Below are 70,983 nucleotides of genomic sequence, written 5' to 3'. Positions count from 1 at the left end.
TCACATCCATCTGTAATGAGGTCTGGTGCCCTCTTCTGGCCTGCAGGCATATACACAGATAGAATATTGTATACATAATAAATAAATAAATAAATAAATATTTTTTTAAAAAAATGGGGGATGGAGAGATGGCTCAGAGACGAAGCAGCTCAAAGACTGGATTGTTCTAGTTCAAGCACCCATGTGGTAACTTACAATTGTCTGTAATAACCTCTTCTGACCTCCCTGGGCACCAGGCAGGCACACAGTATGCATGCAGAAAAATACCAATACTCATAAGTAATTTTTAAAACTGGTTAAGAATGGAAACATGAGGGACTGGAGAGATGGTTCAGAGGTTAAGAGCCCTGGTTGCTCTTCCAGAGGTCCTGAGTTCAATTTCCAGAAACTATATGGTGGCTCACAATCATCTATAATGAGATCTGGTGCCCCCTTCTGGCCTGAAGGCATACATGGAGACAGAACACTGTATACTTAATAAATAAATAAACCTTTTTAAAAACGAAACATAACTGGACAGTAGTTGCACATTCCTTTAATTCCAGCACTCAGGAGGCAGAGGCAGGTGGATCTCTATGAGTTCGAGGCCAACCTGATCTACAAGAGCTAGTGCCAGGACAGGCTCAAAGCTACAGCAAAACCTTGTCTCAAAAAAAAAAAAAGAAAACAAAACAAAACAAACAAAAAAACCAACAACGTTAAGTAAGCCTGACAGTGAGGGCACATGCCTTTAATCCCAGCACTTATGGGAACCCATGTGTAACTCATTTTCTGTCTGGAGTCATTTGAATTCGAGCTTGCTTGCCTGCACTGCTTTTCCCAGTAACCTTGAGGGAAGTTCTGATTAAGCCCATGGAAAAGTGCATTTTTGCCCAGTTGGAAGAGCACATTTTTCTATTAAGATTTGGGCTGGGGTATGCCAGCTAGAGGCACTCCGCGTTAGAGAGTAGAAGCTGCTTAACTGAATAAAATAATGCACCTGTTTGTGCTTCCTCCCAAGGACGGTGCAGGGAGGTGGTTAGCTGACTGGACTGCTCTTTGTTCTGCCTTTTGCCTGTAGTATATATGCTACCTGAGAAATAAACCCGGGGCTGTCTGGTATTAGCCTTCAGTCCTCCGGGTCTATCCTATGTTTCTGTCTTCATTTCGCTTAATCTAACATTTCCTCAGCCTCAGCGCCCAGGCTCCTACAGAGTGGCTTCAAGTATGGGGCTGTGCATGGGGGGGGGGGGTAAGAGGGAGTAAGAACGCAAGGATACTGCAGGGTAAAAGGGAGATCTGCAGAGAGCTTTTATACCGGGAGCTTCATCATGTAAATACAAAGAAAGATAAGTAAATGCACAGGTGTACGTGAGAAGAAAAAGAAGTTGGTTGTGCAGTGTGAAAAAATAAGTCTAAGAAGTAACTCGAGTATAAGTGTAAATAAGACGTAAGTTGAGTATAAGTGTAAAAAGTAACTATGGGGATCAAAGACCTCAACATAAAGCCAGAAACACTGAACCTTATAGAAGAGAAAGTGGGAAGTATACTTGGACACATTGGCACAGGGAACCATTGAAAGAAATCACAAGAGGAGACATTGGTGGAGATTTGCATGCTGTATGAAGGACAAGAGGACAGAGAAGAGACTGAAATAAAGTAGGAAAATGAATTTGTCTATGAGCAATGCGAGTTTAAAGGGACACTATAAAAATGCTGGAGATTTTACCATGTTAATTCTGGTTGATTTTCTTCATTAATAAGGTGATTCATCACTGAAGAATAGTTGTGTTACTATTTGGATAATGTTCTCTAAAGATGAAAGGACTGAGGCCCTAAATACAAGTTAATAATTAATCATCCTATTGCAACCCTCTGAGTTACAGCGATCTATATGATTGCCTCCTTCGAAATGACAAGGCTGACGCTTTTAGCTCTTCAGACTTGCATAACGAAGTACAAAATATATTTAATAAAAACTGCCAACTTAGCCGGGCGGTGGTGGCGCACGCCTTTAATCCCAACACTTGAGAGGCAGAGGCAGGCGGATCTCTGTGAGTTCGAGACCAGCCTGGTCTACAAGAGCTAGCTCCAGGATAGGCTCCAAAACCACAGAGAAACCCTGTCTTGAAAAACCAAAAAAAAAAAAAAAAAGGAGGAGTTAGGGTAGTCACCATATATGTGTTTTATTTTGAATTTATTTATTATGTATACAATGTTCTGTCTGCGTGTGTGCCTGCCCACCAGAAGAAGGCACCAGGTCTCATAGATGATTATGAGCCACCATGTGGTTGCTGGGAATTGAACTCAGGACCTCTGGAAGAGCAGCTAGTGCTCTTAACCTCTGAGCTATCTCTCCAACCCCTGAAATTTTAAATGTTTAAAATGTGAATGTCTGTGAGCAATCTTCCATGAATAGATTTTGGTATGAAAGCACTACCACATAATTCACTCAGGTCTAATGGGAAGATCCATCTACTGGTTTATAAAGAGGTTCCAACCTTGTTTTGGTTGAAATTGAAGCACAGTTGGTACAGTGTGTGGAGCAGAGATATACTAATCTTGATGTTGCTGATGATGATCCAGAAAAGCCAGAGTGAGACCTATTGGGCCTATGTTCCTGATCCACCAATTTTACATCCTGCTGTTTGGAAAGGAAAGGATATTTCGGCCACAGTCAACAATACACATCTTTTAGATCTACCTGCCATACAAGAGTTCCTGATTGCTCAAAAATTTTTCTATGTTGGGTTTGGCAAAGGAATTCTTGTATGTTTTGCAAAGAGTATTGCCTTGGAGGGATGTCTTGGAGTGGGTCCAAAATTAATTATGGGGTATGATAAACAATGTACTTATTTTACAAAGTTATTGCTTCCTCAGGGTAATTGGGTAAATAATACTTCACCCCCTCAACTGGTCCAAGTTCTGAGAATAAGTGACTATTGAGTGGTCAGAACTAAAGAAGACATCTACCCACATGTCAAAGCTCAGTGGACATCACAGAAAAGGAGACTGTGGAATATTCCTTTACACTGAGTGAATATATGTCACTATTAGCTAATAAACAAGCTGACTTGTTTCAATAGCTGAACGAAATAAAGTTAGGCAGGAAAGTCAAACTAAGAACAATGGGAAGGAGGGCAGAGTCAGGGGAGATGCCAGAAGATGCAGAGAAAGCAGGATATGTAGGAAATGAGGTAACAAACTATGAGCTATGAGGCAAAGCACAGATAAGAAATATGGGCTAAGTTATAAGAGCTTGTTAGTAACAAGCCTGAGCTATTGGCCAAGCGTTTGTAATTAATATAAGCCTCAGTGTGTTTATTTGGGAAACAGCCGCTGGGACAGGAAATTTCTACCGACAGGAGGCAGAAAGAATAGAAGAACTATAGGATATGTCTTCCGGATATGGCATGATGTTACCTTCATGATTTCCTGGTGTCTGTGGTTATCTGCAGTCTGTGGACCTTCCAACACGGATGGCGGAGGAGCTCTTGAGGCTCACTAGCTGAGGGGCTATTGGTCCTTAGTGGTTGCTGGGGAAAGCAGAGTCAGTTTTCTTCAAGGATTTGGCCACTGGTTAGCTTCCCAGTAAGGAACCCCACACTCATGCTTCTGCAAGCCGCTTGTCAGCTTTACCGCAGAGCTACCAAGGGAAGCAGAATGAAGAGCAGTGCTTGCTACAGGCACTTCCGGAGTGGCACAGGAGTCCCGATATGAGCAAGGTTCTCCTTTAACATCAGGCAAACCGCTGTTAAGAAAAGAGGGCAAGGGCTGTATAGACGGCAGGGCAGCTAAGAGCCCTTGCTCTTCTTACAGAGGACCTGGGTTCTGCTACCAGCACCCACATGGAGGCTCACAAATTCCCTTAACTTCATTATGAGGGGATTCAAGGTCCTTTTCTGGTTTCCTAGGGCACCAGGCACAGTGCATAGACATACATGCAGCAGGCAAACAGTCATGCACATAAAAGAAAAAAAAGCAGTTTTTTTTTCCTTTTTCTTAACCTCTGAGATGGCTCAGGGGTTAAGAGCATTGACTGCTTTTCCAGAGGTTCTGACTTCAATTCCCAGCAACCACATGGTGGCTCACAACCATCTATAATGAGATCTGGTGCCCTCTTCTGGTGTGCAGGCATGCATGCAGACAGAACACTGTATACATAATAAATAAATAAATAAATCTTTTTTTTTTGAAGGTGTCAAGAAAGCCTTTTTAATGAATCTGTTTTACAAATACACTGGAGAGTCATGCAACGCTGCCAGCATTCGCTGCACTCCTGGGCCACAAGTCTGCACACTCCTTTGCAACTGGACCTGTGATAGCAGAACCTTTCATCTCGCCTTTATTGTTTACTATGACCCCTGCATTGTCTTCAAAATAGAGAAACACCTCATCTTTTCTTCGATACGACTTTCGTTGTCGAATTACAACGGCTGGATGGGCCTTTCTTCTTAGCTCCGGTTTGCCTTTCTTCACCGTGGCCCTCACCGTGTCACCCACACCAGCAGCAGGAAGTCTGTTCAGTGGTCCCCTGATTCCCTTCACAGAGAGGATATACAAATGTTTGGCTTCTGTATTGTCAGCACAGTTGATGACAGCTCTTATTGGAAGACCCAGGGATGTCCAGAATTTTGCTCCGGAGGACCTACCACGTCGTCCTCGCTTTGACATCTTGAATGCCTGGATAAACAAATCTAAAAAAAAAAAAAGCAGGGAAGCAGGAAATCCTTGTAGTAATGGAGTCTACAATGCCTGGGAGCACAGTGGCAGCGATGGAGGTGGTGAGAAGTGACTGGACTTTTGATGTGTTGATGGTAGAACCAACTGATCTGATACACATGGAAAGGAGGAGGGGAGAAGGGGAGGAGGGGAGGAGGATAAGAGGAAATGTGGGGGATAATGAACTCATTAATCTACAAATACTTTTTTTTAAATATTTATTTATTTATTATGTATACAATATTCTGACTGCATGTGTGCCTGCAGGCCAGAAGAGGGCACCAGACCTCATTACAGATGGTTGTGAGCCACCATGTGGTTGCTGGGAATTGAACTCAGGACCTTTGGAAGAACAGGCAATGCTCTTAACCTCTGAGCCATCTCTCCAGCCCTACAAATTCATTTCTTTTTTTTTTTTAAATATTTATTTATTTATTATGTATACAATAGTCTGACTGCATGTGTGCCTGCAGGCCAGAAGAGGGCACCAGACCTCATTACAGATGGTTGTGGGCCACCATGTGGTTGCTGGGAATTAAACTCAGGACCTTTGGAAGAGCAGGCAATGCTCTTAACTATTCATTTCTTAAATGATGACACTTCTCCCAACAATCTTTGTCCTCAGGGTTAGGGACATTATTAGGGGTTGGTATAGAGTTGGTGGTTATAAGTAGTATAGGTTGGAGGTGGAAATGAAGTAGGCTCAGGAATCTCTCTTGGAGAAAAAAAAAGGCAGAAGGGGAATGGGTGGGATTGGATAATAGGTAGATTAGTGTGAGCTTACTCACACTAATAATAATAGTGAGTAATAGTGAGATTACTTGTGAGCTATTATTTATAAACAATTTACATTAGTATAGATTCTTGTATATTGATACAAATTCAAATTATATTTGTTATATTGAATATGCTCCTATTTCTGTTTACAATATTTCTGCATCTGCACAAAGCTACTTTGTCATAATATACGCATGCATGTTTCTACCTCAACTTAAGATATTTTGTATATTGATGCAATTTTAGGATATATTTACCACACTGTACTATACATTTCTACCTCTGATCAAGATACTTATATATTGTTTACATTTTAAGGTCATTGTCCTCATTTGCTGCACATTTGTTTAAATATTGCTTAATTTTTTTATTTTTTTATTTTTATTTTTATTTATTTTTTTTTTTTTGGTTTTTTTTAGACAGGGTTTCACTGTAGTTTTAGAGCCTGTCCTAGAACTAGCTCTTGTAGACCCGGCTGGCCTCGAACTCACAGAGATCCGCCTGCCTCTGCCTCCCAAGTGCTGGGATTAAAGGCGTGCGCCACCACCGCCCAGCTGCTTAATTTTTTTAATATGAAGCCTTAGTCTTTCAGCTATATAGGTATTAAGAATTACAGGTCAATAGTCATTCATACTTGTCATACTTATAGACTAATCAGATTCTTTAGATGCATAGAAATTGTATTCTGCATAGATAGGTAATCTTTAACCACTCAAAGAACTGTAGAATATAGCATTTAAACAACTTAGGGTTCTGTTGTCGTGAGACATGATTGCTCCTGGCAGCACTGATCTATTCCCAAGAGAATGTTGGCCACGGAAGACACTCCACTTGGAGATTTTATTCTTTTTTTAATTTTTTTTTTATCAAGACAAGGTTCCTCTGTAGCTTTGGAGCCTATCCTGGAACTAGCTCTTGTAAACCAGGCTGGCCTCAAACTCACAGAGATCCACCTGCCTCTGCCTCCCGAGTGCTGGGATTAGAGGCATGCTCCACCACTGCCCAGCGAGCTTTTATTCTTCTTGGCAAAACTGGCCTTTGGGCAAAAACTGCCCCTGCCTTGTCCACTGATAAAATGCACGATATCTAGACTGGACAAGCAGGATACAAGAAAAAAGACTGTCAAACCTTGCTAAGACAGGGTAAAGCTTTTTTTTTTCTTTCAAAAGTCCTGCCTCTGAAAAAGGTCTGTCAGTTTCTCTAGGCTTTAGACAAAGTTGGTTGCCCCAATATTACAAATGAGACTTTGGGTGATTACCCAGGTAGCCAGCTGTCTCTGTCATTTCTTGCACATTTTGGAAGTTGCTTGATTGTGCTTCCTGCTTACTCAAGTAATAGTATTTCCCTCCTCAGGTCTAAGATAGGGTTAAAGATTATATTAGTCATAGTTACTTTCCTCTCATGACTTAGCCAAGCTGTTTTTAATATAAGACATAGAGTCCTTAGAATAGGATAACTATTAAAACATGTAGCATATGTTTCTTGTTTGATGTTGTTCATGCTGGTTGTAATTCTAATTTTAATATATGTTTTTGCCTCTTCTTTTCTCTGGAAAATACTTGATATTTGTTCTTATTGTATATAGTTTTGTATTAGACTTAGAACTCTCTCTTTTTTAAAAAATATTTATTTATTTATTTATTTATTTATTTATTTATTTTTGGTTTTTTGAGACAGGGTTTCTCTGCAGCTTTAGAGCCTGTCCTGGAGCTAGCTCTTGTAGACCAGGCTGGTCTCGAACTCACAGAGATCTGCCGGCCTCTACCTGGGAATTGAACTCAGGACCTTTAGGAAGAACAGGCAATGCTCTTAACCACTGAGCCATCTCTCCAGCCCCTAGAACTCTCTTAATTAGACAAAAGGGGAGAGGTGCTGTGGGGACTACTTCAGTCAATAGCCTTTAAGATACCGGCCCACTTTGGGCATGGTCTCATGCACTGTAAATGCAGATGAAAAGATTGTATGGGCCTCTTGGCTGCTGGATTCAGTTCCAGGTCCCATTGCATGCAGAGGAATGCAGATCATTACCCTTTCTGTGAGTTTATCATCAAATAAATAAACCTTTGTTATACTCCATTCTGGGCTATTGTGGAACTCTTTTGTACACCAACATACAACTGTACGCCTACATGAAGTTACATTGTGCACCACATTTTCTTTACCCATTAATCTGTTGATAGAGTTCTAAGCTGGCTCTGTTCCCTGGCTCTTGTGAACAATGCAGTAATAAATACAGATGCTCAACTATCTCCGTGGTGTCCTGACTCAGAGCCCTTCAGGTATACACACAAAGTCGGCAGAGCTGGATCATATAGCAGCTCCGTTACAAGGCTTTGAGTAATTTTTACATCGATTTTCATAGTGGCTGTACCAGCTTACGTTCCCACAGTCAGTAATTAAAGATTCCTCCCCCGAGGTTGGAAAGACCGTTCAGTGTTCTTGCAGAGGCTTGAGCTTGGATCCTAACACCCTCGTCAGGCGCCTGGCAAACACCTGTGATTCCAGCTCTAAGCGAACTGGACAGTCTGGCCTCCGGGGCACCAGGCCACAGTGCTCATATCAACACAGAGACACACATATTTCTTTCCCCACACCCCAGCAACATTTGTTGTAAATTGTTGTCTTTTTTTATTTTATTTCATTTCTTTTTTTTTTCTTGGTTTTTTTGAGACAGGGTTTCTCAAACAGGGTTACACAGAGAAACCCCATCTCAAACAAACACAAAACAAAACAAAATAAAAAGAATATCTACATCAGCTTAATGGACTGTCTTTCTTTCCTTGGGCTCTCAATTTGTGGATGTGTTTGCCATAGAGGTATATTTTTTGGAGACAAGAGACAGTTGGATCCAGTTTTTCCAACTCGCCAGAACTGGGACTGGAGACCTGCTCGAGAGTTAAGAGAGTGTACTGTTCTCTCAGAGGATCTGAGTTCAGTTCTTAGCACCAACTGGGCACTCACCACAGGAGGATCTGGTCTCTGAGTGTGCCTACACTCATGTACATACCCACAACAGACATCCACACTCCTGTGAGTACCCTTGCCTATACTGTGAGTACCCCAGCAATACTTCTGTGAGTACCCCTAGTTATACTCCTGTGAGTACCCCGAGCAATACTCCTGTGAGTACCCCAGCTATAATCCCGTGAGTACCCCCAGCAATACTCCTGTGAGTACCCCTAGTTATACTCCCGTGAGTACCCCCAGCAATACTCCTGTGAGTACCCCTGCCTATACTCCTGTGAGTACCCCCATGAGTTCACTGGTTCACCAAGTCGGATTCCCGAGTTATCCCTGCTTTGCCCTTTCATCAGGTCCTTTTCTGGGGTGAGTAGACAATTGTTCTCCCTTCCCCAGGAGGAGTATCACTCTCATAAATAACCATTCTTTAGGTACTCCTGTGTGTCAAAACAAACTGTGATGAATTAGACTCGGAGATGCAGAAATGGAAGACCGAAGCCAAGGAAACATGAGAACAGCAGCATGCCTCACTGTAAGTGAGTACAAGATGCGCTTTCACTGGCTGCCTCGGGTGCCCGGTGCCATGCCTCCTTGGTCACGATTAATGGTTTACCCTTAAAGTTTAAACTAATGAGCCGGGCACATGCCTTTAATCCCAGCACTCGGGAGGCAGGGGCAGGCGGATCTCTGAGTTCGAGGCCAGCCTGGTCTACAAGAGCTAGTTCCAGGACAGGCTCTAGAAACTACAGGGAAACCCTGTCTCGAAAAACCAAAAAAAAAAAAAAAAAAAAAAAAGTTTAAACTAATGACTCAGAGGCTAAGAGCACTCAGAACTCTTGCAGAGGGCCCGAATTCAGTTCCCAGGATCTATGCAACAGCTCAGAACTCTGCAAGGTCAGTTCCAGGGGATCTGAATCTGTCTCTGGGCTCATCTGGCATCCATGCCCAAGTGACATAAAGACATAATCGCGTAAATAAATTTGAAAACTCTTTTAAAAATTGTGATGGTTCACGGGTTAAAGCCACTGGATGCTCTTGTAGAAAACTCGGGTTTGATTCCCAGCACCCAAATTGCAGCTCACAACCCCCTGCAGCTCCAGCTCCAGGCCATTTGAGAACTCTTCTGGCCCCTGCTGGCACCAGGAATACAAGTGGTCCATGACATACACACAGACAAAACACCCGTACATATAAAATAAAATAGAAATTTTAACATTCGAAAATTGTGAGCCAAAATAAATCCTTCCTTCCTTAAAAAAAAAAAAAGAAAAGACAGAAGGAAGAGGAAGATAGGTTGAAGTAGAGTTTACACTCAGGCTATTGTTATTAATACAAGTTTTTAAAATTTGTTTTACTTTATTTATTTGTTTATTATATTTAGTTTTGCTGCCTTCATGTATACCTGCAGGTCAGAAGACGGCACTAGATCTCATTACAGATGGTGTGAGCCATCATGAGGTAGCTGGGAATTGAACTCAGGACCTTTGGTAGAACAGTCAGTGCTCTTAATCTCTGAGCCATCTCTCCAGCCCCTTAAAATTGTTTTTAATGTTTTATATATATATTTATATATAATTTTTATTTTAAAAAGGTTTCTCTGTATAACCCTGGCTGTCCTGGAACTTGCTTTGTAGACTAGGCTGGACTTGAACTCACTGAGATCTGCCAGCCCCTGCCTCCTGAGTGTTGGAATTAAAGTTGTGCACCACCACCACCCTGCATTAATGCAAGATTTTCACAAGCACATTTTTACCCTTCTCAGTTGTACAATTGACCTCTGAACAGCTGCCTTGATAACTTGTATAATTTCAAATTTTTTTTCTTTTTTAATAAAGATTTATTATGTATATAGTATTCTGCCTACATATATCCTATACACCAGTAAAGGGCACCAGATCTCATTACAGATGGTTGTGAGCCACCATGTGGTTGCTGAGAATTGAACTCAGGACCTCTGGAAGAGCAGTCAGTGCTCTTAACCTCTGAGCCACCTCTCCAGCCCTCAAATTTTTTTTCTTACTGGATCCTGAGTTAGATATGAATGCTTTGCATTTTGATGAGAACATACTATAGGCATGTGTGTGTGTGTGCGCACACACACACACCCCTCTGAAACAAAAAAATCTGTGAAACAAAAATTGCTCCTTATTTCCAGGGATGCAGCTTTTTGTTTGTTTGGATTAAGACAGAGTCTCACTGTGCAGTCTTGGTGGCTTGGAGCTCCTCTCTGTGTAGCTCTGCCCACCTGTGCCTCATTCACAGAGATCGACCTGCTGCTAACCCCCAAGTGCTGGGATTAAACACGTGCACCACCGCACTCAGGTGCCTTCATTTTCAAAAATAATGGTTACAGGCCAGGGTGCAGTGGTGTGTGCCTTTAATCCCTGCAGTGGCAGGCAAGCCCAGCTTGGTTTACAGAATGAGTTCCAGGACAGCTGGGGCTATGTAGAGATCCTATCTCAAAACAACAAAACAAAACAAAAACAGTTATGATCCGTTAACTGTATTTTATAACTTCCTCCTAGGCTTGATCCACAACATTGAAAACACACCTGGATGCCAGGCACGTGACCCACAGCTACAGCCCCAGCACGTGAAACTAACTCCTAAGCAGGAGGGACTGCAAATCTGAAGCCAGTCTGGGCTGCGCAGCAAGTTCACGGCCAGCTTAGTCTACAGAGAAAAACTCAATCTTACAAACCAACAAATCACGTTAAAAGTTTCAATGACACGATGCGTCTAAAGGATTTGGTTCAGAGAAGGAACGTGGAAATACGTGGAAAACTTCAGAAAGTGCTGCTGTGGTAGAGGGGTCTAGAAAACGAAGCAGCCAGGAACAAACAGGTGGCATGGGAAAGTCGTAGGTAAAATACACAATAGATCAATTTGGAAAACAGGGCAGTGTCGCTCAGGATCTGCTCAGCTCTGATCTTTTCTGTCATCTTGGGGCCCACAGCTTAAATGTCCTTGCAACACTTGCAATAAACTCCCTTGAGTTCCATCATTTATTATCTGTTCCCTCCACAGAATTCCTCTTATCTAAAAAAAAAAAATCAATCAATGTTTGCATGCTTATTGCACCCTACAACCTTTCACCTTGAGGACTGCAATCTTATCTACTACCGTCATAACTGTATCTTGGATAAACACAATGTTTAGCGTGTCAAGCAATAAATACTTCTTGAATGAATCGATGACCATCAGGAAATAAACAGGACATTATAATCAAATATCCATTTTGCTAACCTTGTACATATTCTTGTTATAGTTACTGAAGCTTATACTTTACATTCTTTATTACTTATGAATATCGGATAACACGAGAAGAAAATAAGCAAGACAGATATCCTCTAAGGAGTTGCCTTTCTAAGAAAGCGGTACCCTTATTCAAGGAAATCTATTCTGAGGTGATTGACCGCTGAACATTATTTTAGTTTTCCTTGGTTCCTTGAGGGCAAGGACAGCTTGTTGATCTCTCCTTAGCAACCAGAATACTGCCCGGAGGGTAGTGGGCTCTCAATCACTGTTTAGAGACTGAAAGAACTAAGAAACCAAGGGAATTTGTAAAAAATGGAGTACGCTTTTCCAGGATGCAGTTCCTCCCCGAGGCAGCAGGCGGCGCCATGGCTATATCTGCCCGACTGCCTGCTATTCTCGGCCCTTCCCGCTGAACGTCTAACGCTAGGTCCCCTAAAGCGTTAGCTGAAATTAGCCAATAGAAAACTACTTTAGTTAAGCGGTCTGCCAAAAGTACCCAATAAACTCAGCGTTTCTAGAAGAGGGGCGGTGCGGAGGGGAGGGGCTGAGGGGAGCGGTTAGAGGTGGGAGTTGGTGCTGCCGGCCGGGCGGGGACAGAGGGCTGCGATGCGGACCTGGCCGCGGCGGTGACCGGAGCTGCCGCCCGACATGAACTCGCTGGAACAGGCGGAAGGTAGAGAGTGTGTCGCCCGCCCAATCCCGAGGCGGACGGGGTCGCGAGGGCGGCGTGCCGGGGACACGGGGCGCACGGCTGCGGAGGGGTGCCACCTTCTTCCCGCTCGGGCAGGGGGCCCTTCTCATTGACGAGCCCTTGTGTGTTGTCGAGTGCGGATTCATTTTCTTTTTGTCTGACAACCCCACGAGCCGTAACCCGAATTTCTTCCTTGGCTTCCGGTAATTGCCGGGGTTTCGGAGTGCGCTTGGCCTTGCAAAGTTTTTACAAAAACTCCACTGTGGAAATAGCACCCCACTTTATTCAGAGGTGCGCCCTGACACAGCCCACGGCGTAGGTGCTCGCTGCTGCCGGGACGATCACCGGTCACTCATTCCGAGGAGGGGAGGGAGTGTCTTTGTACAACCGTTATCTGTCTACGGAAGTCTAGTAAGCCCATACTACAGAGCCATCAATTAATGAGAGGCTAGGGCCTGAATCGGATAATTGCAACCCTCATGGGTTTTGATGTTCCAACAGAAAGTTCGTGGTTGCACAGAATCAGAACTCAGCTGGATTTTGCTCCTTTTATTTGCATCTCCCCGATTCCGGCTTTTGGCTCCGGCTGGTCTTCCTTATACTATTTTTCAAGCTTCTAAATGTAGACCAACCGGTTTCCAGAAACTGGAATGAAAGCAAAGTGATGTTTTTGTTGTGTACGTAAAACTGTCATCATAAGCAAAGAGTGCATGACATATGGGATTGGATGTGTAAGGCCTGTAGCCGTTATCGACCTAAAATTTTATTTTAATAAGTTCAAACTGGAAAGCGTAGGTAGAGAACTGAACTGTTTTTGCCTAGATCTCAAGGCTTTCGAAAGAAGACTCACTGAGTATATTCATTGCTTGCAACCTGCCACTGGACGCTGGAGAAGTAAGTTGCTGAATGCTTTCTAAGGGAAAGGGAGGTGCCGCTGATAACTTTATTACTAATTTATTTCATACTTTGGACTAATAAAGGCTTGTTTAACTTTATTACTAATTTATTTCATACTTTGGACTAATAAAGGCTTGTTTTACTCCGCTATCAGATTTCTGTGTTTAGACAACTTTTAAATATGCTACTTAACACTGTCAACAATGTATTACAAAGAAATGCTTAAGAAAAGAAAATTATGGACTAGCAAGATGGCCTGAGTGCATGCAGTTGAGTTTAGACCTCAGCTTCATCCTCAGAAGCCATTTAAATGTTGGAGAGGATGGACTCCACAGTTTTCTGATCTTCACATGCATTCATGCCTGTACATGTCATGCATATAAACATGCACAATAAATGATTTTTTAAAGAAAAAATATTATTATAGGTGATTGTGAGCCACCATGTGGGTGCTGGGAATTGAACTCAGGACCTCTGGAAGAGCAGCTAGTGCTTTTAATCTATGAGCCATCTCTCCATCCCTTTTTTTGGTGGGCGGAGTGGGGAACTGAGACAGGGTTTCTCTGTGTAACAACCTGGTTGTCCTGGAACTTGCTTTGTAGATCAGGCTGCCTTGAACTCACAGAGATCCACCTGCCTTTGCCTCCCAAGTACTGGGATTAAAAGTGTGTGCCACCACTGCCTGGCTAAATTTTTATTTTTCTATGAAAATACATACATATTTTTAAAAAATTTTAAGTATATTAGTGTTTTGTCTGCATATACATGTGTGCATGCCTGGTACCTGCAAAATCCAGAAGAGGGTACCATATACCCTGGAACTGGAGTCTCTAGTGATTGTAAGCCACTATGTGGGTGCTGGGGACTGAACCCAGGTTCTCTGTGAGAACAGAAAGTGCTCTTATCTGCTGAACTGTCTAGCGAAAAAAGAATCATGTTTTTATGTGTATAAGTGTTTTCTTTTTTGCCTGCATGTGTATCTGTGTTACTATGTGTGTTCAGTGACCAAAGAGGCCAGAAAAGGACACTAGATCTCTAGGACTGGAGTTACAGAGGGTTGTAGGTTGTCATGTGGGTGCTGGGACTTGAACCCAGGACTTCTGGAAGAGCAGCCAATGCTCTTAACTGCTGAGCCACCTCTCCAGCCCAAGATACATGTTTTTTATTAAATGTTATAACTTTGATGAAAAACACTCAATAAAAATATTAGTAGCCAGTGAACTTCAGATTCAGTGAGCTGCTCTGTCTCATACAATAAGTTAGACAGCTCGGTGGTGGTGCTGTGTGCCTGGAGTCCCATCTCTTGAGTTCAAGGCCAGCCTGGTCTACAGAGTGAGTTACCCTGTCTTGGAGGAAAAAGCAAAGCAAAGCAAAACAAAACAAAAAAAAAAAAACCAGCAAAACACAATTTGCCTACAAGATATTGAAATATAGTTTTGTTAAGAAAAACCATATTGTGGAGCTGCTGATTGAAAGTGCATCCTGACCTGTAGAGGGCGCACTCCCTTCCCAGAACTCATGCCAGCCATGTGTACCTCCAGCCCCGGGGATCCAGCACCCTCTTTTATATTCTGCAGACATGGCCACAAGCCTATATGGATACACACACACAAATAGACATAATTTAAGATAATAAATCTTTTTCAAAAAAAGAAAAATCATATTTTGACTTGAGGATGACCCTGGTAGACCATGTGCTTAGCATATACAAAGCTCTTGCTTTAAAAAAAAATCATTCAGTTTACCTATGAGATAAAAACAGGGCTGAAGAGATGGCTCAGCAGAGGACCTGAGTTTGGTTCTGAGCACCAACATGGTGACTCACAATCCTCTGACCTATGCAGGCCCTGCATACATATAGTGTAGATATATACACGCAGGTACATAAATATAGAATTACATAGATATTTAAAAAGCAAAAGTTATGATATTTCTTTTAATATATTTTTTAAAAATATTGTATTACATATATTGTTGGCATGTGTGCTTGCATGCAGGTTCACTAACATGCCACAGCCCATGTTGAGGTCAGAGGACAACTTGTGGGAGACAGTTTTCTCCAGCCACCTTGTGGGTCCTGGGAATTGAACTCAGGTCACAAGACTTGATGGCAAGCCCTGTTGTCAGATGAGTTATCTTGATGACCTCCTTAGTTGATGTTTAATATAGCCTAATGGTATACTTTGGAGCCTGACCTAGAAAAGACTTTTACCTTACTACCGCTTATCCCTATTCCTAAGTATAGTGAAGGCTACACAGTATGATTTGAATGAGTTCTAGTTATTGCTCCAAGGAAGGGGCAGAGTGGGAAATGGGATCAAATACAAAAGCACTGATATAGCCAAGAGAATGTTCTGCTCATCTATATCGAGACAAATTGTCTTTTTCCCTCCTCCCTCCATTCCTTATCTTTTTTGGATAAGGGATCTTGCTATCTTGCTCAGGCTGGCCTCCAATTACTAGGCTCAAGTGACTCTCCTATTTCTGCTTCCCGTTGTTGGGACCACAGATGTGTATACCACTCAGCTTTGGACTAGTTGTGGGAAGCTGGACTCTGAGATTTAGTATCTCAGGCTTCTTATTAACTCTTATAACTTATATTAGCCCATAATTCTTGTCTGTGTTAGCCATGTGACTTGATACCTTTTTTGGTGAGGCAGACACATCTTGCTTCACCTGCGTCTGGGTCACAACTACAGACTGAAACTTTCCTCTTCCCATAATTCTCATTGCCATGCTTCTACATCCTGCCTGGTCACTGTCACTCTGCCTATACTTTCTGCCTGGCTACTGGTCAGTCAGCATTTTATTAAAAATAATGCAAGTGACAGGGTACAGACTATTCTCCCACAGCATTTGCTTAGTCACAGTATCCTTTTGTTCTTTTTTATTAATATTATCTATTCTTCAATTTATAATTTATTTAGATTTTAAAAGGTGGGGGTGTCTAGCAAATGGCTAAGCAGGTAAAGGTGATTGCTGCCAAGCTTGATGACTTGAGTTCAATTCCCAGGAGCCATCTGGTGTAGGGAGAGAACCAGCTCCCACAGGTACCTCTGACCTCCACATGTGCACCATGGCGCGTGCACGCGTGCGCACACACACACCTGAACAAATGTAGAATTTGGAAAAAGAAAGCTTAGTGGGAAAAAAACTCAACCCTTTCTGGTTTCTACTAGCCTTAGAAATTTCTTTAAGTCCTTTTTTTTTTTTTTTTTTTTTTTCAAGACAGGGTTTCTCTGTGTAGCTTTGGAGTCTGTCCTAGAACTCACTCTTAGACCAGGTTGGCCTCAAACTCACAGAGGTCCTCCTGCCTCTGCCTCCCCAGTGCTAATGTTAAAGGCGTGCACCACCACTGCCCAGTTTTAAGTCCTTTCTTTACTCCCCTTTTAAAAACCAGTACTGACTGGTCTGCTCCCCAGTGACGTCACACTCAGTGACCCCAGCACTGCCCTTGTTTACCTCTGCAGCAGTTGTCTGCACAGCTAGGAATCACGGGACTGCAGTGCGGCTCAGAAAGGGCCTTGTGTGCTCCCTTTAGAAAATGGGAGGGCTTTCTCTTCAGTGTGAGCTTACAGGATCTGCAAAACCACAATGAAAGCTCTGTACATTAAGTCTTAGCTTGAAGTTCTTGGTTTTAAGTTTTAGACTTTATTCTCATGAATCCTAACCAAGAAGTTGCTGTAATCCCCCATTCCCAGGGTCAGAATGTTGAAGAGAGTTCCTCAAGATGGCAACTCTAACTCTTGAGCCTGGTCATTGTTCTTGATCAAGTGCTGCCTTCTTTGACTGTGTCTGTCAGGAACCAGGGGAAGGGGTATCAGGACGTGAAGGGATGAAGGGTGTGTTTGCTCACTAATTTTCTGTGTATCTTTCACCAGTGCTTCTTATAGTGGTGTCTGTCTGCACAGCTACTGGCGCCTGGAACTGGCTAATAGATCCTGAGACACAAAAGGTAGAAATTTTGTTTTAAAATCTTTAGCAGATTAAACGAGATACTAGATGTATGATGCTAATAATGAAATATGATGCCAACCTGCCTGTGCCTGCTACCAATGACTTTAATCTCGCATTAATGACATGCTCGGTAATTGTTTGCTTAAGTAAAGCTCTAGCTGACTATTATGGGTTAGTTATCTTTTTTTATTTTTTGTTTTTGTTTGTTTATTTTGAGACAGTTTCTCTGTGTAGCCCTGGCTGTCCTGGAACAAGTTCTGTAGACCAAGCTGGCCGCGAACTCACAGAGATCCATTGCCTCTGTCTCCTCAGTGCTGGGATTAAAGGTGTGTGCCACACTACCCGATTCAGTACCAGATTTTAAATACTGTAATTCAGTAAATTATTTATTAATACCTTTCTGCATCCCATAAAGCATTTGAAACGCCAGGAAAAGATACAAACAAATGTCACTGGTAAACAGATTAGACCAGGTGGCCAATATCAGGGAGGAATCAAGTCACTGATCTCTAGGCCACCGAAGTTGACAGAATTGAGTTATAAGTTGATCTCTAGGTGACCTGATCTTCGGAGTCACAATTAATTCCTTGTGTTTTCATTGTCATTGGAGAGAGAGTGCCAGCTCCTCGAGTTAGCAAAGCTTTTCTTTCTCCACATTGGTCCTTCCACGGTTCTTGCCTGGAGTTTAATGTGGAGAACACCGAGAGGATCCCGCTGGGCACTGCACAAGCTTCACTGTACCAAATGCAACATCAGATCTCATAATGTTAGCTCTGGAAGGATTATTTGATGAAATGTTTCTGAAGTTTCCACCCCTTCTAGTACCTTTGTTTCAAGTTCAATCTTTTTTTTTATTAAAAACTCTGCAGTTTTGTGTTTTTCTTTCTTTTGTTTTTTGTTTCTTTCTTTGGTTTTTCTTTTCCTTCAAGGTCTCACTATGTAGCTGTATAGACCAAGATAACTTCATACTTAGAGAGATCCACCTGCCTCTGCCTCTGCCTCTGCCTCCCTAATACTGGGATTCTAGCCCCCCCCCCCACACACACATACTGGGCTAGTCTCAGGATTCTAGGTACACACCCACACACACACTAGGCTAGTCTCAGGATTCTCTTTCATCACCTCTCTCCAGCTATAAGTTCAGTCTTATGATTTTCTTAAAAATAGGTTCTCCTTGGGGCTGGAGAGATGGCTCAGAGCTTAAGAGCATTGCCTGCTCTTCCAAAGGTCCTGAGTTCAATTCCCAGCAACCACATGGTAGCTCACAACCATCTGTAATGGGGTCTGGTGCCCTCTTCTGGCCTGCAGGCATACACACAGACAGAATATTGTATACATAATAAATAAATAAATAAATAAATAAATATTAAAAAAAAATAGGTTCTCCTTTTTTTTCATTTTCGAGAATGAAAATGTTTCTCTGTGTAACAGCCCTGATTGTCCTGGAACTCGCTGTGTAAACCAGGCTAGCCTCGAACTCACAGTGATCTCTTGCCTCTACCTCCTGAGTGTTAGGATTAAAGGTGTGCACCACCTGGCTGTAGATATAATTGTTTAGGATGTAGCCCCCCTTCCTGCCTGACTCTCACTGAGGGGAGATGGAAAAGGACAGGAAGCAGGGGAGGTTGGCTTTGGAATTTGTGTTAATAGAAGGGGTTTTGTGGCAGACAGAAAACTCTCCTGTGAGTTCATTTATAAAATCTGATCTGAAGGCTGTACTTGGTACTCATCTGTAGGGGAGGGTAGAAGGAGGCTGGCAAGAAGATTAAAAAAGTTCTATCTTGGGAAATGAGTCTACTTCTAATTGAGAAAAATATAAGCTGATTTCAGCTAGTTGAGATCTTAATAAAACGAAGAATTAAATGTAATCGGAAATACGCCCAAAACTATGTAGTTAATATAATTTTCTAAATTAGGTGAGAAGATAGCTTTTAGCCTTAGGGTTGGTTCTTTTTACTTCAGTATTTAATAACCCCAAACCTGATGAGAGTTCTAACCAGCAATTGTGTCTGAAGCAGAAAGTACGAATACAAAAGCCAGGGAGTAAAAAGATACTGCAAACTTCTGAAAGAAGAAACTGCTGTTTAGATGTCATTGGTTGTTGCCCTGGAGGGAAGGGGACTAATACAGTTGCCCTAGTTAAAGTAAGAGCATAAAGCCAGGGGTGGTGGTGCAGTCCTGTAATCTTGACATCATGGGAGACTGAACCAGGACATTTGAGTGATAGAAGCCAACCTGGGCTGCATGGTGAGACATTGTTGCTAAATAGCAACAGTAAAATGACAGACAACTTTTAGACTATAAAAAATCAGAACTGGAGAAGTGATTGAGTGTTTGCTGTGTAAGCATCAGGACCCAAGTTCATAACTCCTACAGTCACGTGGAACCAGACGTGGCAGTCCATGTCTGCAACCCTAGAGCTGGGGGAGGACTGGGTTGGTGACGTAGAAGGATCCCAGAGCTTGCTAGTCAGCCAGTTCAGCCAATCAGTGAACTGCAGTTTCAGTGAGAGACCTTATCCTAAAAAATAGGGTGGAGGTAATAGAGGAACAAGTGAGTGCACACACAGACTATACACACATTTACAAAGTACTGTTTGTGCTAACATTGTCCAGACACATAGCCATCTTGTAGGAATCAAAGCTCAGATTTTCAGCCACACCTTTAATCCCTGCACTTGGGAGGCAGAGACAGTAGGGTCTCTTGAGTTTGAGGCCAGCCTGGTTTACAGAGCAAGTTCTGGGACAGCCAAGGATGCATAGACCCTGTCTCCAATAAACAAACAAACAAACAAAAAAAGCCCCTCAGATTTCCTTAAATTACATACATACATACATACATATAGTATGTGTGTGTGTTTGTGTGTTTGCTCCTCTTGTGGAAGACGGAAGACACTTTGGGAATTAGCTCTCTTCTTCTACCATGTGGGTCCTGGGGATTGAACTCAGGTTATCAGACTTGGTGGCAAGTACCTTTACCTATCTAACCATCTTGCTGGCCAGTAAAGCTCAGAGATTGTAAAGTGATAGCTCTTCGGAGGCGAGTGTGGAGGCTTATGCCTATATTCCCTGTGCTTGGGAGGCTAAAGCATGGAGTTACTGTGAGTTCTAGGCTGCCATGGCTACAATGTAAGTACCAGGTCCGCAGGGGCTGTGTAGCAAGACCCTGTTTCCCAAAACAGAAAGAAAAGGAAGTCCTCTGGAACCTTAGCTTGTCTTCAGCATCACCTCATCTCAGAAATATTTCCCTCCTGGTGTTTTAAGCCTTGTTCTTTCATTTGTCCTTGGTGAATCATATTCCTAGTCCATTTCTTTGTCTTGCGTGTGTGTGTGTGTGTGTGTGTGTGTGTGTGTTTCCATCATAAACCGTGAGATCTCTCCTGTGGAGAGTGCTGTGCTTCCCTCCAGTGTTTTTTCTATGTACTTACCAATCTGTTTACTTTCTTTTTCTAGACAGGCTACATGTTTATCTTTTTACTTTGCTATGTTTCCATTTCCAAGCCTTCTGCTTTTCATGCCCTCTCTTGTTCTAGCATGGATCCTGGACTCTTGTCACTCTACATAGTCTTAGAGTTGTGCATTTCCAGATTTTTTATAGTCATTTCAATATGCCCAGATCTGAAAGAAGTCCTTTCTTTCTCTCAGTCTTTCTCTCTAGATCTTTACAGATTCCTACTAACCAGTTTTTGTTGCTTCAGTGTCCGTGGCCACTACAATTCTAATAACTTCAAAAGCAACTTTTTTTACTTCATATTTTTTATTTCATTTTTCAAGAAGCTTTAAAACAGCTTCATTTAAAAAAAAAATTCAAATAGGGGCTGGAGAGATGGCTCAGAGGTTAAGAGCACTGACTGCTCTCCCAGAGGTCCTGAGTTCAATTCCCAGCAACCACATGGTGGCTCACAACCATCTGTACTGAGATCTGGCGCCCTCCTCTGGTGTGCGGGCATACATCGAGGCAGAATGTTGTATACATAATAAATAAATAAATCTTTAAAAAAAAATCCAAATAAACCAGGCCGTGGTGGCACATGCCTTTAATCCCAGCACTCTGGAGGCAGAGGCAGACAGATCTCTGTAAGTTCAAGGCCAGACTGGTTTACAAGGCAGGGCAGGCACCAAAGCTGCAGAGAAACCCTATCTCAAAAAACAAAAAATTCAAATAAACATTCATTTCAAGCAAAGGTAATGAAGGCATTGTAGAAATTCAGCTAATAGGGAAGTTGGCATATGTGTGGAGGGTGGGACAGGAGATGAAGATTAGTCTGGGACTTGGTTATGAATGACAGAGCTGGCCTCACTCTCTTTTTTTTTTTTCTTTTTGGTTTTTCGAGACAGGGTTTCTCTGTAGCTGTGGAGCCTGTCCTGGAACTAGCTCTTGTAGACCAGGCTAGTCTCGAACTCACAGAGATCCGCCTGCCTCTGCCTCCCGAGTGCTGGGATTAAAGGCGTGCGCCACCGCCGCCCGGCTGGCCTCACTCTCTTAAGGTAGCTTTTGTTTTTAATTTTTTGAGAAAAGTCTCACTATGCAGCTATTAGCCCAGGCTGGCTTTGAACTCACGAGATCCACTTGCCTCTACCTCCTGAGCGTTGAAATTAGGTAGTTTCATTACCGTAACTGTTCCTAGCCTTGAAGCTTTTTTTAAAATTATATTTATTATATATACAATATTCTGTCTGTGTGTATGCCTTCAGGCCAGAAGAGGGCACCAGACCTCATTACAGATGGTTGTGAGCCACCATGTGGTTGCTGGGAATTGAACTCAGGACCTTTGAAAAAGCAGGCAATGCTCTTAACCTCTGAGCTGTCTCTCCAGCCCAAGCCATCTCTCCATGCCCGCCTTGAAGCTTTTTGACAGGGAAATAATTAAATCAGATTTAATCTGTGTTTTCATTGAGACTAAAGGCCTCCAGCAGGGCAGGGGTGGCCTGCTTTTAATCCCAGCACTCATTCAGGAGGCAGAGGCAAGTGTACCTCTGAGTTCAAGGCCAGTCTGGTCTACAGAGAGTTCCAGGACAGCTAGGACTAAACCAAAAAGCCCTGTCAGGGGGGTTCGGGGGAAGAAGACACTAAAGGCCTAATCTTCATTCATTGAACAGAAAGTTGAGGATTTTTTTGGTGGGGTGGTTTCTGATTATAGGAATGAATTTGAAGTGGCCTAGAGTTCAGCATGGATGACAGTGCTGTGCAATCCTGCCCTACAAAGAAGATAAAGCATGTGTTCTATTATCATAGCACAGCAATAAGAAGTAGAGTTGTTGGAAGTCTTCACACCCTTGTAGTTGAGGTGATAAAACGTGCATTTCTGTGTGGGTCCTAAGAGTCTTAATCTCACGCTTCCTCTTACAGGTGTCCTTCTTCACATCCCTATGGAATCACCCGTTAATCTCACGCTTCCTCTTACAGGTGTCCTTCTTCACGTCCTTATGGAATCACCCATTTTTCACAATCAGCTGCATAACTCTAATAGGCTTGTTCTTTGCTGGCATACACAAAAGAGTAGTTGCACCATCAATGTATCCTTTACCTGGAGTTTAATTTTGTTCTCTGAACAAAGCTGAAGAACCTTCCATCTTATCTAAGTGGTTGTTAGAAGCCTTGTTAATCACATTCCAACCCCAAGACAAAATACGTGAGAAGATTTGTCATGGCTCATGATTTCGGAGGGCCCAGTCCATGCTTGGTTAGCTCTATTGTGTTTTGGCCATGGTAAGGCAGCACATCATGGCAAGAAGTGTGGGGTAAAACAAACCCACGCACCTCATGGTGGCCAGACACAGTGAAGGTTCAGTAACAAAATATGCTTTTCAAAGTCACCCCCTTGGTGACCTACATCTCTGACTAGGCTCCACGCCCCTTAGCTATGAAATCATGGGTGGATTTATCTATTGAGGAAGTTTGTTCCTTTGTTATTCAGATACCTTAACATGCCCATGGCTAACCTTTAGCCTTTACCTCAACCTGGCCTTTAGCACATGAGCCCTTGGGGGCAACATTTCATGTCTAAACCGTAAGAGATGCTTGCTTCGCATTGGCAATTTTCCTTTGACCACAATGATTCAGTATAGCTGCTCGATGCCGAACGATACTAGCAGAATACAATATGTCTTGTGATGATGTAAGTATTTTTTCATTAGAATATACCTGTAGCCAGGTATGTTGTTGACATCTATAATCTCTGCCCATGGGAGGCAAGAGGATTACTTCAAATTCAAGGCCACCCTAATCTACATAGTGAGACCCTGTTTCAAAATAACAAAAATGCTTAGTGGACCTGTTTAGTTTTAGGAAAACAGACCTTTGGGTCCTGTGGGTCAGGCTTGTTGGCATACACCTGTAATCCTTGGTACTAGGGAACTGAGGCTAGAGAAGAGTATGAAGCCAAGGTCTTGGGTGTAGCTCAGTCGGGAGTTGTAACTGAGTGCTTGTTTAACACGTATAAAGCCTTGGGTTTAATCTCTAACACCACGTGAAACCAGGCATGGTTCACATCTGTGATCCCACCACTTGGGAGGTGGAAGCAGGAAAATCAAAGTTTAAGGCTCTCCCTTAGCTATGTACAAATTTGAGACTAGCCTGAAGATAAAAATACTGTCTAAAAACGAAACAAAACAAAAACCCACCACCACCAAAAAACAAAAAACAGTAAAGGGGTGAAGGCCAGCTTGGACTCCATAGCAATTCCTTATGTGAACAAAACAAGATTATACCTGAAATCTCTTAGTCAGGCTTGTTGGCACACACCCTTAACCCTGCACTCAGGAGAAAGAGACCAGCCTGGTTTACATAGCAGGTTCTAAACCAGCCAGGGCTGCAGTCAGTAGTGCCAAACAAATTGGTGGGGTTGACAATTGAATCTTTCTTATTTTATTTATTTTTATTATTTTTAATTTTGAGACAGGCTGGCCTGGAATTTACTATGTCATCCAAGCAGGGGAGATGAAAGGACAACTCCCACAAATCTTTTTTCTCCTTCCACTTTGGGTCCTGGGAACTGAACTGATTTTGTCAGACCTGTCAGCAGGAGCCTTTCCCCACTGAGCCATCTCACTGGCTCCATTAGATACCCTTTAACAGAAAGTTTTACATCTTTATTGAATGATTGATCATGTGTGTTTGTGCACATGGGCACCCAAGTATGCACACACCATATGCCATGGTGCCAGTGGGAAAGAGAAAGATGTGCAATAGTTCTCTGCTTCTACCATTTTGGTTCTGAGGGCTGCACTCGGGTTATCAAGCTTGGCAGGCAGCAAGTGCCTCTACCTGCTAAACCATGGCCCTCCAGTTCCCTTTAAAGTCTGTAAGTAACTGCTGGTGTTTTTAATAGAACTGTGAATTGACTTTTTCTTTTTTCCTTTTTTACAGACAGGAAAGCTAATTTTGAAACCTAGACCTCACGTTCAATGACAATCTGCACTGTTGTTAGGGACCCTAAACCAGTCTTTCTTCAAATAAGTGATACAGCAAAACGCCACCAAGGATTCCTTTTGGAATTGGATATGTGATGGTTTAGCAACAACTGACAAGAAGCGTGCAATATTTGCCAGATTGTCTCGATGACGATGACTGAGCTCTCAGTGCTCCAGTACCTTTGGTTACCTGTGTTCAGTATTAGAGTCACTTTAGTGCTTCAGCTCCTGCAAAGAGTCTTGCAGATGAAGTGTGTGTGTTACTAAGTTAAACTTAGAAACCAAACCTCATTCAGTTTTTATAATGTATTTTTGCAAACTACTGTAAATAGCAAATCAATGCCAATGTTAAACCAAGAGGAAAATGTTTGGACTTTGCTCTTCTGCACCAGTATTTCAGAAACCATCTGCTTGGCATCTCCACGGCTCCGTAAACCTGGCTACTATGTGTGCCTTTCATTCTCAGTGCCACCTTCCGTTGTGGTGCAGCAAATACCAGGCTCCACTTAGATTGAGAAAACCTCATCTCCATTACGTTGAAATTTTATACATGTTTCAACAATTTTTGTTAAGCCCAATACTGAATTCTGGCAACTATTGTTATATTTTTCAGTAATTGTTCTCATTTAACACTAAATTACTTTTTTAAAAAAGAATTTTTAAAAACACCCCAAAGTCTTCTGAATGTACAAGTTAAATTATGTGTTGCCTGGGAATTTGACGGTCGTTATTTTAGGTGACTGGATTTTATGCTGAGGTAGACGTGTTAGACCAGTACTGTCCTGGCGAAGCCGATGGGCCCAGTCCATCACCAGTAACACCGGAACCACATCACCAGCCAGAGCCTGCAGTCCTCACTGCTGGAGAGTCGCGATGACATACTGTGTATGCGCAACAGCAACATGTACTACGGTAGCCCTTGAAATGAAACTGTGGGATTGCTGTGAATACTTAATGGACTAGTGGTGCCTTTTTACCTGTTCATTAGAAGATTTTGAAAAGGTTAAATTATTTCATGAGCAATATTTTAAATTTCATCCAATATGAAACTAAATTTGAATAATAGGACAAAACTATTGAATTAAAGCTGCCATTTAACTAACACTTGTTCATCTTGACTTTCCTTTCAATAAATTGTATTCTTTGAATTGCAGCAATAAAACCCTCTGCTTCTAAGAATTCTCTAAGAGGGTATTCTATATGTTCTGCATTGTTTTATTTTCTGTAAATTCTGTAGGTAAATATGTGCAAAAATAAATATTTTATATATAACCAGTGTTTAGAGTTTTCATTTGGTTTATTGTGTCTGCAACTAAAAAATATGTAAATGTTTCTGTATATTAGATACAAGCTAATTCCAAATAAGAAATTTTACTTTTTTGTGTGTGTGTATGAGTGTTCTGCCTTCATGTATGTCTGAGCACCACTTACATGCCTTGTGCCTGTGCAATTAAGAAAAGGGCATCAGAAACAGCGGAACTGGAGTTACAGATGGTGAGGAACCACCATGTGGGGACTGGGAATTGAACCTCAACCTCTTTAAAAGCAGCCAGTGCTCTCACTGCTCTTACCCACTGAGCCATCTCTAGCTCCTAGTTATCCTACTGTAACTCTGTCCTGTAGACCAAACAGAGTTGCCAGTACTATTCTAGACTATTGGCCTTCTTCATGTCTTATTCATCGTGGTCTAAGATTGCTTGGCTTTTACTAAGGAGATGCGGGTTGTCATGTTGCTCTTACAGGCCTAGATTGGGAATTTCCTCCAAGAGTGTAAAGCTGAAGAAGATTTAAGACCCTTAGTACTGGGGACAGGAAAGTTTGAGTCTTTGATAAGAACCTGGCTCCTAGAAGAGCTATATCTGACTATATAAGTAAACATGGTGCTTAGAGCCCACTGGCTCTAAGGAGCAGCATCCTGCTATAGTGCCAGAGGTTTGTGCTTTCCTCTTTTCTATTTTTCTATTCATTCTTGTGTCTTGTTTTGTACTGTAGATGTTCATTTTGAGACCAGGCCTCAGTTTCCTAAGTCAATCTTGAATTCCTGGGCTCAGGCAATCCTTCAGTGTCCTAAGTTTCTGATTTAGGATGATTACAGGGATGTCGTCCCCCTCCACCACCACCACCACCACCCACCCAGTGCTGAGTTTAAAGGGTGTGCTGCTATGTTTGCAAAGCAAACAGCCATAATTATTTTCAATTCTTTAGGTATTTATGTTTTGCCTCCGTGTATACCACATGTGTATCTGGTGCCCACAGAGTCCAAAAGAGGATGTCAGACTTCCTGGGACTGGAGTTACATATGATTATGAGCCACCATGTAGGTGGTGGGTATTGAATCTGTCCTCTCCAAGAGTGCTGAACCATCTCTCCAGCCTCAGGATAATATCGTCCCCACAATTTTTATGAGGCATGGTCCCAGATAGCTCTGGCTATCCTGGAACTCACTCTGTAGACCAGGCTGGCCTTGAATTCAGAGATCCACCCACCTCTGCCTCCCAAGTGCTAAGATTAAAGGCTGTGCCACTACTTTCTTCAGACAGGATTTTTTTTTTCTTTTTCGAGATAGGGTTTCTGTACTGTAGCTTTGAAGCCTGTTCTGGAACTAGCTCTTGTAGACCAGGTTGGCCTTAAACTCACAGACATCCATCTGCCTCTGCCTCCCAAGTGCTGGATTTAAAGGCATGTGCCACCATCACCCGGCCAGGATAATTATTCTTACTTTTTCTTTCTTCCTTTCTGTTTTCTTTCATCACTTCCCTTCCCTCCCTCCCTCCCTCCCTCTTCTTCCTTGCTTTCTCCTCCTCCTCCCTTCTCTTTTCTTCCCTTTCTCCTTCCCTCCCTTCCGCTTCCCTTCTGTTTTGTTTTTCAAGATAGGGTTTCTCTCACTGTAGATGGGCTGGCCTGGAACTTTGCCTCCTGAGTGCTGGAATTAAAGGTGTGTACTACTACTGGCAACAAATGACTTTGTTTTTTTAAAAAAATATTTATTTATTATTCATCTGTGTGTATGTCTGTAGGCCAGAAGAGGGCAGCAGACCTCATTTACAGATGGTTGTGAGCCACCATGTGGTTGCCGGTAATTGAACTCAGGACCTTTGGAAGAGCAGGCAATGCTCTTAACCACTGACCCATCTCTCCAGCCCCCAACAATGACTTTGTTAAAGTCAGGACCAGGGTAGGTAGAACTGCTATTTCCAGCTCCCTGAGCAGTGCCTAGCATAACAAACAAGCACTTTTACGCGAGCAGAAAGTCTTGCTCATGAATGAGTGATGTGGAATTGAATGGGCAGCAGCCTGTTCAACAGCAACCTTTTCAGAGCTGGCAGCATTTACATAACCTCCACACTTGCCCCAGCGAAATCCGAGAATAAAGTCTGGCTAGTCCCAGTCCTTGCTCGGAAGGCATTCAACATTCAGCTTCCCTTTTGAAAGTAATTATCTCTTTTGAAATAATTAAAATGGTTGTTACTCCTTTGATATTTCAAAAACTCCCAGTCTTTGTAAATGGAGAAACCTCTTATACCTCTTAAATTTTTTTTAATGGTTTATTTAACTTTATTTTATGTGTATTGGTGTGAAGGTGTCAGAAAGTTGTGAGCTGCCATGTGGGTGCTGGGAATTGAACCCGGGTCCTCTGGAAGAGCAATCAGTGCTCTTAACTGCTGAGCCATCTCTCCAGCCCCTAAAAAACATTATTAAAGGGACCAGGACACAGGAGTGAAGTGAGATGAGGCAGCTTAGCCTAAATTTTTGAAAACTATTCCGAGGAAGAGAAGCCACTGAGATGTTTTGAGAAGGACAATGAATATAATAACCATGGAAGAATATTTCGAAAAGTTCATAGGGTGGACATGGAGAGCCCACATGATCAAGACAAGCAAAGACTACTTTGGACTACGGGTATGGCAGGAAGTTTGTGTCCAGATAAGAGATCAAGGAAATAAGATATGTATTTGGTAGCTCCATGGGTTCTTTGCACCTACAGGTTGAGAGGCTTCACTTATGTGATTATATCCTAAACATGGCATAGTAAGGAATGTTATTCTTTTTGGTAGACAGTCCCGTCTTTGTGACTAGGTTACACTGATATAGAACGGCTCTTTGGAACAGTTGGATTAGAAGAGCCTTGCATTTCTCCGGTGGAGTGGGTGTGTTAACATTCTCAGGAAAAGCCCGTGCTCCACCCCCTGTCAGGGGTGGCCCCGCCCACACAGCTTTACACGCACGCGCACTCCCTGTGCCCGCCCTCTTCTCGCTCCCGACGCCCGTGCGCAGGCGCGTAGCTTTCCCATGTGTGCTCAGGCCGTCAGCCCGGTCCAGCTTAGGAAGGACGCCAGATAGTGCCCGAGACTGAAGTGTTCGTTGGGCCCGGCGGTCCCCATCGTCTGTTGCTGTCTTCCTCTCCCGGTCTCTCCTCGCGGCCTCTGTCGCCATGGGTAAGAGTCGGACGAAGCGCTTCAAGAGACCTCAGTTTTCCCCTACTGGTAGCTGTCAGGCCGAGGCGGCGGCCGTGGCGAACGGGACCGAAGACGAGGAGGACGACGGGCCAGCGGCGGAGCTTCTGGAAAAGGTAGGACGATGGCTTGACCGGGCTCGGGGTGGCTTGCGGCAGGGCGTCCGCGGGAGCGGGGCTGCGGCGCGCGTGCTCACTGCCCACCTCTGACGTCTTGGTTCCCGCAGCTCCAGCACCCGAGCGCCGAGGTCCGCGAGTGCGCCTGCGCGGGGCTGGCCCGGCTGGTGCAGCAGCGGCCAGCTCTGCCAGACTTGGCGCGCCGCGATGCTGTCCGCCGGCTCGGGCCGCTGCTGCTGGACCCCAGTCTGGCGGTCAGGGAGACGGCGGCCGGAGCTCTGAGGTGAGTCGGAGAGGGTCCGAGGCGGTGTCCCTGCGAGCAAACAAACCCAGCACACCCTCTCCCGCTGCTTTCTCTACTAATGCAGAGAGAGAACCTTCCTGTGATCTCAGGTTTGCAGCGGATAGAGATAGGAGTTCGGGTTCCGAAGGTCCCCGGGAGCCACAGGTCACGCACCTTGTTTGTATACACCTGGCTACTTGACCTGTCCTTAAACCTGATGCATTTTTCCCTTCCAAAGCGCGCCATAGGGTCCCTGACTGGATGGCTCTAAGTATACCGATATTTCAGCATGCAGGATGTTAGCAGGACAGCCAAGATCCTTGTCTTTGCAGGAGCTCCATTGAGAGGGTGTCTGGAAACTAGCAAAAAGTCAACTGGTATTAATGAGAATTGCTGTGTAAACGAGGGGCTGGGGGAGTTGCACTGGGTGTCCTCTAGATGGCATTTATAAACGGAGACCAGAGGACCGGAGAACCAGACATGGGAAAATAGGGTGAGAGCATTCGGTATGGGAGGAAGAGCCGTGCCAGAGAAGTGAGGCCGAGGGCGGATAGACACTGCACAGAAGTTAATGTGGCTGAGGGGAGGAGGTGGCTATTATAGGTGCTACGGCTGCTGAGTTGAAGGGTTTATTCTAAACCAGAGTGATGAAGTCTACCTTTTGAAAAAGCCACTCTGATGATGTCTATGCAGAGAGTGAACTGTAGAGGGGGCAGGACCTTAACTTCTGTACTCTCATACATTTGTCTGTGTGTATTGTTTCAGTTAGGTAAGCTGCCGATGAGTGCCTGTGTGCCAGTCATTGGACTAGGCTTGGGGAATGGTGTAGCCGGGAATACAGACGTAATTTCTGGCCTTAGTAAATTTGAGGTCTGTTGAGGAAGGTTTCTGATAATAATCTCTTGTTTATTGCCTGGTGTAGTTGTGCATGCCTTTAACCCCATCACTTGAGATGGCTGGCCAATCACTTGAGTTCAAGGCCAGTCTGGTCTACTGTGCAAGTTCTAGGACAGCCAAGGCTACACAGGGAAACCCTGTCCCTGGAGAAAAATCTGCTGATTATTATTAACCAAATAATGCGTATGTGTATCAATACAACCAGTAGCAATTGCAGAGAATTATGTTAGTTGGGGTATGGTGGGTTGATGTAAGAATGGCTCTCATAGGCTCATATGTTTAAATGCTTAGTCACCAGGGAGCGGCACTATTTGAAAAGGATTAAGAGGTATGGCCAGCCCAGGAATGGTGGTGCTTTCCATTAATCTCAGAACTCTGTAGGTAGAGGCAGGTGGAGCTCTGTGAGTTTAAGGTCAACCAGATCTACAGAGCAAGTTCTAGTGCAGCCAAGGCTAGACAGAATCCCTGTCTTGAAAAACCAGAGGGGGGGGGGGAGAGAAAGGGAGAGGGAGAGAGAAGGGAGGAGGGAGGGAGGGGGAGGGAGAGAGAGAGGGAGGGAGAGAGAGGGAGAGGGAGGGAGAGGGAGGGAGGGAGAGAGGGGGAAGGGAGGGAGAGGGAGAGAGAGAGGGAGGGAGAGAGGGCCTTGTTCGATTAGGTGTGGGATTATAGGTGAGGTGTGTCACCATCAGTAGGCTTCAAAGTTTCAAAAAGCTCATACCAGGCCAGCGTCTCTGTCCATGGATCAGGCTGTAGCTCTCAGCTACTGCTCCAGCACCATCCATCCCATCGTTCTTCCAATCATGATGATGATGGACTAAGCCTCTGAAACTGTAAGCCAGCTCCAATTAAATGCTTTCCTTTAAAAGAGTTGGCTTTTCAGTGACTAAGACCACGAAGTTACGTGTTGTGATAAAGAGCAGACAGTTAAATCTGTAGGCTTGTTTTCCAGCTTATGACAAATACATTTTTTTCTCAGCAGCTTTGACTGTGATTAAACATACAGTACATTTGGGAGCCTAGTGGTGTTTTGCGATGTATGACTTGAAGGTAAAACGTGTTTAAATTTCTTATGCAGGAACCTCAGTGCTTGTGGAGGTTTTGAAGTCTGTGATGACATGGTGGCTAAGGACATCATGACACCTCTGGTGGCGTTGCTGAAAGAGGTATGTGGTGCTTAACGAGGCCTGAGTGATGGCTTCTAAGGGGAGCTCTTAGGAGACAAGGTCAGGTGGATTTTTCTCCCCAGTACTTTTGTGTCATGAGTTCTGTGTTCCCGTTAAACTTCCGTGGCAATTTCATTTCTTTTCCTGGAAACTGACATTACACAGGCTTTACTAATACCAATCTCTATTATCGTGTCCTTTATGATGATTAGAAGAGCCGTTTCTAAAGCTATGCAGACTTACCCCACTAAAATTCAAGTTTCCTATTTCTTTATCGCTCACTTATGTATGTATATCATTTAATCTTCACAGCAGTCCAATAAGACAGTCTTTTTTCCTTTTCTTTTTGTGTGCTGGAGCTGGAACTCAAGTCTTTGTGCCACCTAAAGTCAGGTGCTTTTCCATTCAACTGTATCCCAAATCCAAGGCAGGTATTATTATACCTGGTTATATGATGATACACCCAAGAAACAGACATATGAACTTATAAAGATTATACTGCACCCTCATGCTTAATATTACATCATTCATATATATGATTTACCTCATTGGTTAAGGACAGTGGGCTCTTACAGGTCTTCTCAGTCTGTCATGCCTTTCTTCCACTTATCTATGTATAGCCAGTTTCACTTGATACTGCATAAAAGACCCACTTTGGATGTGCAACATCAGTCCTTTCCCTTTAGAGCAGTGGTTCTGTACTGGAGGGGATTTTGCCCATGGGGACATTTGGCACTATGCTGCTGGCATCCAGTGGGCAGAGGTCAGGGATGCTATAGAACCTTCTTCCATGCAGATGGTAGCCTCCCCATAAGAAGTTCAAGACTCAGAAGACCTGTTTTGGAGAGTGCCATGTACTGTACTCAGAGCATTTCTGCACAAAGCTTAAGGGCACCAGCTTTGAGGCCTAGAGAGTCTGCAGCTGAAGCCCAGCTTCACCATATGCTCAGCTGCATCTTCATCAGCTTCTGTGTATCTTATTTCCTTACTTATGTTAAGGTTAATAGTTTGTTGTGAGGATTAATTACTTAATATATGTAAGATTCTCAGAATAGTATTTATTTTATTTTGTTTATTTTTATGTACATGTCTGTGTCTGTGTGAGCGAATGTCATGTGTCTGCAGGTCCCTTCAGAGGCTTGAAGAGGGTGTCAGATCCCTTGGAGTTAGATTTACAAATAGTTGTGTATCAACTGATATGGATACTGGGAACTGAACCCAGGTCTTCTGAAAGGGCAGTACACACCCTTCCTCTGGACAAACACAATACTCCTTTTGTTTGTTTGGGTTTCTCTGTGTAGCCCTGGCTGTCCTGGAATTCACTCTTAGACCAGACTGGCCTTGAACTCAGATCCACCTGCCTCTGCTTCTACTGCGCCAGCCCAGTAGATCATTCTTAACTGAACTCTCTCTCCACCCGCAAGGGATGCATCATTTTGAGAAATGTGCTTATGACCATATATGTTTGTTAACCACTATAATTTTTGGTGCTTTTGCTTTTGTAATTCTTTGCTAATGTTAGCTTTTTTACTTAATTAATCTTTTGAACGAAGGTGCTAATCATGATGTTTGGTTTCAGTGTAGCGCTGGACTGGATTCAAATGAGATGTCTCCACAGGAGAAAACTGATACGAACAGAAATTCTGTTGAGAGCATAGCCAACGAGGCTGTGAATGTGCTGTGGAATATATGGTAAGGCGCCTTCCAAGAACAGCTTCTCACTGCACCGCTGCTCAGCCTCTTCTCTTTCTGTTCCGCTGTAGGCGCCTCCTGTAACTGTGATGCTGATTCTGTGGGTGACAGTGTCTGGTGATTTGAGACTCGTCCTCTTCATCAGCCCAGGGCACACTGTGTTGGTGTCTGGAATGAAAAAAGGCCCACAGACATTGTCTGATGCTTTTAAATAGGAAGTGGATTCCCAAGAGCAGCTCTGGGATTGAGTAGGAACAAGGCCATTGTTTTCCATGTTGCTGGTTAGGATGGACTGGACCTCAGCTGGGAATGACAGTAGCTAGAAAGCCTGGAAGCACTTTTCTGATTTTACATCTGTGATTATCACAGAATGATAGTTCCTTATTTTCACCTAAAAGCAGTGTTTCTTAGAATATAAGATTGAGTTAGACCTTGAAAATCTCCCTATATACCAGTCTGAGTTTGTCTGTAATTTTGTCTTAAACTAGTAGATTTATTCCATCCCATCAGAAATGGGCAAAAGATTTGAGAAAATGACTCCTCCCTTTTATTTTTAGTTTTTCCTTTTTTTGTTATTTGCTTTCTTTTCTCTCCCTCCCTTCTTTCTCTGCACCCCCACCCCAGGGTCTCACTATGTCATGTTGTCTGGTTTTGAACTCATGATCCCCTTACCTTGGTCTTCTGCTTGGGATTACAGACTGGCTAAAAGAAATGGTACCTGAGCAACTGAGAGGTGTTTTTCTGTGTACCGACAATCTGTTACTTTATGTCATATAATTTGGTTGTTTGAAACTCTGAATTTCATGGCTGCTAAGCACTAAACACATGGTCTACCACTGTAGTTTTTTTCACTAAACTGGAATTTTTTTAAAAAAATACTTACTTTTAGTTATGTATATGTGTGCAGGTATGTGCATATGAGTGCTGCTACCCTCCCAGGCCGGAAATCTGGAGTTAGAGATGGTTATCAGCCTCTAAATGATAGTGCTGGGAGTTGAACTCAGGTCTCTACAAAAGCAGCACTCTCAACCACTGTGTTGTCTTTCTAGCTCCTTTTATCTTTATTTTTTGAGACAGGTGTGGTCCAGGTTAGCCTGGGACTTGCAGTATAGCTAAGGATGACCTTGAATTCTTGACCCATTTGTTCCTATTTCCCATGTCCTGGACTTATAGGTGTGAGCCACCACATGAGGCTTGAACTGGGAGTTTAAATAATATTTTCTTTGAAAAGAGCCTAATATATCTATATCCAAAGTAAATGTTTTTTCTTAACTGCCTGTGAGTTCTGTCTTCACCATGTAGTTATCCACTATAGTTATCATAGCTCCTAGACTTTTGTTTCCCAGTTTCCATTTCTTTATTGATACATGCTTTGCCTTCTTGACTGTAGCTCAGTACCGAAACCACTAGATAGCTAGCAGAAAATATGTTTACTTGGATAGCGTGTATAATAATGTAGTCACCTGTTTGCTCTGTTAGTATATTATATATATGTTTACGTTGAGATTATTTTCTAGAAACGAGTAAAACTATTCATTTCTTTTACCCTGGTTTTAGTGTGTGTATTTATAAGTAGTATTGATAACTTTTTTTTATTTAAAACGAGTTCTGGCCGGGCGGCGGTGGCGCATGCCTTTAATCCCAGCACTCGGGAGGCAGAGGCAGGCGGATCTCTGTGAGTTCGAGGCCAGCCTGGTCTACAAGAGCTAGTTCCAGGACAGGCTCCAAAGCTACAGAGAAACCCTGTCTCGAAACCCCCCCCCCCAAAAAAAAAAACAAAAAACAAACGAGTTCTATGATTTCAAAACTACTTATTAGAGTAATTTCTCTGAAGATTGAAAACTCTGCTTGATGAAATTATAATTTCAGACTAGGAGTGAGTAAATATGCTTTTTCAATTAAAAATGTTGCTTTTTATGTGATAGAGGCGTTTGTCCTTACTTGGATTCATTATTAAGTGATCGTGGAAAAACAACAGTCTGCACAAGGAGTTGAGGCCCTGGGCCAGTTGCCAGCACACATAGCATGCAGGATTTCAGATGTACTGCCTCTCCTGTGGGTCTTGGGTTTTCTTAAGTTTGTAAAATGGAAAGTTGGATGAGATGATTTCCGAGACTTTTTCCAGCTCTAAGCTTCTCTAAAGAGATGAGCTGAAAGATCCCACTGTGACGGGGACGAAGCACTGATGGGTGTTGCCATCTACTCTGACTAAGAATGGCCGTTTCCTTATAAATGCGGGGGTGTTTGACTCCGATTATTGATTTTATAAAGCATAATTATTTTTTTCCTAGTTGTCGGTGGTTGATTTCTTAATGTTAAAATATGAACGGTAAAACTTGTTTTTCCCTTCAATCTAGTGAATGCAGTAGTAGAGCAGTGTCTATATTCAACAAAGAAGGGTGTTTGGAGATTGTGTTAAAGTACTTGCGTAGGTTCCCCACCAGTGTTGACCTGGCTGTTTCTGTAGGTAAGTGAAGAAAGCGCTCACTTATTGTTCGTGTGTTGTCTTGTTCAGAATAGCCTGTCTGCTATACAGCAGTGATTGCTATCTTACTGTTTCTTACATAAATGTATAGTGGAGTTCGGTTTGTATGGAACTTTTTTTTTTAAGATTTATTTATTTATTATATATACAATATTCTGCCTGCATGTATCCCTGTGAGACAGAAGAGTGCACCAGATTTCATTACAGATCGTTGTGAGCCACCATGGGTTGCTGGGAATTGAACTCAGGACCTCTGGAAGAGCAGCCAATGCTCTTATCCTCTGAGCCATCTTGCCAGCGCCTGTATGGAACTTCTTTAAATCTGTGACTAATACTTATATTTAATAATTATGCAGGGCTTTTTGGTGTTTTGTTTTGTTTTGTTTTTGAGACAGGGCCTTCCTATGTACCTCTGGCTAGTCTGGAACTTGCAGTATAGACCAGGCTAACCTCTAATGCTCAGAGATTTGACTCCTGGGTGCTGGATTCAAAGGTATATGCCACCATGTCCTGGTCAGTTCTGGATTGTTTTGTTTTGAAAGGGAGGAAGGCAGTTATGTGGGTATGTGTAATATGTTACATCTTAGAAACCTTTATTCTAAGCCTCCGTCTTAGAAACCTTTATCCTGAGATGGTAGTGGCGCATGCCTTTAATCTCAACACTCAGGAGGCACAGGGATCTCTGAGTTCAAGGCCAGCCTGGTCTACAGAGTGAAATACAGAACAACCAGGATTACACAAAGAAATCATGTCTCGAAAACAAACAAAAAAAACCCAACAACAACAAAAAAGTGATTGACCTTTCAGTGAAGACAATGTCCCTTTCATGGGAGCTGAGGACTGGAGTCCAGCACTTGTCTTTAGCTTCCTACCTTCTTTGTGGTGGTCTAGAGAGCTATTGAGAACCCTTAGTTCTGCAGGAGGAAGCAGCAGAGAGTAGGCAGCTGGGCAGAATACTGGGTGCAGGCAGAGAAACACTTGAAAGGGCTTCTTCTCTATCCAGCTCCCTTTATTAATTCTGCATATTTCCAGAAAGGGAAGAAGAAAATTCCTTCTAGCACTGCGTCTCCTGGGTTTAGTAGATACTTTTTTTTTTCTTATTAAAGTTACTTTATCTGTGTGTGTGCATGTGCTGTGTGTGTTGTGCCTAGCAAGTCAGAGCAGGCATCATATCCCTAGGAGCTGGAGTAACAGGCAGTTGTGAGCTGTCAGATGTGGGTGCTGGGAACTGAACCTCTGTAAGAACAGCAGGTGCTCTTGACAGCTCAGCAACTGTTCTGTTTTAGTCCTGACTGGCCTGCAACTTGCTCTGTAGATCAGGCCAGCCTTAAATTCACCTGCTTCTTCAGTACTGAGATTAAAGCTGTTTACTACCATGCCCAGCTCTCAGAAGATAGTTTTAGGAGACCGAAAAAGGGAAACAAAAATAAAATAGTAGAATAAGTACTACTGGAAAAATTTAAAAGATTGGTTTGTCAAATGAAATCTTTAGGGGGTAGTGTTTTAAGTGGGGACTTTAGAAACTGCAAGTGTCTTTATCTTAAACCAGTTTTTATTGTAACAAGAGAATTTCAGGTAGGTTAGTTCATAGATTTTTTAGAAGAAAATATAGGGGTGTGGCTGGAGAGGTGGTTTAAGGGTTAAGAGTGTGTTCTGCACTGCAGAACCTAAGTTTAGTTCCCAGTACCACATCCTTCTGCTCACAACTGCCTTTAATTCCAGCTCTAGGGGAATAGGTGCCCTTTTATGGGCCTCTGCAGGCACCTGCACTCATGCACATACCCACAGACAGATATACACACATAATTAAAAAATATCTTTAAAAAATTTTAAGATAAAAAAATTTGGTGGTATACACCTTTAATCCTAACTCTCGGGAGGCAGAGACAGGTGGATCTCTGTGAGTTAGAGGCCAGCATGGTCTACAGAGTGTGTTCCAGGACAGCCAGGGCTACATAGTGAAACCCTGTCTTGAAAAACTGGGGGGGGCGGACTTTTAAAACAAATAAACAAAACAAAAATACCTAAAAAAAACTGGGCTAGCAAAATGGCTTAGTAGGCAAAGGACTTGCTATGCAACCCTGACAACTTGAGTTTGGTCTCAGGAGCCCACAAGGTGGAAAGAGAGCCAGCTTCAGTAAGCAGTAAGTTGTCTTCTCACCTCCAACATGCTCTGTGGCATATACTCTGTGCTTACACACACACACACACTAAATAAATGAATGTAATTTTTAAAATAAAAAAATATTTTTGTAGCCAGGCGGTGGTGGCGCACGCCTTTAATCCCAGCACTTGGGAGGTAAAGGCAGGCGGATCTCTGCGAGTTCGAGGCCAGCCTGGTCTACAAGAGCTAGTTCCAGGACAGGCTCTAAAACTACAGTGAAACCCTGTCTCGAAAAACCAAAAAAAAAATATTTTTGTGCTTTTATTAAAGGTTTTAGATTTTTTTTCTAGTTGTTTTATTATTATTGTGGGTAATAGCACAGACATGCATGTGCCGTGGAGTGTGTAGGGAGATCAGAAGACAGTTCTATCAAGAATCATTTCTCAGCTGGGTGGTAGTGGCTCATGCCTTTAATCCCTGCACCTTGGAGGCAGAGGCCGGTGGATCAGGCAAGGTCCAGGACAGCCAGAGGTGAATAGTGAGGCCTTGTTCTTTTTGTGTGTTTGTTTTTGTTTGTTTGTTTTATTTTGTTATGAACTGATTGGCCTAGTAGCTCAGACTTCTTATTAACTCTTATAACTTATGTTAGCCCATTATTCTAGTATATTTTAGCCACATGGTTTGGTACCTTTTTCAGTGAGGCAGTCACATCTTGTTTCTTCTGTGGCTGGGTCAGGACTGCAGAAAGAACTTTCCTCTTCCTAGAATTCAAGTTGTCCCTCCTCTAATTCCTGCCTGGTCATCCTGCCTCTACTTCCTGCCTGGCTACTGGCCAATCAGCATTTATTTAAAATATAATTGACAGGATACACACCATTGTCCCACACTACTTCCCCCTCTTTTTAAAAAGACAAAAAAAAAAAACCAAACAAAAACAAACTAGAACTCTGAATCTAATATTCTTTGTTTAGCTTTTCTCCTCACCATTAGCCATAACAATTTATAACCAGCATTCTAAACAAAGGAAAATATCCATAGTCCATTTTTTGGGGGAATGTGGGCGTAGTTTTCCAGGCTACTTCGTGCTGATAGGGGGCACTAATACTCTTATGGAGACCTAAAGAAAATTTAGAATTATGATCAGGTCTTGACTGGAGTATGCTGTGAGGCTTGATCATCTCAGGCAGCAGTCTTGAATCTGTTCTGGATGTAGAACTCTGACATCCGGGCCATCTGTTCCTACTGGAGATTTCTCAGGTAGTCTTCCTTGATCAAACCTGATTTTTCCTAACTCAGAATGAATCCACAACCTCTCATTTCCTGTGGAAACAAAAGCAAAACCTCTTCTCCAAAGTAGCATACCCTTTGACTTCAATTTTGAATTCAAGGTATTTTCAAAATACCTATCTTGGATTAATTCAGCAGCATTTATAAACAAATATCTTTTGACAGCTGTTGTTCCTTCCTTAGCATTCAAACAATTCAAAGAAAACATAATAACATAAAATATCTAGACTCTCTGTGTATTTTTCATCTTTACATGACTATATTTTAACCTCTATTTCTTTTATTTTTATTTTTAATTTTTGGCTTTTTGAGACAGGGTTTCTCTGTGTATCTTTGTCCTGAAACACAGTCTGTAGATCAGGTTGTTCTTGAAATCACAGAGGTCTGTCTGCCTCTGTCTCCCAATTTTTGTGATTAAAGGTATGTACCACCACACTCAGCTACTCTTTTTATTTTTTATTTTAAGGACTTTAACCTTTTTCTTTTCTCTACCAAGCCTGCATACATTTTTAACACACTGTAAGCCATTTAGAGGTTTTCTTTATCTTTGAATCTCTCTTTACTGTATATCTCTCTTTTTCTGACCACATGAGTCTTTAATTTGCTAGGCAATATGGAGAGGATTAAAGCCGTGGCTTTGATGGCTGGATGCAGCCCATTCCTTGGCTTTCTGAAATTCCAGCCTCATGGCGAAGGTACCGGATGTAGCCATCTTTATTGCTACAACTCTATGGCATTTCAAGTTCCTGCCAGCAAGCAAGCTGCAGCAGTGTGTTCACAAACCACACTCAAATGCTCTGTAGTCTGACCGCCTGCCTGGAAGAGCCAGAGTTTGCACTGGCAGAACGGCCCAGAAAGCCGGCATTTTAAAACAGCGTGGCATTTTTCCTGCTAAGGCTGAAAACCAAAAAGCATGCAGTCAGCTTTTCATCAACACCATTTAAGTGTTTCGTGGCAGAGCCTCTTAAAAGAGCTTCAAGGTTTTATAGCTAAAGCTGAGTCAGGAAGCCTCTCTTAAATGAGATGCATTTGCCTTTCGCAAACAGAGCCCACCTGAGAAAATGCTGCTATCAATAAGCTGTACTTAAGTCTTTTTTTTTTTTTTTTTTTTTTTTTTTTTTTTTTTTTTGGTCTAAAATTACTTCCCAAGCTCTCTCAGGCTTTTTGTAGATGCAGTTGTCCACGTGGGTGCCATTTGTTGTCTGAGTTTCTGTTCTGCCCTGTTCCTGCAATCATTAAGTCCCAAAGAAATCACACAGAGGTCTACATTAGTTATAAACTGATTGGCCTAGTAGCTCAGACTTCTTATTAACTCTTATAACTTATATTAGCCCATTGTTTTTTTTTTTGTTTGTTTTTTTTTTGTTTTTTTAAGAAGAGGTGGAAAGCATTGGCTGCTTTTCCAGAGGACCCAGGTTCAATTCTTAGTACCCACATGGCAACTCACAACTGTCTGTAACTCCATTTCCAGAGGATCTAACATCCTCACACCAATGCACATAAAGAAAATTAAATAAATTTTTTAAGAAAGGGAAAAGAGGGCTGGAGAGATGGCTCAGAGGTTAAGAGCATTGCCTGCTCTTCCAAAGGTCCTGAGTTCAATTCCCAGCAACCACATGGTGTCTCACAACCATCTGTAATGGGGTCTGGTGCCCTGTGGCCTGCAGCTGTACACACAGACAGAATATTGTACACATAATAAATAAATAAATAAATAAATAAATAAATAAATAAATAAATATTTTTAAAAAAGAAAGGGAAAAGAAAAAAGAATCACTTTTTTCCTTCACTGTAGGCTTCAGAGATAGAACTCAGGTTGTCAGACTTTTGAAGGAAGCACTCCCAGTCACCAGTTCTTATTCTAATGTACTTTTCACAGTGAATCATCATAATTCATTTTGAAATGTATAATAGTGTTTTCTTTCTGTATTTCGCTAGATTGGTGATTTTATAAACACATTTTGCAAGTAAAGCCACACTTACATATAATACAGTAAATTCATATGTTTCTGTTCTTTCCAGAATAAGTTTTTTTTTTTCTGTTTTTGTTTATTTTTTTAAAACAATCTTTTCTCTGGCTGGAGAGATGGCTCAGAGGTTAAGAGCATTGCCTGCTCTTCCAAAGGTCCTGAGTTCAATTCCCAGCAACCACATGGTGGCTCACAACCATCTGTAATGGGGTCTGGTGCCCTCTTCTGGCCTGCACACATACACACAAACAGAATATTGTATACATAATAAATAAATAAATTAAAAAAAAAACCAATCTTTTCTCATTTTACATATCTTTTTTTTTCGAGACAATGCTTCTCTGTAGCTTTGGAGGCCTGTCCTGGGACCCTGGAACTAGCTCTTGTAGACCAGGTTGGCCTCAAACTCACAGAGATCTGCCTGCCTTTGCCTCCCGAGTGCTGGGATTAAAGGCATGTGCCACCACTGCCTGGCACATATCACATATCAATCCCAGTTGCCACTCCCTCTCCTCTTCCTGCTCCCCTAACCTTGCAACCCCCTCATTTATTACTCAGAGAGGGCAAGCCTTCCCATGGGGAGTCAACGAAGTGTGGCACATCATTTTGAGGCAGAACCAAGGCCCTCCCCCTGGAATAAATTTTTGAAATTATGTTTATGATAGCATTCATAGCTTATTGATATGGGATTTCCCTCTGTATGCTGTGAATATGTTTTATTACCATTGGTTGATAAAGAAACTGCTTTGGGCCTGTAGCAGGGCACAGTATAGCCAGGCAGGAAATCTGATATATAGAGAGAGTAGGTGGAGTCAGAGGGATGCCATGTAGCTGCCAAAGGAGAATGACACCCAGAAACCTAACCAGTAAACCACGAGCTTCGTGGTAAAATACAAAGTAACAGGAATGGGTTAATTTAAGTTATAAGAGCTAGCTATCAATACATCTAAGTAATCATCCAAGCAGTGTTTAGTTAACACAGTTTCTGTGTGATATTTTGGGTCTGAGTGGCTGGGAATTGAACAAGTAGCCTCTGCCTACAGCTTATCTTTCTTTTTTGTTTAGATGTTGAGGTGGTTGCTTTGCTGTAGTGTACTGGGGATCCAGCCCAGAAACTTGCTTGTGCTAGGCAAGCACTCTGTAATCAAGCTATTATCCCAGCTCTTTATCTTGTGTTTTGCTAGTGTGACTAGCACTAGTCTCTTAACAACTCAATACATTTAGATGTAAGTATATGCACACACACATCTCTGCACATAGATGCATTTTGGGATCCAAATTAGATCCCAGCAGTGTAGCATGAATTCTAGTTGGTCTTAAAAATAAAAATTCAGGGTCAGATGTAAGGGATGTTAATGCTGAAGATCAGAGAAGTAGAGAGTCAGCCACTATAGAGTTCTTTTACCTCTACCAATGCTCAGATTGAAGGGGCAAGCCTGTCCTCAGACTGTCTCCTCAGACTTCATCATCTGACACAGGGTTGATCCCAAGACTGCAGCTGTCTCCACCAAACCTCAGACAGCACTGAGTTACTGTCTCCTCTGTCTTAAATTTCTCTCTCCACCCAACCATATCACTCTTGTCTCTACCTCCCTAGTACTGGGATTAAAGGTGTAAGATCCCAAGTGCTGGGATCACCTTTGTGTGAGCTCTGTTTTCTTTTACACAGGACCAATTTTGTGTAACCCAGTGTGGCCTTGAACTAACAGATCCCCCCCCCCACTCTTGAGTGCTGGGATTAGAGGTGTGTGCCACCACGCCCTGGCCTCTAGTTACTTAGCTCTGTACTCTGGTCTTCAGGCAAGCTCTTAAAGGAGCAAATGTGTCTAGAAATTGTAAAAATGCACATTTTTTTTATGTTGTACTGGCATAAATTGCCCTAAAACTGTTGGGTTTTGTCTCACAGCATATTGCTTACAGACAGTAACTGAAGAGAACCCAGAGCTCCTGAAGTCTTTTGATGGCACAGCTCTGCGTGTGCTGGAGTCTGCTTTGCTTTGTCCTGTCACCTCGATGGAGTACATTCTGCTAAAGACACTGGTGGCAGGTAAGGTTTAGCCAAGTTATCCAGTAACTTTCAGTGAGTAAAAGTGGGGCCTTCATCTCAGGACTCCAGTTTGCGCTCTGCCCTATCTGAAAGTCTTACTATCTGAGCAGAGACCTTTAACTGACATGGTTTTCCATAGTATGAAGCCTTCTAGCATAGATGTTTCCTTTTTTTTTTTTTTTATTATCTTTTTCTTTTCAGGTTTGTTTGTTTGTTTGTTTGTTTTTGTTTTGTTTTTCAAGACAGGATTTCTCTGTAGCTCTGACTATCCTGGAACTTGATTTAAGACCAGGTTGGCCTCAAACCTCAGATTCTCATCCTCTGTTCAAACAAAATCAGAGCCTCTTTTTCAAAGCAACATAGCTCTAGATCCAAATTTTGAAGTCAAGATACCTTTAAAATACATATGTTGGTTTAGCTTAGCAGCCTGTACAATGAAATGTTTCTCTGTACTTAGCTCATTCACAGTAAATAAAAAAAAAAACTCAAAGAAAACACAATAATATACGTAATCCAGACTCTCTGTGTATATTCCATCTTTATGTGGCTTATTTTTCTTTACTCCTTTAATCTCTGACTGTGCTCTTTCTCTTTCAAGACTACTTTTTTTTTTTTAATAATTTACTTCTTTTTATAACTCCCTATACTCTTTCTTCTTTTTTAAACCCTGTGACCCATTTAGAGGTCTTTTTCATCTGTAATTATTTTCTGACCAGGAGGACTGCTTCTTAAAATGATAAGCAGCGTTCTTGAACTAAGGCTGCTTTGCCTTTTGGTTCCACCCAGTCCAACATGGCAGAGGTCTGTTCAGTGCCAGCTCTGCGAGCCATGCTCACAACCCCATTTTCAGGCAGTGGGTCTATGTTGCCATTAAGCAAGTTATAGGATGCTGCTCAGAAATACTATTTAAATGCTCTGTAGCCTGAACCCCCACCCCCCAAAGAGTCAGAGTTGTTAGCACAACTAGCACAAACCAGGAATTCTTCTTAAAGGAGCCATGCAGTTTTTGCTTCTACCCCTGAATTAGGAAGCCTTCTCTTAAAAGAATTGCAGCTCTGCTTGTTTGTAGCAAACAGAGCCCACCTGAGAAGATGCTGCTTCCAAAAAACTGTGCTTAACTCTGTTCTTTTGTGTCTACAGTTTCTTTTTAAGCTCTCTTAGGCTTTATGTGGATGTATTCGGCCCATGTTAGCATCATTTTGTTGACAGAGACAGCTCATTTGTTCCTGGCCACCCAGACCTGAAATAATTACACAGAAACTGTATTAATTAAATCACTGTTTTGCCTATTAGCTCAGGTTTTTTATTTGCTACCTCTTATATCTTGAATTAGCCAATTTCTATTATTTTGTATTTTACCACGAGGCTCATGGTTTACCGGCAAGGTTCCAGCGGGCTCCGGTGGGTGGGCGTCTTTCTCCTTCAGTAGTGACACTATGTGGCATCCCTCTGACTCTGCCTACTCTCTCTATATCTCTTCCAGCCTGACTATATTCTGCCCCACTGTAGGCCCAAAGGAGCTTCTTTATTAACCAATGGTATTCATAGCATACTAAGGGGAATCCCACATTATTTGTGCAAAGGCAGGATAAACAAAGACAATTGAGTTTTATAAATTACACCAGAGCTTAAAGACTCAGCCCTGTGGAAACTCTTTTCCCCCCTCACTACTATATTAATATTATGTTGTGTTCTATATACTTTGTTTATTTTTACTATTTAGCATTTCCCTTTATTACACCAAAATCAGTCTGTGTATTAGTGTTAAAACTTATTCTTAATAAAGATTCCACAGGCAATTCTTTTGTCTTTATTACTTATCTTTATTATTTTTTCCCAGGCACAATATGGAACCTAAAGGACATTATTCCATCTAAGAGTCAGGCAGAAATCATAAATGCCATACTAAAAATCTTGTCTGAAGTTCTGGAGGTGAATGGTGCTGACACAGTTATTCAGATGCAAGAGGCTGAAGCCGAGCGGTTGAAGGCTGCTGCCGAGGCTGAGGGCGCACTAGCAAATGCTAATGGTGATGATTTGGTCGAAGATGATGAAATGGAAGAAATTCCTCGCAAAAGAAAACTTAGAAAGAAGACATTTATTTCTGATTTACTTCCAGTAAGTCAGAATGGTTTTCAACATTATTAATAGATGAATTAATATATCTATTTCCTTCAACAGGTGTCCTTAGCATTATAGAAAAATACTATAGCCAATTTTTAGTAAAAGTCATATTTTCCTGTTGATTCTCATAACATTAGAAATGTACCCCTGTATCTGGGCAGTGGTGGCGCATGCCTTTAATCCCAGCACTCAGGAGGCAGAGGCAGGCGGATCTCTGTGAGTTCGAGGCCAACCTGGTCTACAAGAGCTAGTTCCAGAACAGGCTCCAAAGTCACAGAGAAACCCTGTCTCGAAAAACAAAACGAAGAAAGAAAGAAAGAAAGAAAGAAAGAAAGAAAGAAAGAAAGAAAGAAAGAAAGAAAGAAAGAAATGTACTCCTAAAAAAAAAAAAAAAACAAACCAAAAATCTCTCGTCTAAAATGAAACCTTTCTGTGTGGGAGCTTTCAGTTGGGGCAACCTAACCCAAATACCAGCAGCCTGTCTTCCTGCCTCTGTCCATTTCAGTTACCATCACTGCCTTCACACTGATCTTATCCACTCAGTTTGTCACTTGAGTTCTTTTATGTTAGTATTATATTTATCAGGGCACTAGAACAAACTTTCATTCCCCCACTGCCATCAGGCTGAGCAGAAGAGGCTGGGAAATGTGGCTTTATGCTAGTGTGGTGTTGCAGAGAGATGCACGGTTGAGTTGTTTCAGCTGAGAAAATGGAGATGGATCCATGCTTTGGGAGAATGCTTTCCTGCAGGAGGTGAGAAGATAGGCAGGCAGCGGAGACCCAGTTTGGGAAGGCACATACTTCCTGTGCCCCAGATGAGATTCTTCAGTCGTTTCCTGTACTTGGGGAGCCCTCTGTTTAGGAAGATTGACACGTAAGCCTGTGGCTGTGAGCCCTACGCTAAGAACAGTGGTAGAGTTGTGACCAAATTCCTGTCATTTCTGTACACTTGGTAAATGTAATTAATCCTAGATGGGAAAGCAAAGAAGAAAGCTGTTGGAAATGACGTAGGGCCAGCTGAGCCGTGTGAAATGGTGAAGTAAGAGATGGAACTGTGAAGACATGGTAATATTTAGAAAATGTACTCAGCTGGCAGGAAAGGCAGGAAGGCTGCTAAAGAGAGTTGACAAGCCTCAGCTAGGAGAGTACAATTCACATCCTCTCATGGGACAGTGCCAAGGGTGGCTTGTCTAGATTTACATGAAATGAATTGAAATTCATTGCCTTGGATCAATATCCTGCAGTTCTGATTAGAATTTTGTTTTGTTTTTTGGACAGGGTTTCTCTTTAACAGTCCTTGCTGTCCTGGAACTTGCTTTGTAGACCAGGCTGGCCTCAAACTTACAGAGATCTGCCTACTTCTGCCAAGTGCTGGGATTAAAAACAAGTACCATTATTTAGGATTCTTTAAATCGAATATAGCTCAAAAGTATTTTCTTATAGACTGTTTGCTTGTTTATTATGTTTTAGCTGCTCTAGTAGGCATCTAGTGTGCATCACCATGCCCAACTCTTGCATTCTTTTTTTTTTAAAGATTTATTTATTTATTATGTATACAACATTCCTTCCCTGTATGCTTGCAGGCCAGAAGAGGGCACTAGATCTCATTACAGATGGTTGTGAACCACCATGTGGTTGCTGGGAATTGAACTCGGGACCTCTGGAAGAGCAGTCAGTGCTCTTAACCTCTGAGCCTTCTCTCCAGCCCCAACTCTTGCATTCTTGAAGACTCATGAAGCATAGTTTTATGGTTTTTTTTTTTTTTTTTTAGTTATTGCGTTTTATTGTTAGGTAGGAGGCATGTGCGTGCCATAGACATGTGTGGAGGGAAGAGGGCAACTTCTAGGAGTCAGTTCTCTTTTTCTACCATGTGGGACCTGGGGATTGGACTCAGTTCATCAGGGTTGGCAACAGGAGCCTTTAACCACTGAGCCATCTAACCTGCATAATTTAATCTTAGTTGCTTTAAAGAAATCAAGATTTTTATATATAGAACAGTTTCATATGAACAACCAAAACATTGTATTAAGTGAGAAGGCTATTCTATCCTCAAGTTGCTTACAGATCAGAAAACACCATAAAAATCATAACACTTCCTCTTTGAACACAGCACGTGTATTAGAACCTCAGATTTAATCCTTGTCTCACTTTGCTTGTGTCAGCATTATTGAAAACCAGCACGATGGAGGGGAGCACACCTTGTCTAAAGGGAGACGTTTGTGAGGAACCTAGTAGTGTTTCTTGGAATATCACAGATTGTTGAAGGGTAGACCTGGAATGTGTTTGGTTTCATGTCCATGTGTAGAAAGTGTGTGTGTGATGTATTGGTGTTTTCAGCTGCAGGTGTACTAGTCTCAGTGTCCTGATGAATTCAGGCGTACTGCTTTTCTACTCCATCTGCCCATCAGATGTTGATGTTGTTTTGAGACAGTTTATCTGTGCAGTTCAGGCTGACTTCAGACTCTTTAAGTCTTCACCTCTGGAGTGCGGGATTACCATGACACTTAGCTTTAGAAATTGCCAGGGTACTCTGAAGGATCTGAAATTCTTTCTGGTAGTCAGACATGGCATTCACATGTTACTCTTGTCTGCAGTTTTACTTCCAGGAGGCTCTTAAAAGGAGTAAAGGATCAAAAAACCAAAGAGAAGAAAAAGAAAGGGAGTAAAGGAGCAGGGCAGTGGTGGCGCATGCCTTTAATACCAGCAGTCAGAAGGCAGGGGCAGGCGGATCTTTGTGAGTTCGAGGCCAGCCTGATCTACAAGAGCTAGTTCCAGGACAGGCTCCAAAGCTACAGAGAAACCTTGTCTTGAAAAAGCCCAAAAACAAAACAAAGCAAAACAAACAAAAAAAAAGAGTAAATCCCCCTCTGCCAAGATTGAGGTAGGAATGTCACTGTTTAAAAATAGTTGGTGATTGATTTCAATGTTCTGCCCTTGGGAATTACAGATCTGAATTATCACATTAACCGGAAGTATTTCCTTAAGTATTATTTTAAAAATAGAGGGATGTAAAGGGAGTATGTGCTGGGGAGATGACTCAGTGGGTATGAGCACTTGCTCTGTAAGCAGGAAAACCTAGGTTCAGATATCGAGAACTTACGTAAAAAGCCAAGCATGACTGCGTGTACTTGTAACTCCAGTAGTAGGGGGGTAGAAAGATGGATCCTCAGAGCTCAATAGCCATCAAATCTAGCCAAAACAGTAGAATTTTGAGGCAGTTAGAGACTCTGTTGCTGCATTCAGCATGGCTCCAGGAGTAGACCTGAATGGGGTAGTGAGGGGATGAAGGTACATAGAAAGTTGGGACCTGGTAGTCTGGGCTCTCAGCAGAAGAAACTGCAGGACCCCAAATTTCCTTATGCCTATTATATAGAGTTGAAAAAAAGAGATGAGGTTAGCTTATTATGTATTATTTCATACAACTGAATTAGGAGGTGGAGTTATTACATACAGATAAACAAGGAGACAAGTTTAGCTAATTTTGGTAGAATCAGTCTCTGTAACAGAGCAGTTTTTAGGCCATAAACATCCAGGGGCAGAAGGCTGTGGTGGACCTGTTCTGCGCACACTGTCAACATTCACGCGTGGATCAGAAGGAAAGGCTTTGCCATTTCTCCATGGGTCTGAGGTTCTGAGCTCCTTTGCCTATGTCAGAATTACAAATTCACTCACTCAAGCTTTCTCTGCTCCCTAAACCCTGTGTCAAGGCAATGAGGTAGGGCGTGATAAAGGAAGCCTACTTCACCCTGTGTGTGTGCTTGTACGCTCATGGGCCCTCACTATTTACATATGGACACAGGGGCTGAGGATATCGTTAGTGGTAGAATGCCTGCTAATTATGTTTAAGGCCCTAGGCTTGATGCTGGCGCAGTGAAAGAGAAGTAAAATTGTGAGCTCATAAAATACAGTGTTTTCTCAAAGCCTTAACTCATTACCTTATAATTAGCATTCAAGTAAGTTAGGCAGCCAGCATTTAAGTGCCAGTAGAATGCTAGGTGTCATACTCACCGTGCAAGGAGTACAAACTCACAGTAAACTGAAGTCCTTCACACTGCCCTGTAGATTCTGCTGGAGTCCTGTCAGAAACCTTCAGTTGCATCTTTAAACTTAAGGTTTAACACAAATGCATAAAGAAAACAATTTTTAATACACGCAGAAATAGAGTATTCCTCTTTAGCTCCCAGGATTATAATTTATCCAGTCTGGTGTTTTATTTCATCGATACCTCTTCAGCTGCCCCTCTTGCTCCTGGTTACTTTGACACAAATCCCAGACACCGCAACATCTCTGGGCTGATCCTTTATGTCAACTTGATAACAGCAAGAAGTAGAGGAATGCTCTGAGCAGCAATCACATTAAGAGGAAGCTAATCTCAGCATTTCTTCTAACATGGATAAAGCAAATGTATTTAGTGACAGTCTAAGTTTAGCTGAGCACCACACACACAGACTGGAATAGAAATGTTTTTTATATACAGTGTTAGTAGAAAAAATATGAAATATAAATTCATATATTGCTGTTAGATTAACAGTCTATTTTTAGTTTTCTATGGGGAGGGGCAGGTGCTAGGGATTGGTCCCATAGCACATGCGCACACACACACACACACACACACACACACACACAGCATGTATTCTGTCAGCCATCATTCATTTTTGTTAGATAACATAGGCCAAAGTTATAGTTAAATTTTTAGACAGCATTTGTTGGTGGGATTTTATTTTTTGTTAGTTTGAGACAGTGTTACTATGTAGTTCTGGCTGTCCTGGAACTTGATATGTAGCCCATGCTGGTCTCAACCTCACAGAGATCCATCTGCCCCTGCTTCCTGAGTGCTGGGATTAAAGGTGTGCCACCATGCTTAGCTCCTTAGTTGCATTTTAAATGAGCACAAACATTAAAAAGGAAAATAATGCATCATAAGACCTATAGATATATTTTTAACTTTAGATCCAGTAAATTTGAGAAAATAAGATACTTATACATATCCACGGTGAATTGGCTCTAACTCAGGCCCCGTCCCACCCCACCCTGTGTTCCAAATCCCCAGGTGTTAAGTTCTTCATATGAAATGGCATGTTATTTGCATCCACTTACATACATCCTCCCATAGCTTTTAGCCATCTTTAGATTAGGTTTTTGTTTGTTGCTTTTGTTTTAATATAGGGTCAGTGTTGAATTTGCCATGTAGACAGAGGATGACTTGTAATTTCTAATCCTCCTGTCTCCACTTCCCAAGTGCTCTGATTACAGGCATGTGCCACCTTGCCCAGGTTGTGTAGTGTTGGAGATCACACCCAAGACTTTGTATAACAGACAAGCATTCTACCAACTGAGCTATGTGCCCAGCCATTTTGAATTCTTAACAATATGTAATATAGTGTTAGATTGTTTTGTGAACTTACTAAATTGCATTTAATGCTGAGGATCAGTCCCAAGGCTTTGCACATTCTTGGCAAACACTCTCCGGCCCTCTTAGTAAAATGTAATTTTATATATATTTAGTTATATTACTTATAGAATACTGACAAGTGCAGATGCAGTTTTTCTGTAGATATTTTTGGCCTTGGTTTGGTTAGCCGGTCATAGTGGAATGTGTCTGTGTCCCAGATACTTAGGCTGAGATAGGAAGGTTAAGCCCCGTAGTTTGAGTTTTTCCTCCCCCGGACAGTACAGTATAGTAAGAGGGTTTTTGTCTTTGTTTTTCAAGACAGGGTTTCTCTGTAGCTTTGGCACTTGCCCTGGAGCTCACTTTATAGACCAGGCTGGCCTTGAACTCACAGAGTTCCGCCAGCCTCTGCCTCCCAAGTGCTGGATTAAAGGTGAATTTACCACCCCTGGCTTAGTAGGAGTTTTTAACAAGGAAGAAAAAAAAGATGGAAAATCATTAACTTCATGAGTACAGAACTTAGAAATATAGAATATTGGCTGTAACCTAAAATATTCACATCTATGGAATGCTTGGTCAATTATAGTAGATTCACTTAGTAAAATTTTGTTTCATTAAAAAAGAAAGTTAGGATTTATAAACGGTAAAGTGCATGTTATTTTCAAGGTTATTCCACTCACAGAATATCAGTGTGACTGACTGACTTTTTACAGGCAATGTAAGAATTAGGGCTGGGTGGTGGTGGCACGTGCCTTTAATCCCAGCGCTGGGAAGGCAGACTGAGTTCCAGGACAGCTAGGACTGCTACACAAGAAACCCCATCTCAAAAACAAACAAAAAAGAGTTAGGTTTATAGGTTTATATTGTTCCTTTTAAGAAATAGTAATTGATGAAATTTATGTTTTTAGAGGAAAATGTCTCCATTTCTTCTGTCTTTTTTATTTTCTTAAGTTTTTTTTTTTTGTTTTGTTTTTTTGTTTTTTTTGTTTTTCGAGACAGGGTTTCTCTGCAGCTTTAGAGCCTGACCTGGAACTAGCTCTTGTAGACCAGGCTGGCCTCGCCGGCTTATTTTCTTAAGTTTTATGTGTGTTATGTGCGGATGGGTGGGGGTGCCCATGGAGGTCAGAAAAAGCGCATCAGAGTCTCTTGGAGCTGGAGTTAAAGGCAGTTGTGAGCGACCTAACTAACGTGCTGAGAACCAAACTTGGGTCCTCTGCAGGAACAATAAAGTATACACTCCTGACCGTGAGCCACCTCAGCAGTCGCTCTCTATTTTTTTTTTTTTTTTTTTTTTTTTTTTTGAGACTGGGTGGCTTCATAGCTCTGTCTGACCTGAGATTCTCCTATTCTCCTGCCCCTGCCTCCCAGCTTAAAGGCATGCACTACCATGTCTAGCTTTTTTTTTTTTTTTTTTTTTTTTTTGTAGACCAGGCTGTCCTCGGACTCAGAGTTCTACCTGCCTTTGCCTCCCAAGTACTGGGATTAAAAGCCCTTGCCACTACTGCCTGGCTTTTTTTATTCTTATTTTATTTATTCATTTATTTTTCTTGCCTTCAATCTTAAAAGAGTTGCTTTACATTTTTCATAGAAAATTGGGGATGAAGGCTATGTGCTACTTTATCAAGCATTGTTAATTTAGGACTTGTTGATAATGTTTGTGGGTATGTTTGTTTTTGAGACGGATGTCAGTATGTAGGTTGGGCTGGCCTCAAATAGAGATAATTTTTCTGACTGCCACATGAGTGCTGAAATTACAGGTGTGTGCCACCATGCCTGGATGGTAGTGTGTGTCGAATGTAATCTGTTCGAAAAGATGGCTAAAATATATTGTTTAAGTAGCTAGTGTCTGAAAGGAACTTTGGTTTAACCTTAGTGTGCTGAGTTACTTCTTTTTTGAGACAACTTCTCTGTGTAGTCCTGACTGGAACTTGCTTTGTAGACCTCAAACTCACAGAGATCCACCTGTCTCTGCTTCACAAGCTGAGCTACTTCTTAACATGTAGGTCAAAATTCAAGGTGAATATGTTTGTTCTCTCCTATGGAGCCTGTGATAGATGGAGCCCAGTTAACAGAGACTTGCTCTACTAGGCCAAGAGGAAATCACAGTGCTCATTTGTACCTCTGTAACTTTTCCAAATCTCATATTCTCTATTCCAAGTGCATAAATTGTCCAGTGGACTTTAATAAAGGAAACTGATACAAAAATACATGATTTATTATTATTATTTTTTAGTCTACTGACAAGGAGCTAAGAGAGACCATGGCATTGCTGACAGCTCAGCAGACTGCTCTGGAAATCATTGTCAACATGTGCTGCAGTGAAGGTTTGCTCCCCGCTTACGCAAGATATTCCACTACCCCAATCCCACCCCACACCAAGGACAGCTTCTGTTGGGGTTTCTTTGATACCCAGTCATGTCTGGTTTGCCCTCTCCTCAGATCCCTCTGATGATGAGTGGGAAGAACTTTCTAGCAGTGATGAAAGTGAGGCCTTTATGGAAAGCTCCTTCAGTGAGTGCAGTGGGCAGCTGCTGTCCCCGCTGTGCCTGTCCCATGAGATTCACACTGCCCTGACCAATTGCCTCATCCCCAAGAAGGTAATTAGTTTCATCCTGGCCTCAGGTTGGGGTGTGGGAATGACTGATGTGAGCTGTGACCTGGAGCGGCTTAGGTGTAAAGCAGAACTGACAGCTAAAATGCACATGTTCTGACCATGCCGATATGTAAACAGTAAGTCAGACTTTATAGAGAAGTCCTGTTTAAGATGATCTCCCTTTATCTTTTCCTTTTTCCCTTTCAAACCTAGGTTTTTGAGAAAACCGCTTCACCAAACAGTGTTGCCATTGACGTATGTTCTAGGAACCCTACTTGGAAACCTTTGATTAGGAAGTAAGAACCTTTCAATTTTCAGAAACATTATCATTTTGTTTTTATGTAAAATGTTGGAATGTTGAATGGAAAATGCTCCCAAGACCAGCCTATGTACCCTGGAGAAGTTTGTGCCTTGTGTGCTAGGATATCTGTGTGAGAATGAACATTCACTACATTGTGGGTCATTGTTGCCACAGCTTGGGAATAGCCTTGATGTCTGTCATGACCATGTGAATAAGAAGTTGACATTCAGCGGTACTGAGGATCTGAACTAGAACCACTCACAATACACTACTGTGTTGAGCAGAGAAAAAAAAAAAACAAAAAAACCAAAATGTGTACACTGTGGTTCCCTTTCCACAAAGCACACATTTAGACAATGCTAGAGACACATGCCAGATGGCTCCCACATGAAAAAGCAAGAAAGAAAGCAGGCCTGGGGTACGGGTCTGTAATCTCAACTGCCCAAGGCTAGAATGGGAGGATTACAAGTTCAGACTCTGCCTGAGCAGCCTATTGAGAGCCTGTCTTCAGGGTAGAGTGCTTGTCTAGCATGAGTGGTGCTGTGGGATCAGTCCCCGGGACAGCAAACAATAAATAAAAAGGAAAAAATAAAAGTGAGTTTGGTGTCCAAGGCTGAGTAGAGACTTATGACTCATAGTGAGCTGTGCTCATCATAGTCCTTGAGGGCTCAGGCTTTTTGATTGGCAGATTAGCAATTCATATTATTCTTTGTGACCTGCCTCAGATCCCTTGAATTTGTAGGTACTCTTAATTAGAATCTGAAGCTCAGATTAAAAATTGGCACTGAGCCAGGCATGGAGGCTCATACCTCTAATCCCAGTATTTGAGAGAATCACAAATTCAAAGCCAGCATAGAGTTCATAATGAGCTCCAGGCTAGCCTGGGGCACAAAGCCAGATGCTATGCCATAATCAACAACGATAGTAAAAATCGCTAGACCCATAGAATTTCAGTGTGTTAGTTTACAGAAACGGACTGTTCACTTTCTTTGCAGATTGAACACTATTCAGTGTAGAGCCCTTATGTGTCTCCAGAGTCTTGTGTCTCTCCTGGACATGGACCATCTTGGTGGAGCCCCAGGTCTTCAGACACTTGTACAGCGCCTGTCAGAACTTCTTTTTTCTCAGCCAGGTAAATATTTAGACATTACTGTGAAAGACTACTTGGACAGCAGAACTTTGAAGGATAGGAACTTGAACTCTATAAATGGAGTGTTACCACATTTAACCTGCAGAAACCTTTCCCAGATACTATCAACCATGTATTACCATTGCCAGTGACAGTCAAGAGGTGTCATTAGGTTTGTGTGTTTGTATATTTAGTTTAAAATTAATGTCAATCTGGGCAGTGGTGACCCATGCCTTTAATGCCAGCACTTGGAAGGCAGAGACAGAGGATCTCTGAGTTCAAGGACAGCCATGCCCCTTTCTTCCCCACCACACACAAAAAACAGAATAAATAATTAAATTAATGTCATGCCAATTAAAATGAGTCATAAGTATCAGGTCCTCATTAGGATATTTGAGTAAGTCTTTATTCTTTTTTTTTTTTTTAATTTGAGGATTTCATACATTAGTATCCTGGATCTGCATCATTTCTGTCCCCAGTTCCTCGTGTCTTTCCCAATCACCCTCTCCACCCTCTCTTGAATTCATGACCCCTTCTATATTTCTTCCTGTTATACACACACACACAGGAACATAGACACACAACCCTTTGGTCCAGTCAGTGCTGTCCCACCTGCATGTCCTTAGGGCTGACCAGGTAGGATTGTGGTCTCATCCCTGAAAAAGGAAACAAACAAAAACAGGAAAGTGGTTTTCTGTCAGTGACCATTAGTTATAGCTCCTGAGCTAAGGGCGGGCCCTGTGAAATTTTCCTCCATCCAGTTTGGCACAGCTGGTGTATTCACAGGTCTTGTGCTGGCAGCCATTTGGTGAGAGTTTATAGAAGCAACATCCCTGTCCTCTTTAGAAGAAACTATCTTATAGCAGTCATCCTGGTCCTTGGCTCTTTCTCCTTTGTAATGCTTCCTGAGCTTAGGTGTGGGAATTGGGTTATAGATGTCCCATTGGAGGCTGAACACCCCCTGGTTACTTATAAGTATTTAAAAGGCAGGTAGAAACTATTACTTTATTAATATGGTAGTAGTAGGTACACATGGCTTTTTGGCTAGGTTTTTAGTGGTTGACCATCCTCCAATTGATCAGACTTTGTGTCCAGTTACAGCTATTGATTATTCCAAGATGCAAGTACTATTATTGTGCTATTGAGGGGCTTTTGTTTGTTTTTTTTTGTTTGTTTTTGAGACAATATTTTTCTGTGTAGCCTTGGTTACCCTGGAACTCACTATATAGACCAGGCTTGCCTGATATTCAGAGATTTGCCTGCTTCTGACTCCTGAGTGCTGCAGTTAAAGGCATAAACCAGTGCTCCCAGCCTGTTGAGGATAACTTTTCTCCCTAAGCAGCTTTCATGGCACCCTTAGTATTGTGAGAGCTAACTCTCAGGCTTCCAGGTAAGCACCAGGTTAACTTCTCCCAAGTTCTGAGTGCAGTGTGTGGTATCTTCAGCAATAAGGTCCACCTTGACATTCTGGCAGACAGTCAAGAGAATGGCAGTAGTCCATGTTTTCTTGTAGGTCTCCTGTGCCTCCCCAGTCACATTCTTAATATATTTTAAATTTAATCGAGTAATATGCATCCAGTATGTAGGACAAAATTCAAAAGTTAGGAGAGAATGTGAAGTGGACAGCCTCCTTTGTTTGTCCTATACTACCCAATTCTCAGAGGCATTATTAATTCGCTAGTTTCATTTAAGCATCTGCTTCCAAAAAAATTCTCCTGAGATGAGATAGACCTGGGAAGGGGAGTGTAGGTAGTGAATGCCATATACTGTTTTGTCCCTGGCTTTTGTCTGACATACCTTTCTTTAAACACCTTTGTTTGGTGGAAGCTTCCTTGTCCCGGCTGCCTGCTCCCACAGAGATTTAATATTACTTATAAATGTTTGGCCAATAGCTCAGGCTAGTTACTAGCTAACTTTTTATATTTAAATTAACCCATATTTCTTATATATGCTTTGCCACATGGCTCATGACTTGTTACCTCATTTTCTCTTTCTTTTTTCTTTCTTTCTCTCCTTTCTTTCTTTCTTTCTTTTCTTTTCTTTTCTTTTTTTTGATTTTGGTTTTTGGCTTTTCAAAACAGAATTGCTTTGGAGCCTTGTTTTGGAAAAAATTCTATGAACCAGGCTGGCCTCGAACTCACAGAGATCCACCAGCCTCTTCCTCCTCCTGAGTGCTGGGATTAAAGGCGTGCACCACCACTGCTTGGCATTACCTCATTTTCTATACATTCTGCTTCCTTTTCAGATGGCTAACATCTCTACACCACTGCTTGGCATTACCTCATTTTCTTTACATTCTGCTTCCTCTTCAGCTGGCTAACATCTCTACATCTCTGACTCCACCCTTCCTCCCCCAGAGTCCTCTGTGTCTGACTGGCCCACCTTTGCTTCCAGCCTGGATACCAACTTGTCAGCTTTTAGCAACCAGTGCAAGTAATACATATTCACAGTGTACAAAAGGATTACTTCACAGTGCACCTTGACTTGTAAAGAACTGAATCTCTCAGGTTACATGTCTCTGTCCTTAATTTCTGTGACAGTGCCCTATCTGCTGAAAATTAAGCTTAAATGACAGAAATAATCATTTAAATAACTGTTCAAAATTGGTTTTTTGTTTTGTTTTATTCAAGACAGAGTTTCTCTGTGAAACATCCTTGGCTTTCTTGGAATTCAATTGTTGTCCAGGCTGACCTCAAACTTACAGAGATCTGCCTGTCTCTGCCTCCTGAGTGCTGGAATTAAAGGTGTGCGCCATTGCATGTAGCTTGAATATTTTCTTTAATTAAGATAAAATATGAATTATACAATGTGGAAACTTTTAAAGACTAATAGGAACACCTCCGCATCAATTTTGGATTGTCTGTTGGACACCAGGTTTTAGGAAATGGGAGGAACTCTGGTAAGGCCGTTGTTTAGCATATGCTTCTTGACCTCGGACTATGTCACATGCCATCTAGGTCCTAGGAATACTGACGTGGGCATGGGGGTTACTGATCCATGGAGGTCATATTCTCAGATTTCATTTCAGCTGTGAAGAGAAAAGGATGGAATGGTGTGAGGTCTGTGTTAAATGTAAAGGGGCTCTCTGGAGAGAGAGCATTTGAACTGGGATCAAAATGAACTGAAACAGATCCATGTCATGCAGGATTTGTTCAAAACATTTCTTGTCTGATCTTAAAGTTGGCCTATTTTCTGTCCTGTGATAATTACAGGAATTTCTTGTTTAGTACTTATAATATCTGAAAATGAAAAGCCAAGCAATATAGCCCTGATTATTGTTTGTGGGTGGATAGTGGGAAGACTCAACATGTAAAAAAATACTTCATAATCAAGCCTAAGAACCTGAGTTAGATTCCTGGATCCCATTGTGGACAGATTTCTGAGTGTTGTCCTTTGACCACCAGGAGTCTGTTGTAACACATGTGCACCTGCACTTACACACAGTAATAATAAATAAAAAATTTAAAATTATGCACCTGATATGTATTGCATCTTTTGCAATTCCAGTGCTTGTGAGGCTGAGGCAGGAGAGTTCAGAGTTTGAGGCCAATCTGGACCATAGGAAGACCCTGTCTTAAGAAAATTGTGGGAAGCTGCCTGTCTTTTACCTAGGCAGCGTAAGAAGGAGGAATCAGAAATGGGACAATGTCCTAAGCACACAGGGTAATAAATCATGGCATCTGCTACTGTGTAACAAGTCTGGCCCAAGTTTTATGTCTGAAGCAGTAAGGTGCATATGATTAGGTATAGCTTCAGTCTCTGCCGTCAGGAGCCTGAAGGCAGGAGGATTGCTTGAGCCTGTGTGTTCTAAAGCAGCCTGAGCACCACATGATCCCCTGTCTCATCCATATTGTCAGAGTCAGGCAGTGATTCTCCACTAGGGGCCATTGCTCCTCTCCTAAGGGGACATTTGGCATTTCAGGGGTTACTGTCTTGGTGGTTGTTCTGGTATGCCGCAGGGATGCTAGGAGATATCTTAAACAAGAGCTCCCTGTATACACACACATAACAGAATTATTATTTTTTTTTCTTTTTTTTTCCAGTTTATTTTTTATTAAAAATTGCCATCTCCTCCCCCCTTCCCTCCCCTTCCCTCCACCCACACCCCCACTCCCTCCCTCTTGAGGCCAAACAGCCATCAGGGTTCTCTACACTATGTTGAGTCCAAGGTCCTCCCAACTCCCCCCAGGTCCAGGAAGGTGAGCAACCAAACTGACAAGGCTCACACAGAGCCTGTCCATGTCGTAGAGACCAAGCCCATCGCCATTGTCCTTGGCTCCTCGGTCAGCCTCCACCATCAGCCACCCTCAGAGAGTCCGATTTGGTCGCATGTTCCATCAGTCCCATTCCAAGTGGACTTGGTGGTCTCCCATTAGTTCTGTCCTGCCGTCTCAGTGGGTGAACGCATCCCTCATGGTTCTGACTTTCTTTCTCATGATCTCTCTCCATCCGCTCCTCATCAGAACTTTGGGAGCTCAGTCCGGTGCTCCAATGTGGGGCTCTGTCTCTATCTCCATCCATCGCCAGGTGAAGGTTAAGGCTCACAGTGAGCCCGTCCATGTTGTAGAGTTCACATTCATTGCCGTTGTCCTTGGTTTCTCAGTCCTCCTCCACCGTCAGCCACATTCAGAGAGCCCGGTTTGGTCCCCTGTTCCATCAGTTCCATTCCAACTGGACTTGGTGGTCTCCCGTTAGATCTGTCCCACCGTCTCAATGGGTAAACGCACTCCTCACGGTCCTGACTTCCTTGCTCATGATCTCCCTCCTTTTGCTCCTCATCGGGACCTTGGGAGCTCAGTCCGGTGCTCCTATGTGGGGCTCTGTCATTTTCTCCATCCAATGCCAGGTGAAGGTTCTATGGTGATATGCAAGATATTCATGAATGTATGGCAATAGGATCTGGACATTTCTGGCACCCTCTCCTCAGTTGCCCAAGGACCTAGCTGGAGGCGTCTTCCTGGACACCTGGGAACCCCTCTAGAGTCAAGCCTCTGCCAACCCTAGAATGACTCCCTTAAGTAAGATATATAATTCCTTGTTCCCATATCCACCCTTCCTATATCCCAACCATCCTATTTCCCCCAAGCTCTTCCCATCCTCCACTTCACACTTTTCTCGCCCCATCCCCCCTCCCCCCATCCCACCCCACCCCTATGTTCCTCATTTTTTGTCCGGCAATCTTGTCTACATAACAGAATTATTATTATCTAAGCAGTGTCTCTGTTGCTGAGGTGGAATGTTGCCTAGACTAGGGTCTCTTCTGAAGACCTTAAAGACTGTGAGCCAGAATCATTTGAGCTTTTGTTCACTTATATTAAATACTTATGGCTGGAATCATCTATGACTTGAGCCTCTTTACAACAATGACTGGGTTCCTAGGTTAGGAGTCCAGGGAAAAGCACATACCTGTGAGTGAGCTGTAAGTCACTCTGCTTGTTACGACTTAGGCCTGTCATAGTTGTGGCTGAAGAAAAATAAGTCACACCCATGTTTAAGAAGAAATCAGACTCTGCGTGTGGGAAGTATATGGGGAGATGTCAGAAGATGGCGTAGGACTGGACATACTTGCTGTACATTTTTAGAAATTATGATTCAAATGTACTCTATGGATCACTCACCTGGGTGGCCCTCGTTTGTTCTTGCCTGTGACCATACTGGCTCAGGTGTTTATTTTGTTTGTCATGCATAGGAAAGTACAGTCGGAAAAGAGCAAGGCTGAGTCATTGAACAGACCAGGGAGGCTTTGAGCCATGAGCTTGTATTGTCAAGAGCACTGGTGTGGGAGATGACTCCCCCACAGGTCTGCCAGCATCACAGCAGAGACCTCTGAGAGATGAGAATCAACCACATAGGTTTATCCTATGCCAGGTGTTAGTCTAGTGAAAACTCGACACCTTAAGTGAGGGCCTCTGCAGGTCTCTGCCTGTCCCTACTGCAGTCACCTTTCAGACTCACTGGACACTGTACAGTCTTAGCTAAACATTTGGCTTACATATCAAGAATGCTTTTGTTGGGGGCTGGAGAGGTGACTCAGTTACTGTTCTTGCAGAAAATCTGAGCTCAGTTCCTAGAACCCACATGGAGTTTTTCTGATGCCCTCTTCTGGCCTCCCTAGGCATTGCACCCATGGTGCATAGACATACAGAAAGGCAAAACACTCATCCACCTAAAATAAAATAAATCTGTGGGGGGGGGAATTGCTTTTGTTAGTAACATTGTAAGCTAACACTTGCATGCTTTGTTTTAAAACTTTTTCTACAAAATAGTTTGTCTTGCAGAAGAGAAAATTTACAATTCATCTTTTTGTTTTGTGGATTTTTTTTTGTGTCTTTTAGATTTTGCTAAACATACTGATTTTCTAGAAGCCATAAGTAGTGCTTTGAGGGCCCTTTTGCAAACAATGGCGGCAAAGAACATTCCACAGGTAAGACATTGTAAAGTTCTTATGTGAAATTTGAAAAGATGCTGTTTTGCAAGCACATTGCCAGAAAAACAAAGATCCAAAGCTGTTAGAGTTATAGCTTTGTGAAAAGGCAAGGGAAGAAGAAGAGATAGAAAAGTGCTTTTGAGAAAGAGAAAACCTGGCGTGGTGGCTCACACCATTAGTCCCACCCTCCGGAGGCCTGGTCTACAGAGTGATTTCCAGGACAGCTAGGGTTGTTACACAGAGAAACCCTGTCTGGAAGAACTTCTGTCAAGACTAATGACCTCACACATAAAGGTGGAAGGAGAGAACTAACTCCAGAGTTACCCTCTGACCTCCACACACATGTGCACATTTCCATATGTATATTTAAACAAGTTTGATGTTTTATTTTGTTTCTTTTTCGAAAACAATTCATAGAAATGTGATAACATTTGTCTTTGCTCAAAGGTTTTAGCCAACAGTGTGAGGCTGCACACTGGAGATGCCCAGCTTTGTGTCTCCAGTGCTATCAGCTAGGATTCTTCTGCAAAGAAGACATCGTGTCATTGATCATTTAGTAACTTTGGCACAGTTTGTACTCCTGGGCAGCTACGGTCACTGTTGGCTAAAACCTTTGCGCAAAGACACTAAGACATGATCTGCAGTGCGGGCGCACGCCTTTAATCCCAGCACTCAGGTGGCAGAGACAGGTTGATCTCTGAATTCAAGGCCAGTCAGTCTACAAGAGCTAGTTCCAGGACAGGCTCCAAAACTACAGAGAAACCCTGTCTCGAGAGAAATATATATGCAGCAATATGAATTTTTCTTGCCAAAAAATTCTGAACCTGAATCTAATTAGATGTAGGTCTTAATATAGGAAGTGAAGAGTATTAAAATGTACTGTCACATAATGAATAAGGTATCCTGGTCCCTGGTAATCTCTAAATACAACCTGTATGGTTCTTTCTTTCTTTTCTTTTTTTTTCTTTCTTACTTTTTTTTTGTCTTCCTGCTTCTTGTTTTGTTTGTTTGTTGCTGAGACTGAACCTAGGACTTCACTCATGCTTTCTTTTTAGTTTCATTTTGTGCTCAGTTTTATACGCATTTGTTTATTTTGAGATAGGGTTTTATTATGTCCCCCGACTGACCTTAAACTACTGAGTGATCCTACTGCCTCAGCCTTAGTGCTGGGATTATTTGTAGATCTGTAGTCTTGGCTACCACACCAGCCTTGTTCATTCATTCATTTTATATGTGTATGTATATATATATTTGTGTGTGTGTGTATGTGTATATATCTTTTTATTTTGATATTTCAAGATAAGGTTTCTCTGTAGGTTTTGGAACCTGTCCTGGAACTCACTCTGTAAACCACACTGGCCTTGAACTCACAGAGATCCACCTGGCTCTGCCTCCTGAGAACTGGGATTAAAAGTGTAAGCCACTACCACCCAACTATTCTTTTTGATTCAAAATTGATGGATATTAGTAGAAATTTCTTCAGGTTGGTTCCCTTTGTCTGATGTGGACCCTTTGTCTGCACTTGTGCTCTACCAGTGAACTAAACCTATACCCCCGAACTCTGATTGCTTTTTGCTAAAGAAAATGTTCCATGCTCAAGTCATTTTCCTTGATTTTTAAGAATTTTCCTTCTTAAAACATAAAAGGACTAGATAACTTAGTGATTAAAGGGCTTGCCATACAAGATCTCTGGAATCCATATAAATGCTGTGTGGGTGGGTAATCTGTCTGTAATTCTAGAGCTCTGAAGGTAGAGATGGGATTCCTGGAGCAAACTAGTCAGACTAGCTAAAAAGGCAAGCTCTGGTTCAAATGAGAGATCTGGCCTCAATGAATAAGGTAGTGTAATCAATGAAGACTACCAACATCAACCTTAGGCCTCCACAAATTGCACACAAGCACACAAACTCTTGCATATTCATGCCCACTGTTGTGTGCAACTCATTTCTACTCAAATCAAATAGGAATCTTAACACAGAACAAAATATGGTCACTTGTAAAGTCCAGCTTGGTGAACCAGTGAGTTTTATTAGTGATACTTACAGAAATATGGGTGAGAGGTTACTTAAAGGAGCAGAAGACAACTATATCACCAAAGCCCACCCCAGTACCTGGAACAAGCTGCTCAGCTGCAGCTCGACAGGTTGGAGAATGTCCTTTCAAAGTGACTCGGTTGGTCTAAACCTCTTCTAGGAAACTCAGCTGGTTCCTGCTTCTTCCAGGCAGCTGGTCTAGTCTCAGAGTCATCTTTGCAGCTCAGCTTGAGTGTCTTTACAGCTTGGCTTCCTTCCATCTGAGAACTGAGGGGCCTAGTGAATTTGATCAGTTTCCGGTACTTCCTAAAGCTATTTTGAGTGTTTGCCTTCCAGTTTAAAGAGCTTCCCAGCAGAATGGAATGTTTCAATCTCGAAACTATCTACAACATCCACACACGTGAATATGAGATAAGTAAATAAATACTTGAAAGTATTTCTTTTCTCTCAACAGTGTATGACACCTGAACAGCTGATGACACTATGCAGAGCAGGCATTCATAGTAGCAGCATTGGGGTGAGAGTGAATGTGGTCAGTATTTTGGGGATCACTGGCAGCGTCCTAGCCAAAGAAAATGGCACACTTGAAACTCTTAAGGTAAACAATTGTTTCTAACCTAAACTGTCCAGTAAGTAGGAATGGGGAGAGATCATGATAAGATATTGTATAAAGAAATATAAAGTGAGGCTGGAGAAATGACTCAGGTTAAGAGCACTGGCTGCTCTTCCAGAGTTCTTGCATTCAATTCCCAGCAACCACATGGTCCATAGCCATCTGTGATGAGATCTGGTGCCCTCCTCAGGCTTACAGGCTGCATGCAGGCAGAATCTGTTTCCACAATAAATAAATAAATCTTAAAAAAAAGAAAATAAAAAGAAAAAATATAGAATGTACCCTATGGCTTTAATAAAATTATGTATTAAGTACTTGAAAAGGTAAGCCTTGTTTTTATTTATCTTTTCTCAAGATGTGCTTTTTTAAAAATAAATTTGTCTTCAGCATAAAGCCAAATGTGGAATTTTTATTTGTTTGTTTTGTTGTTTGAGACAGGGTTTCTCTGTGTAACAGCTGGCTGTCCTGGTGCTTGTTCTATAGAACAGGCTGGCTTTGAACTCACAGACATCAGCCTGCCTCTGCCTCCCAAGTGCTGGGAGTAAAGACTTGAGCCACCATGTCTGGCTCTAAAGTCCTTCTTAACCTGCTAAAACCCTGTAGGGATTTGTAGTATCTTTAAAATCCATGTTGGAGGACTAGGGGATGGTTTATCACTCTTCAGAGGACCGTATTTCAGCTCCCAGCACCTAGATCAGGTAGGTCACAGCTGTGTGAATCCAGCTCCAAGGAATCTGATATCTCTGGCCTCTACAGGCACTGGTACTTATGGCACAAACCCACACGCAGACATATACATAATTAAAAACAATAATAGTAAAACTTTAAATTTTAAAATGTTGGAAAAATAATACATGCACTTAAAAAATATGCAGAAAAGTAGAATGATGAAGTGTAAATGGTACTATTGCCTCTGTCCTGAGCTTCCTGTCCCTTTGTCTCAGAGGTGTAGACACCATATTTACTTGTTCATTCTATACTGCTTCATTTTTTTTTTCTTTTAATTCTCTGGAAAATTTGTCCATGTATATAATGTTTCTATCATACTCCCCCACTTCCTTTCTCCAGCTGTCCCTCCCCTACTCCATGGTCCATCCTTTTTTTAATAAGACTTTTTTTGTTTTGTTTTTCGAGACAGGGTTTCTCTGTAGCTTTGGAGCCTGTCCTGGGACTTGCTCTATCGACCAGACTGGCCTCAAACTCAAAGAGATCCGCCTGTCTCTGCCTCCCGAGTGCTGGGATTAAAGGTGTGCACCACCACCAACGCCTGGCTTTTTTAATAAGACTTGTTATGTTGTGGTATATGCTTCATAGTACATTCTAGAATTCTAGGATATTCAGCCTAATACTGTCATAGAGGTTATCTGTACTGTTCACATTAAAAGGAGAATATTAGCGCCCAGAGAGGTTAACTGACTAGTACGGTACAGCTGGACTTTAGACTCCGTATTCTGACAGTCTCCATCCCCTGTCCCCCCACACCACAGCCAGACTATAATCAGATTATTATAGTCTGGAAGAGGCCTTTGCAAATTGGGAATGTTATCAAAAGATAACTAATTGTGGAGGGAAAGGAAAGAGCATATCGTAGCCAGGCCTGGTGGCACATGTCTATATTCCCAGCAGGAGGTAGAAGTAGGAGGACCAGAAGCTCAAGGTCATCACCCACTGTCGTGGTGACGTGAGACTGTCAAAAACAAAATCATAAAAACAGCGTGAAGTAAAGTGAGAATGGCACTTATTTTGTGATTTATTTTGCTTCTTTTTCTTTCTTTTTTTTTTTTTTTCAAGGCAGGGTCTCTCTATGTAATTCCCTGTGTAGGCCTCGAACTCAAAGAGCTCTGCCTGCCTCTACCTCCTGAGTGCTGGGATCATGGGTGGTAGTGATTATTGTCACAAATGAGAAGCCTGAGGAAAGCAGAAGGAAAATTTCAGTAGTTTCCAAAATTTTCATATCATTTATGGACCTTGGTTCACTTTATTTGGTAATATAAACTATAGCACATTTAGCTTATCTTGATATTATGTTTGGTATATTCATAGCTGTGTGTGATATGTTCACACTTTATTTCAATTTAAGTAGAATGCAGGAGCTGTTGACACATTTATTAGTGCTCATACTAGAAACTGACCCTTCATTATCCTGTGTTTGATTTTTGTAGACCATTGGGTGCTTTCTATTGGAAGTTGCCACCAAAGACCCTTCCCTCGTGGTAACAGGAGAGGCTTTGGATGCCCTCTTTGACGTTTTTGCAGATGGTGAAGAAGCAGAAAAGGCCTCAGTTCAAATTAAATTGTTATCATCTTTGAAAGAATTCCAGCCAGTCTTCAAGATGAAGGTTTGTAGTTGCTTTCTTTATAAATGCTCATGTCTGGGGAAAAGGGTCATGCATCTTAGAGGGTGCTTGAGTAATTCCTGTTAAGTCTTGGTGATTAACCTAGCACTTCCTGTCCAGAGCATGCAGTGAAGTGCTTGTTTGGTTGCGTCGTGGTTCCACAGAGTGGTGCTGGGTTGTGGTAATTTGAATCCAGAGTGGCATCTTGACACATGCTTCATGACAGTAACAGCTTTCTTATACAGAAATACTGTCTGTAGCTTAAAAGGCACTTTTGTATACTTTTAAGCTTGTTTTATAGGTGTAATGTACTGTATGTTGGCTTCATCGTTGTGGGTATTTTCCTTGGGGAAAGAAGGCATCTTTAGGGTGTTCTGTCCTGGGAAGCAAAGCTGCCACTCTATTAGCTGGATAGGAGAGTAGCCAAGAACTTTGTTTTGATTTGTTGATTTATTTATTTATTTATTTTGGTGCTGGGGTTTGAACACGGGGCCTGTGCTGTCCATGTGTCTACCCAATTTATACCTAGCACCTAAGAAATAGGAACAAACTTGAATCTTTCCATTTTAGAGGACTTTTTGTTTGTTTTCTTTTGTTCCTGTACATCTTTCTTTTAGGCCAGCATTCTACCACTGAGTTATTTCTTTCTTTTGAGATATATTTATTCTTATATGGATGTTTTTGCCTGCACATATGTCTGTATAGCATGTGTGTGCAGTGCTCATGAAAGCCAGAGGATGGTGTCAGATCCCCTGGAACTGGATACCAGGTGTTATGAATTGAGTCAGTGCCTTTTAATCTCTGGGCCATTTCCCTGACCCCACTGGGCCGTGTTTTTTTTAGCAGAGACAAATGTACCTGGGGTTTATTTCTTCCTTTGCTGTCCAGAAAAAATAGCATAACATAATCATATTTCTGCTTTTTTGTGTTTTTGCCTAATTCTTTAAAAGATCTGTTTTCATGCCAGTACATAGTGTCTACATTGTTCATAAAAAGCCCTTTAGATTTCTGCAGAAGGAGCCTTTGAGGTAAGGAGAACAATGTTTACCCCATTTCTGCTGCCAGCAAAGCAGATTAGGCAAAGTCATCAAACCCTCCAGACGGATGTGGTGCCAGCCTCTAATCCCAGAACTTGGAGGTGAATCATGAGTCCCAGGCCAGCCTGGACTGCACAATAAGATCCTGTCTCAAAAGATAAATGAATGAGGGTTGGAAATGTCGCTCATGGTAGCATGTGTTTTAGCATTCTTGAGACCCTAGGTTTAATTCTCAGTATTAAAGTAGAACAACACCAGAACTCTGAAGCAGCAGTGCTCTATAGCTCCTGTAAACTCTGAACTGTGAAAGCACCCTGGGTTTTGGAAGCTGTTGATGGCATTGGCTTACCTGTTTAGTATGCGTTGCTATAGTGATAATGTCTCACGATAGGTTTTTGTTTTGTCTTGTTTTGTTTTTTGGTTTGTATTACCTGTAGATACTTAACCTACAGTTTTAAAGTGAAGCTCATTTGTGTAAAATAGAGGCATCAGAGACCTCAAGTTCCATTTGGATACAACTCCATGTGGTAGACTAAACAATTTGTCTAAAGTGCCGGGTAGTGGTGGCGCACGCCTTTAATCCCAGCACTCAGGAGGCAGAGGCAGGCGGATCTCTGTGAGTTCGAGGCCATCCTGGTCCATAAGAGCTAGTGCTAGGACAGGCTCCAAAATTACACAGAGAAACCCTGTCTCAGAAAACAAAACAAAACAAACAAACAAAAAAGGAATTTGTCTAAAGCTATGCTATCTCAAAGGTATTACCTCACGGCATTACCTCTTGTCTTGTTCCATATGTGGATTTTTAGCCCTCGACTCCTGGCCTGTGAATCAGAAAGTTAATAAGGGTACCAGTAGGAGCCCTACCAGCCCATGCTGTGGGAAATCTTACAGGTGCTGTACTAAAACTTGAAAGCTGGTGCTTAAGACTAGAGATGAGGGCCGGAGAGATGGTCCCTGTTAAGAGCACTGGCTGCTCTTCCAGAGGACTTGGGTTCTGTTCTCAGCACCCACATGGTTACTTAGCTGTAATTCCAGTTCCAGGGTATCTAACACCCTCTTCTGGCCTCTATGGGCACTGCAGACATATGATGCACAGACATTTATGCACACAAAATGTCCATACATATAAAATAAAGGAGCTGGAGAGATGGCTTAGTGACTTACTGCTTTTGTAGAGACCCAGCTTTGACTCCCTCCATCCACATGATGGTTCACAACTGTCTTAACTCCAGTGCCAGGAGATTCGTTGTCTTATTCTGACCTCCATGGGTACCAGGCACTCATGTGGTACACATAACATACATACAAGCAGAATGGTCATACAAATAAATTTTTTTATACTTTTTAAAAAGATTGGGGTGAGTTATGATTTTAAAAAGATTAGGGTGAGTTATGATCTGCATTCCATAAATTTCAATCTTTTTATCTATGGCTCTCATTTCTGTAACTTCTTTTTCCCTTTTGGTGTTTTGTTTTTGTTCAGATAGGATCTCTCTGTAACTTTGGCTGTCCTAGAACTCACTATTTAGATCAGACTCACAGAGATCCCTCTGCCACCACCTCCAGAGTATTGGGATCAAAGGCGTGCAATTGACTTGTAGCTATAATTTTAATGTGTGCGTTCAGGTTGGGGGATGGTTTTGTGGTTGGAGTTCTTATCATGCAATGGTGGAAACCAGGTCAGTATTACCCACCAACATGCTGCGTGAAATCCCAGCCTGAGAAGATAGAGCCAGATGATCCCAGGAGCACGCTGGCTGGTGAGTCTAGCTGAATCATCAAACTCTGGGTCTGACTGAGAGATTGCCTCAGTGAAAATGGAAAAAAAAGAGAGAGCATGTTTTCATTTTTCTTGTCTTCACGTACTGTATTCTATTTAATCTCAAAGTAAAACGTTATATTTGCTTATAAAATAGTTACTTGAAGCCAGGCAGTGGTGGCACACTCCTTTAATCCCAGCACTTAGAAGAAGAGGCAGGTGGATCTCTGTTTTCAAGGCCAGCCTGGTCTACAGAGTGAGTTCCAGGACAGGCGCCAAAACTACACAGAAAAACCCTATCTCGAATAACCATTTAAAAAAAAAGTTATTTTGTTTAAACGATAACAAATTAGATGACATAATCTCATTCTGTCTCTCTTATCAGATACGAAAAGAGGGCAGGGGCAAATACAGTCCAGATCAGCTGTGTGTTCTTGACAACGTGAAGATGAACTTGAGACGGTTTGTTGCTTACCAGGAGACTGTTGAGAAAAGACTGACTTCTTAAACCATCAGGAGGAGCAGAGCTGGGGTTGGCTCAGCAGCCGCAGGCCTGGCTGACATGCACGCTTTTCTCAAAACCCAAAGCTCTTTTGAGAAAATAGAGCGAGAGCGAGTCTGCTTCTCCCAGCGGATTTAACTCTAAGAATACTAAAGGGTTTCCTTTGAATGTACATGCTTCCAAAAGCCTCTTGTTTCTTTTTTGAGACGGTTCTCCCTAGGTAGCCCTGCTTGACCAAGAATTTGCAGGGGTCTACTCCCCTCAGTTTCCTAATTGCTAGGATTTAAAGCATTCAGCACACCTGGCCCACAAAGGCTATTTTTTATAAAGCCTCTGTTTTGTATAATAGTTTGAAGTTGAGAACCTGCAGGAAATGTGTGCTATGACCAGAAATCTCTGGCCTTCTGTTCCATTTCCAGCATATTTTAGCCACTGAAATGAGGAGTGGAAACGCACCACAATCTCAGGTGGTCCTGTGTTTTCCTGCTCGGTGCTAAGGCAGCATTCAGGACCTTGCTGCTGCTAGGCAAGCACTAACTACACCCCAGCCTGCAAGTGGTTCTTAATTACTTTGTGGGCGGGCAGTGAAGAGACTTTAGACAATTATGTCCTTGGACTTCGTAAGAAAAGAAATTAAGGCATTTTATTTGGATGTTCTTTAAAGCCAGTGTCATTTTATATTAACTAAATTTTAACTGAAATATGAATATAAGCTTTATAAAATAGTTTGATATCAAGTACTGTATATCTATTATGACTCTTGTGAAGTAAATGACTTGAATTTGTCAAGCTCAGATAATGAGCTAATGAGGGGGTTGTACTCTGTTCAGGGGTTCTGAGCAATTCTGTATAACTGCTCAAAACCCCATCTTAATTTGATATAGAATCAGAATTAGTAAAAAAAAAAAAAAAAAAAAAAAAAAGCTGGGCGTGGTGGCACATGCCTTTAATCCCAGCACTCGGAAGACAGAGGCAGGTTTATTTTCGAGTTCAAGGCTAGCCTGGTTTACAGAAGGAGTAGACAGGACAGCCAGGGCTACATAGAGAAACCCTATCTCAAAAGAAAGAAAGAAAAGAAAAGAATTAGTAGAAAATATTTTTGAATAAATAACTTTTAACTGGATATTTTGTGTTCTACAGTTATTCTTTGTAACCCTAAGTATACACATTCTTGGGCAGTTTGCTTCACATCAGAGCTTACAAAAGGATAACAGCATGACTTTCTGGTACCACCTCTCATTATCCTTGAAAATAGCACTCAAGCTGGGCCTTATCCCTGGTCTGCTCCCATCCGTCTATCTGCCTGATCAGAATGTCCAGCAGCAAATCTCAGTTGCAGTGATGTAGGCTGTAATTTCCCCTAGTTGTGTAGCTGCATGAATCACCTTCTAGTATTGCATTTTGTGTGTGCTTTGGCCCGATAAGCAGTATTTCCTGTCTAGTAGAGGTTGTTGGAAAGCCATGATTATTTATCAGCGCTGAGGAGTCACTGAGTTCATGAGAGTCTGCCATACACAACAGTCTTATACATAGAGTTTGTGGCTGTGTGTGCTTTATGATTGCTGCAGACAGGTCTTTGGCCCAGATT

General features: G+C 42.2%; 3 protein-coding genes across 3 annotated transcripts; 2 read left to right on the top strand and 1 right to left on the bottom strand.

The window, feature by feature from the left end:
- Positions 1 to 4,227: 4,227 nt before the first annotated feature.
- On the bottom strand, positions 4,228 to 4,653 carry LOC119801612 (60S ribosomal protein L23-like). Its single transcript, XM_038312196.1, has one exon. The coding sequence runs from the start codon at positions 4,651 to 4,653 to the stop codon at positions 4,228 to 4,230; it is 426 nt and encodes a 141-aa protein (XP_038168124.1).
- A 7,593-nt stretch (positions 4,654 to 12,246) lies between these two features.
- Positions 12,247 to 25,926, top strand: Cnep1r1 (CTD nuclear envelope phosphatase 1 regulatory subunit 1). The gene is made up of 6 exons (XM_038313164.2): positions 12,247 to 12,370; positions 13,211 to 13,282; positions 17,167 to 17,240; positions 22,649 to 22,758; positions 23,306 to 23,360; positions 24,611 to 25,926. Exons 1-6 carry the CDS (start codon positions 12,346 to 12,348, stop codon positions 24,650 to 24,652), a joined length of 378 nt encoding a protein of 125 aa, XP_038169092.1. The 5' UTR covers positions 12,247 to 12,345; the 3' UTR covers positions 24,653 to 25,926.
- A 2,994-nt stretch (positions 25,927 to 28,920) lies between these two features.
- Positions 28,921 to 70,332, top strand: Heatr3 (HEAT repeat containing 3). Its single transcript, XM_038313051.1, has 15 exons — positions 28,921 to 29,224; positions 29,335 to 29,507; positions 31,480 to 31,567; positions 33,147 to 33,259; positions 35,617 to 35,726; positions 43,012 to 43,152; positions 44,993 to 45,270; positions 52,899 to 52,989; positions 53,105 to 53,262; positions 53,472 to 53,554; positions 54,555 to 54,691; positions 61,024 to 61,112; positions 63,603 to 63,746; positions 65,924 to 66,100; positions 69,279 to 70,332. The coding sequence occupies exons 1-15, from the start codon at positions 29,087 to 29,089 to the stop codon at positions 69,399 to 69,401; spliced, it is 2,043 nt and encodes a 680-aa protein (XP_038168979.1). The 5' UTR covers positions 28,921 to 29,086; the 3' UTR covers positions 69,402 to 70,332.
- The last annotated feature ends 651 nt before the right edge of the window (positions 70,333 to 70,983 follow it).

Source organism: Arvicola amphibius, chromosome 15 (assembly GCF_903992535.2).
Source record: "Arvicola amphibius chromosome 15, mArvAmp1.2, whole genome shotgun sequence".
In the NCBI taxonomy this organism is placed as follows: domain Eukaryota; kingdom Metazoa; phylum Chordata; class Mammalia; order Rodentia; family Cricetidae; genus Arvicola; species Arvicola amphibius.
Note: the sequence above shows the minus strand (reverse complement) of the source record. Positions and strands in the feature narration are given on the sequence as shown.

What these genes read in the sequence shown, in the direction of transcription:
- LOC119801612 (XM_038312196.1), bottom strand. Translation starts at nt 4,653, where the DNA reads ATGTCAAAGCGAGGACGACGTGGTAGGTCCTCCGGAGCAAAATTCTGG.
- Cnep1r1 (XM_038313164.2), top strand. Translation starts at nt 12,346, where the DNA reads ATGAACTCGCTGGAACAGGCGGAAG. An exon ending in CTCGCTGGAACAGGCGGAAG is followed by an intron (nt 12,371 to 13,210) that starts GTAGAGAGTGTG and finishes GTTTTTGCCTAG; the next exon opens with ATCTCAAGGCTTTCGAAAGA. An exon ending in TAGATCCTGAGACACAAAAG is followed by an intron (nt 17,241 to 22,648) that starts GTAGAAATTTTG and finishes TTCCTCTTACAG; the next exon opens with GTGTCCTTCTTCACGTCCTT.
- Heatr3 (XM_038313051.1), top strand. Translation starts at nt 29,087, where the DNA reads ATGGGTAAGAGTCGGACGAAGCGCTTCAAGAGACCTCAGTTTTCCCCT. An exon ending in ACGGCGGCCGGAGCTCTGAG is followed by an intron (nt 29,508 to 31,479) that starts GTGAGTCGGAGA and finishes TTTCTTATGCAG; the next exon opens with GAACCTCAGTGCTTGTGGAG. An exon ending in AGCCAGTCTTCAAGATGAAG is followed by an intron (nt 66,101 to 69,278) that starts GTTTGTAGTTGC and finishes CTCTCTTATCAG; the next exon opens with ATACGAAAAGAGGGCAGGGG.